Here is a 72,089-nt window from a genome sequence, read left to right as displayed (position 1 = left end):
ATGCTATGTTTGCCATGTACGTGATGTAGGTTCATGTGACTCCACATGAACCATATGATGTTAATGCTTGTGAGTTATGTGCTGTTTTTCAGAAGCAGAATGAGAGGAACTCGTCGATCTGCACGATTGACAGGAGTCCCACCAGAGGATGAGGGCACAAGCGCCCGTCCTCCCACATTGCCTAGGGCAATGTCATGCAGAACAAACAGAGAAAGAGTATCAAGGGACCCTAGAAGGTCTTTTGATACTAGCAGAAGGGGGACAGAAAGAGGAGGAAGTTCTTCAGATGTGAGGGAGGTTATGGAAGAAGATCAGAGAAGGGATGGGAATCTGGATGTTGGCATGTCAGAAGAAGGGACAGGGGAGTCACAAGGAGGCACTCAGGCCTCGGGGTATGGTTTTCCACCCTATTACCCACCCTATGCACAGAGTCCCGGGTATCCGATGGGAAGTACGTCGGATTACTCCAGCTTTAATCCCTACCCTACTCACATGCCTTATCCACCTTTCTATCCACCGTACCCACAGTACCCAGCCTATCCACCCTCATCCTTCCATCCTCACCCAGCAAACCCCACCTCGGGGAATGCCGCATCCCCACCTCCACCTCCTACAGAACCAGTAGCCCCAGTTACTCAACCTCCTAGACCTAGCTCAGCCAGTGGGAGTAAGGTGAAAATGACAGCTTACCTTAAGCTGGATGCTCCTAAATATAAGTCAGGGGATGATCCCTTTGAATACCTGAGAGCAGTGAAGACGATCACTGATGAGCTAGGGGCAGATGATAGAAGAGCCATTGAGATGGCAGGGTTCACCCTGAAGTGCAAAAAGGCAAAGGAATGGTTCAAGTGCTATGTGGACCCGAGACTAGACAGTATGACATGGGAGGAATTTGCCAATGAGTTTGCTGGATGGGCATTTCCAGATAGTTCCAGAGAGTTGAAGATGATTGAGTTTGAACAACTGAGACAGACAGAAGACATGAGCATAGAGGAGTACACAGATAAATTTCTGGAGCTATTACCCTTCTCAGGGCAAGCTCTAGATACAGATGTGAAGAAGGCCAGGAGATATGTTATGAAATTACAGTCCAGGTACTCCTCATTGATTCAATCAGCTGAGAGGGAAAGTTTTCACACAGTGGTAGATATGGCTCGAAGAATGGAGGCCAGTGCCATAGTTGAGGGGTCAGTGAAGCAGTCAGTGACCCAGTCTTCAGGGGTTAAGACCCCAGGTAGAGGAGGGCCAGGACCCTCTACTCAGAGTTCAGGTAGTAAGAGATGGAGTAGCACTAAGAAGCCCAAGAAGAACAAGTTCTGGAACAAGCTGAAATCCGGTCTAGGATTTGGCGGTGGCTCGAGTTCAAGCTCAGATGGTGCAGAATGCCAAAGGTGTGGGAGGCCACACAAGGGAGCGTGTCGATGGGGGACCAATGCATGTTTCAGATGTGGCCAGGAGGGACACATAGCTCGGGATTGTCCTAGAGCACCTTTCATGGGCCAGCCCCAACAGACAGCTTCAGGTAGTGTGGCACAACCAGCAGCTCCAGCCACAACTCAGGGCAGTGGCAGAGGTAGAGGGAGAGGGGCAGCCTCTTCTTCTGGTTCCCGAGGTGAAGGTCCATCAGCTCCAGCCAGGATCTTCACAATGACTCAGCAGGAGGCGAACACATCCAACACCGTGGTGTCAGGTAATCTCATCATTGGGTGTTCTGATGTGTATGCATTAATGGACCCGGGTGCATCTCATTCCTTTATTTCTCCGAGGGCAGTTGAGAGGCTAGGGTTGATGGTCTCTGGGTTAGAGTGTCCCCTATGGGTCAGTGGACCCAAGTGTGACCCGACGGCGGCAGAGTCAGTCTGCCGGTACTGTCCAGTGTTTGTTGAGGGAAGATGCCTCTCCGCCGACCTTGTGGTTCTAGATTTGACAGATTTTGACGTCATTCTAGGGATGGATTGGCTATCTACCCATGGTGCTACCTTGGACTGCAGGGACAAGGTAGTCAGGTTCAGAGATCAGAACGGGTCAGAGGTTGTCTTCAGAGGAGACAAGAGGGGTACGCCTAGAGGTCTGATATCGGCCCTACAGGCTCGTAGGCTGCTTAGGAAGGGATGTCAGGGGTATGTAGCTCACGTGAGAGAGCTAGATAGTCAGGTCAGGGAGCCAGCCTCAGTGCCAGTTGTCAGAGAATTTCTGGATGTCTTTCCAGAAGAGCTTCCAGGACTACCACCTGCTAGGGAGATAGAGTTCGAGATTGAATTGATGCCTGGAACTAGACCGATCTCTATCCCTCCCTACAGGATGGCACCAGCAGAATTGAAGGAACTGAAAGAACAGTTGCAAGATCTGGTAGACAAGGGCTTCATCCGACCGAGTACCTCACCTTGGGGTGCTCCAGTGCTTTTTGTGAGAAAGAAGGATGGATCCCTCAGACTTTGTATCGACTACAGGCAGTTGAACAAGGTCACTACCAAGAACAAGTACCCATTGCCAAGGATCGATGATCTATTCGACCAGCTAGCAGGAGCGGGTTGTTTCTCCAAGATAGATCTGAGATCAGGGTACCATCAGCTGAGGATAAGGGAAGAAGACACACCAAAGACAGCTTTCAGGACCAGATATGGGCACTATGAGTTCCTTGTAATGCCGTTTGGGTTAACTAACGCCCCTGCAGCATTCATGGACCTCATGAACAGAGTATTCAGACCATACCTGGATCACTTCGTTATTGTCTTTATAGATGATATCCTAGTGTATTCCAGGAATGCAGAGGAGCATGCCCAGCATCTGAGGATTGTATTACAGACCTTGAGGGAACATGGCTTGTATGCCAAGTTCTCCAAGTGTGAGTTCTGGTTAAGGAGCATATCATTCTTGGGGCATATAGTGTCAGAGAATGGGATAGAAGTGGACCCCAAGAAGGTTGAAGCTGTGACTAACTGGCCAAGACCCACCTCAGTGACAGAGATCAGAAGCTTCTTGGGTTTGGCTGGCTACTACAGGAGGTTCGTTCAGGACTTCTCTAAGATTGCAGCTCCTTTAACCAGATTAACCAGAAAGAATCAGAGATTCGAGTGGACCGATCAGTGTGAAGAAAACTTTGAGGAGCTCAAGAAGAGGTTGACTTCAGCACCAGTGTTAGCTCTGCCAACCAGCAATGAGGACTTCACAGTATTCTGTGATGCATCCAGAGTAGGCTTGGGTTGTGTGTTGATGCAGAATGGTAGGGTGATCGCTTATGCTTCTAGACAGCTAAAGAGGCATGAGATGAATTACCCCACACACGATCTGGAGATGGCAGCAGTTATCTTTGCCCTCAAGATGTGGAGGCATTACCTCTATGGGGTAAAATGTGAGATCTTTACAGATCATAAGAGCCTGCAGCACATCTTGAGTCAGAGAGATTTGAACTTGAGGCAGAGGAGATGGGTAGAACTGCTCAGTGACTATGATTGTAAGATACAGTACCATCCGGGTAAGGCTAATGTAGTAGCTGATGCCTTAAGCCGGAAATCACTTGGCAGTCTATCCCACATCACGGCAGAGAGGAGACCGGTGGTGAAGGAATTTTATAAACTCATCAATGAGGGTCTACTGATGGAGTTGTCTGGTACAGGTGCTTTGATTGCGCAGATGAAAGTAACACCCGTGTTTCTGGAGCAGGTGGCTCAGAAACAGCATGAGGACCCAGAGTTAGTAAAGATTGCCGGGACTGTTCAGTCAGGCAAAAACAGTGAGTTCAGGTTCGATAGTAAGGGGATCCTCCGCTATGGGAATAGACTATGTGTACCAGATGACATCGGGCTAAAAGGAGACATTATGAGAGAGGCTCATAATGCAAGGTACAGTGTTCACCCTGGAGCCACCAAGATGTACCAGGATCTGAAGGGAGTGTATTGGTGGCCAGCTATGAAGAGGGAAGTGGCACAGTTCGTGTCAGCCTGCGAAATATGTCAGAGGGTGAAGCTGGAACATCAGAAGCCGGCTGGAATGCTTAACCCACTGCCGATTCCAGAGTGGAAATGGGAGAATATCGCTATGGATTTTGTAGTGGGGTTACCGGCAACATCCAACAGACTAGACTCCATATGGGTGATTGTGGACAGACTCACCAAATCTGCTCACTTCATCCCTGTTAGGAGCAACTACTCTGTGGATAAGTTAGCGCAGGTTTATGTGGATGAAGTTGTCAGGCTGCATGGGGTCCCAGTTTCTATAGTGTCTGATAGAGGGCCCCAGTTCACCTCCAGGTTTTGGCGGAGTCTGCAGAATGCTATGGGTACCAGGTTGGATTTCAGTACTGCCTTCCATCCCCAGACTGATGGACAGTCAGAGAGGACCATCCAGACAATAGAGGATATGCTCAGGATGTGTGTGCTAGATTTTGGCGGTTCTTGGAGGCAACATCTACCCTTGGTAGAGTTCGCCTACAATAACAGCTATCATGCTAGCATTGGGATGGCTCCATATGAAGCTTTGTATGGGAGGAAGTGCAGGTCACCTGTTTGCTGGGAAGAGGTTGGAGAGAGGTCCTTAGCAGGGCCTGAGCTTGTAGAGATCACCAGCAGAGTGGTACCCATGATCAGAGAAAGAATCAAGACTGCTACTAGCAGGCAGAAGAGTTATGCAGACATCCGCAGGAGACAGGTAGAGTTTCAGGAGGGGGATCTAGTATTGCTCAAGGTGTCCCCAATGAAAGGGGTGGTTCGGTTCGGAAAGAAGGGTAAGCTAGCTCCGCGGTACATCGGACCCTTTGAGGTCTTGCAAAAAGTTGGGAACGTATCGTACAAGCTGGACTTGCCTGCTTCTATGGAGAGAATCCATCCGGTTTTCCATGTTTCCATGTTGAGGAAGTTCGTGTCAGATCTGGGCAAGGTTCTTAGTGAGCCTGATGTGGAGATCCAAGAGGATCTCACTTATGTTGAACAACCAGTGCGGATTCTTGACACTCAGATCAAAAAGCTAAGGAACAAGGAAATCCCGATGGTGAAAGTCCTTTGGAACCACCACAATATGGAAGAATGTACCTGGGAGACACGGGAGTCCATGCTCCAGCAATATCCCTATCTCTTTTAAGGTTAGTCTCTATGTGTTTTATATGTATGTTATGTTGTTTTGCTATGCATGTACTAGTTGAGGAACATTCGGGGACGAATGTTCTTAAGGGGGGGAGAATGTAATACCCGGCTAGACTCCGGTATCGGAATTCCTACCGTCCGGTGGAATCTCGGATGTCGGAAGCCTCTAGAAGGGGTAAAATCATGTTTTTATGAAATGTTTTTATGATTTTAATGGTTTTGATGCTTTGATGAACAATGTAGCTTGATTGTGTATGAATGAAGTGTTGTAGATGGGGTATATGCATGTTTGAGGCCCCTAGGAACTTGTATGCATGCTTTGGTTGAAAAATATGCATGATTTATAGATTTGGAGGCGAAATGTGCAAAGGGAGCCAAGTTTCTGCCCTTTGGCAGAAACCAGGTTCGGCAGCCGAAGGTACTTTCGGCCGCCGAACATGGCTGGGGAGGCAGGCCTTTCGGCTGCCGAAGTTGCCCCCGAAAAGAGACTTTCGTCTCTGTCTGGCACTTTCGGCCGCCGAAGGTGCCGCCGAACCTAGCTGAGTTTCGTCTCTGTCCAGGACTTTCGGCCGCCGAAGGTGCCGCCGAAGGTGCCCTGTTCAGCCATTTCATGCATATTTTCTGTGATGTTTTCAGGATGTTTTAGGGGGTTTTTGGGGAATATATTAGAGTTATGATTATATATGTTTGGTCCCTCATTGGAGTCCACCTGTGTAGGTTTGGACCCGAGGAACCAAGGACCCCAGCAGTGAGCCAGCTGCTACAGAGTTTGTCAGAGTCAGCCAGAGGTGAGTGGAACTATACTTAATCTTTTAAATTAAGAAAGTGAATATTTTATCATGTTTCATGCATCATGGCTATAATATAGGATGTGTGCATTAGAATCACGAATATGCTACATTGCATTATTATATTGTGGTTGATGAGGAGGGACATTGCACGACTCACTAGTCCTGTATACGAAGTCCTGTGGTGCCCATAATAGGGCCGGGCAATAGCTCCGATTTACGAAGTCCTGTGGTGCCCATAATAGGGCCGGGCAATACGAAGTCCTGTGGTGCCCATAATAGGGCCGGGCATGGAGCTGAGGGATTTTTGGGTCGGTCCTTCCATGATGTGAAATGTTTGTGCAATGATGCATTCCATTATAGCATGTTTTAAATATTTTTTTTATATAGTTCTACTCACTGGGCATCTAGCTCACCCCTCTCCCCTAACCCCAGGTTTGCAGGTTCGGGATTGATAGAGAAGAAAAGAAGAGAAAAGTCATATGTATGTAATAGCTAGAGTATGTGGACATGACAAATGATAAGAATGTAATGTAAAGTTTTGAACAGTTATGTTTATGTAATTATGTTATTGAGGATAGAGTTGTGCTTGACCATAGTATATGTTAATCCCTTGGTATGTACATGATCTTATTTTATGATGCATATGTGAACCAACTCAACACAGGATATATATTGCCCATTGAGGCTTTAATGAAATCCCACAGAGGGATTAATGTTTATGTATATGATGAACATAGTGCATGCACAGGTTGAGTTTGGTGAATGAAGAAAAAGAAAAGTTTTTAATTCTTATGTATGTTTGTTGATCATGTATGGGATTAAACAGGTAAACAGGATGTATGTAGGCTTGCTACGGGTTCCGGCGGCCTTAAGCCGACCTGAATCCTAGCGCCGGTAGCGGTCCGGATTTCCGGGGCGTTACAAAAACATGCATAAACATATACACAAGCATTTAGGGGCTTAAAACTAACTTATACCCCAACAACATCACATTTAACAAACAATAAACATACATTTCATCCTTAAACACACATAAACCCTAACATTTTACAACTAACCTAATCATGCATCCAACTCCCTTCAAACCCCTCAAAACTTACTAAAAACATAAAAGAAGGATAGGATCTCCACTTACCTCTTGAAAAACGAGAGGACATGCAATCCAAACTCGGAGATGGGAGAAATCGAGCTCCGAGGTCTCCAAGCTTCAAAACTTCAATTTTTGCTTAAAAACCTTCAAAACCAAGCTAAAACTTGTTAAAACTTGAAGGATTTGAGGAGGAAACACAAGATCGATAAAAGGGGTGGCGAAGACTCACCTTGCCCGAAAATAGAGAGAGAAAACTCGCCCATTTTTGGACAGGGGGCCTTTTATAGGCGGCTGGCCAGACCACCTTCGGAAGCCAAAAGTGCCTCCGCAACTCTACCATGTTCAGCCGCCGAACCTGGGTTTCTCCTCCAAAACATTTTCTTTCAAAAACTCAATTTCTTTCTTACTTAAAATCTTAAAACATATGAAAACACTTTAGAAAAACATATTTTACCCTTCTAGAGGTTTTCGACATCCGAGATTCCATCGGAACATAGAAATTCCGATGCCGGGGTCTAGCCGGGTTTACAATGATTATGCCAAAGATTGGTTATTTTACCTACCACTCGATTCAATCACTTCTTAGGATAGTATGGTTAGAGCTTTTCTGAATAAATATTTCCCAACTTCTAAAGCTATAGGCATAAGAAGAGAGAAAAGTGGCATTAGGCAAAAATAAACTGAAGATTTGTATGATTATTGGGAAAGATTTAAGAGATTGTGCACAAGCTGTCCTCAACATGACATTTCAGATAAATCACTCATAGAATTCTTCTATGGAGGTTTGCTACCATCCGAAAGGAAATTCATTGATGTATCATGTGGAGGTTCAATTGAAGATAGCACACCTCTGTAACGACCCCAAAATGGACCGTCACCGGCGCTAGGATTCAGGTCGGCTTAAGGCCACCAGAACCCGTAGCAAGCCTGCTATACTCTCTGTGTACCTGTAAACCTCATACATGATCATACATTTTCTGTGAAAATAAAACTCTTTTCTGAACCAAGGCTTAACCTGTGCATGCACTATCTCTGTACTCTGTACTCATGTACTCTGTACTCTGTATCCCTGACTAGAGCTTGCTCTAGATGGGCGAACTCATACCTGTTAAGCCTGGTTTTCACATACAGGAAAACATATATACATATACAGATCATGTACAAAACATACATCACTAGGTCAAGCAACAACTATTACATCTCTTTAATATTACATGTCCACTCTAAGCTATTACAGATCTCTTTACTTTTCCTGTACTCTGCTGGACTGTCCCTGTACACTGTACACTGAACCTGCAAAACTGGGGTTAAGGGAGTGGGATGAGCTCTATAGCCCAGTGAGTAGAACAGTAAAACATCTCAATAAAATATGATCTCATGGAATGCACCATAACACAGACAAGCCACATCAAGAGTAAACCTGTCACCACATAGTCCCAGTAACTCTGTGCCAGGGCGTAGAATCGAGCACCTGGTCTTCCTGTCATATATGTATATGTGTATATAACACCTCTGTACTTACCATTGCCAGGGCGTAGTCAAAGGCTCCTGGACTTTGCTATACCTGCCAGGGCGTAGTCAAAGGCTCCTGGACTTCGCTATACCTGCCAGGGCGTAGTCAAAGGCTCCTGGACTTCCTGTCTGAGACTATTGGATCATTCAGCATTCACTCACATCACCAAATAACGATGCAATGCAACATATTCGTGATTACTAATGCAATCAACCTATAAACATGATGCATGAGATATGCTAAAAGCAGTTTGTGGTTCAATTAAAAGTCATAAGTTTAGTTCCACTCACCTTTGGCTATCTGGACTGATTGACTCTGCAGGCTCTGAATCTCTGGAGCAGTACTCACTGCTGCTCTCTCTGGTTCCTCTGGTCTGTACCTATACAGATGGACTCAAATGAGGGACCAAACAAGCGTAGACATACCTCTCTTAAACTACCCAAGAAACCCCTTAATCTCACTCTAAAACTCATGCAAAACATGCAAAAGAAAAGCTGGACAGAACACTTTCGGCGGCAGGTTCGGCGGCCGAATGTCCTCTCCAGAGACGAAACTCAAGCACCTTCGGCGGCACCTTCGGCGGCCGAATCCCCCAAACAGAGCCGAACATGCAAAACAGGCTGTGGCAGCCTAAGCTACCATGCAAGAGGTTCGGCGGCCGAATGAACCTTCGGCTGCCGAACCTGAGTTCATCCAGAACTCAGCTTCAACGGCAAACCATCTTCTCCTTCCCTTCAACCACTCAAACCATATATACTCCAACTCCTCAACACACATATACTCATGTATATGGACATAGGGGTCCAAAACTACCTAAACACCCCAACAAGCAAATCAAGCATAACACATAAACATGAATACATGCATAAATCATCAAAACTATCATTAATAACCTACACATACATCTCTCTCCCTTAACTTCCATACAACCTTCAGAAAACACATAAACATGTTCAAGAGCATTACTTACCTCCTATAACAAGAAGCTGAACACTCTGAACTAAGGAAAACGGATCAACTCTCCTCACACTCTCAACCTCACACAAACGGAGCTTTTTGCTTCAAAACATTCAAACCCTTGTGACCGATCAACACACTCTGCATGAGCTGCTCAAACTCAGCAAATAAACCAGGGGAGACGTGGCCAACTTCTGGACATGATCTGGTGATAACACCTGTCCAAAATGCTGACTAAGGGATACCAAACTGCTGGCTAAGCAACTCAGCTTCGGCTGCCCAATCGCATGCAAAACCATGCAACATTCGGGGGCCGAACTTACCTTTGGAAGCCGAACATTGGGCACTTTCGGCGGCCGAACTTATCTTCGGCGGCCGAACTTGGCTAAAGTCTCCATGAACCATGTTTTCAAAACTCAAAACTATGAACTGTAAAACCATAAAACACATCATAACACTTAGAAAACATAACTCCTACCCGTATATAGAATCCCAACACCCCGGATTCCACCAGACAACAGAAATTTCGGTGCCGGATTTGAGCCGGGTATTACATTCTCCCCTCCTTAAGAACATTCGTCCTCGAATGGTCCTAAAACAACAAAAACAAAACACAAGGAGGAAACTACCCTCAAAACAGATGTGGATACTGCTGGAGCATAGACTCTCGCGTCTCCCAGGTGCACTCTTCTAGATTATGGTGGTTCCATAGAACTTTCACCATCGGAATCTCCTTGTTCCTTAGCTGTCTGATCTGCGTGTCCAGAATCCGCACTGGCTGCTCTATATAGGTGAGATCTGTATGAATCTCCACCTCAGGCTCACTCAGAACCTGATTCGGATCTGACACAAACTGTCGTAGCATAGAAACATGAAATACCGGGTGAATTCTCTCCATAGAAGCAGGTAAATCCAGCTTATACGACACATTTCCGATCCTCTGCAACACCTCAAAGGGTCCAATGTACCGTGGAGCCAATTTACCTTTCTTTCCAAAACGAACCACTCCTTTTATTGGAGACACTTTTAGCAATACCCAATTACCCTCTTGAAACTCTAACTGCTTTCTGCGAACGTCTGCATAACTTTTCTGTCTACTCTGAGCTGTTCTGATTCTCTCTCTGATCATGGGCACCATTCTACTGGTAATGTCTACTAACTCTGGCCCTGCAAGAGCCTTCTCTCCTACCTCTTCCCAACAAACAGGGGATCTGCACTTCCTCCCATACAAAGCTTCATAAGGAGCCATCCCGATGCTCGCATGATAGCTGTTATTGTAGGCAAACTCCACCAAAGGTAGATGCTGCCTCCAAGAACCGCCAAAGTCTAACACACATAGGCGAAGCATATCCTCTATGGTCTGGATGGTCCTTTCTGACTGTCCATCAGTCTGTGGGTGGAAAGCAGTACTAAAATCCAATCGCGTGCCCATCGCACTTTGCAGACTCCGCCAAAAGCGGGAGGTAAACTGAGGTCCTCTGTCTGACACTATAGACACTGGAACTCCATGTAATCTCACTATCTCATCCAGATAAACCTGTGCCAACTTATCCACAGAATAGTTACTCCGTACTGGAAGAAAATGAGCAGATTTCGTGAGTCTGTCCACAATCACCCATATCGAGTCTATCCTGTTGGACGCTACTGGTAAACCCACTACAAAATCCATGGCTATGTTCTCCCATTTCCACTCTGGAATCGGTAATGGGTTAAGCATTCCGGCTGGTTTCTGATGCTCTAATTTCACCCTCTGACAAACCTCACAGGCTGTCACGAACTGTGCCACTTCTTTCTTCATGGCTGGCCACCAATAGACCCTTTTCAGATCCTGATACATCTTGGTGGCTCCTGGGTGAACACTATACCTCGCATTATGAGCTTCTCTCATAATGTCTTCTTTCACACTGCCCCTATCTGGTATACAAAGTCGACTCCCATAGCGAAGGATCCCTTTGCTGTCAAATCTGAACTCTGCACTATAGCCTGACTGAACAGTCCTGGCAATTTTCATCAACTCAGGGTCCTCGTGCTGTCTCTGAGCTATCTGCTCCAGAAACACAGGTGTCACTCTCATCTGTGCTATCAACGCACCTGTACCAGACAACTCTAGCTGTAATCCCTCGTCAAAGAGCTTATAAAGCTCCATCACAACTGGTCTCCGCTCTGCTGCTATATGGGATAAACTGCCTAGTGACTTCCTACTTAGGGCGTCCGCGACAACATTTGCCTTACCCGGATGATACTGGATTTTACAATCATAATCACTGAGCAATTCGACCCATCTTCTTTGCCGCAAATTCAGCTCTCTCTGACTTAAGATGTACTGTAAACTCTTGTGATCAGTGAAGATCTCGCATTTAACCCCATAGAGGTAATGCCGCCACATCTTAAGTGCAAAGATAACTGCTGCCATCTCTAGGTCATGGGTAGGGTAATTCAACTCGTGCTTCTTCAACTGTCTAGAAGCATAAGCTATTACTCTATCACTCTGCATCAGAACACAACCCAATCCCACTCGAGATGCATCACAGAACACTGTGAACTCTTCATTACTGACAGGCAGAGCTAACACTGGTGCTGTTGTCAATCTCCTCTTGAGCTCCTCAAAGCTCTCTTCACACTAGTCTGACCAGATAAACTTCTGGTTCTTCTGAGTCAATTTGGTCATAGGAGCTGCTATCTTTGAGAAGTTCTGAACGAACCTCCTGTAGTAACCTGCCAGTCCCAGAAAGCTTTTAATCTCAGTCACTGTCGTGGGTCTGGGCCAGTTAGCTACAGCCTCTATCTTCTTGGGGTCTACCTCAATACCCTCTGCTGATACCACATGTCCCAAGAAGGCAATGCTCCGTAACCAAAACTCACACTTCGAGAACTTGGCATATAAACCATGCTCTCTCAGTGTCTGCAAAACGATCCTCAGATGCTGGGCATGCTCCTCTGCATCTCTGGAATACACTAAGATATCATCGATAAACACAATGACAAAGTGATCCAGAAACTCACTGAATACCCTGTTCATGAGATCCATAAATGCTGCAGGGGCGTTAGTCAACCCGAACGGCATCACTAAGAACTCATAATGCCCATATCTGGTCCAGAAAGCTGTCTTAGGCACATCTGCCTCTCTGACTCTCAACTGATGATACCCAGATCTCAGATCTATTTTCGAGAAACAACCTGCTCCAGCTAGCTGGTCAAATAGATCATCAATCCGAGGTAAGGGATACCTATTCTTGATAGTGACCTTGTTCAACTGTCGGTAGTCGATACAAAGTCTGAGGGATCCATCCTTCTTTCTGACAAAAAGCACTGGAGCACCCCAAGGTGAGGTACTAGGGCGGATGAAACCCTTATCTACCAAGTCCTGCAACTGTTCTTTTAACTCTGTTAACTCAGCTGGCGCCATCCTGTAAGGAGGAATAGAGATAGGTCTGGTACCTGGCAGTAATTCAATTTCAAACCCTATCTCCCTATCAGGTGGTAGTCCTGGCAAATCGTCTGGGAACACATCGAGAAACTCTCGGACTACTGGTACTGTGGCTGGTTCCCTAACCTGACTGTCTAGCTCTCTCACATGAGCTAGAAACCCTTGACAACCCCTCCTAAGCAAACGACGAGCCTGAAGGGCTGAAATCATACCTCTGGGTGTACCTCTTCTGTCTCCTCTGAAGACACACTCTGACCCATCCTGGTCTCTGAGACTCACTAGCTTCTCTCGACAGTCCAACGTAGCACTATATGTAGATAGCCAATCCATCCCTAGAATGACATCAAAATCTGTCAAGTCTAGAACCACAAGGTCAGCTGGAAGGCATCTACCCTCTATGAATACTGGACTGAAACGACAGACTGACACTGCCACTGATGGGTCACATCTAGGTCCACTGACCCAGAGAGGATACTCTAACTCAGAACTGATCAAACCCAATCGCTCTATGGCTCTCGAAGCAATAAAGGAATGAGAAGCACCGGGGTCCATCAAAGCATACACATCTGAACACCCAATGATGAGATTACCTGACACCACTGTGTTCGACGTGTTAGCCTCCTCCTGTGTCACTGTGAAAATCCGTGCTGGGGCTACCGGATTTCCACCTCGGGAACCTGCTGCTGAAGTAGAGGCTACCCCTCTCCCTCTACCTCTGCCACTAGTCTGAGGCATGACTGGAGCTGCTGGCCGTACAACTGGCTGTACCACACTGCCTGAACTCATCTGCTGGGATGGTGCAAAAGTCATCTGCGGACAATCCCGAGCAATATGCCCTTCCTGTCCACATCGAAAACAAGCTGTAGATCCCAACCGACAAACTCCTCCATGTGGTTTTCCGCATCGTCTGCAGACTGGAGCTGTGCCAGAGCTTGAGCCACTACCTATTCCCAGACCTGACTTGACTTTACTCCAGAACTTACTCTTTGTTCCCTTTGCTCTATCCCATCTTTTACTGCTTGGTGTGGGGGCTTTAGAACCCGAAGCCTGTGCCTTTGACTGTTTCTGAATATTGGCACTAGCTTCCATTTTCCTGGCTGCGTCTACTATGGTATGGAAACTCTCCTTTTCTGCTGGAAGAATCAAGGAAGCATACCTGGGATGCAGTCTCATAGTATATCTCCTTGCTTTCTTCTGATCAGTATCATAGGCTTGACCCACGTACTGAAGCAGATCCAAGAACTTATCTGTGAATTCATCAACACTCATCTCATCTGTCTGTCTCAACTGTTCAAATTCAATTACTTTCATCTCCCTCGAACTGTCAGGAAAAGCCCACTCTGCAAACTCATTGGCGAACTCTCCCCATGACATGCTGTCCATTCTAGGCTCCACATAATTCTTAAACCATTCTCTGGCTTTCTTGCATTTTAATGTGAAACCTGCCATCTCAATGGCTCTCCTATCATCTGCTCCCAATTCACTGGTGATCATCCTAACTGCTCTGAGGTAATCAAATGGATCATCTCCCGTGTTGTATTTAGGAGCATCCAATTTCAAGTACTCCGTCATTTGGACTTTACCTCCAGATGAGCTAGGTTCATGCCTGTCAACAACAGGGGCTACTGGTTCTGGTGGTGGTACTGGGTCATTTGGCTCTGGGTGTGCTGCACTTGGATGGGTAGGGGAAGATGGATACATCGGATATGGTGGATAATAAGGATAAGGCATATAAGGCATGTAAGGAGGATATGGCACAAAACTCGAGTACTCCGACATACCTCCCATCGGATACTCTGGATAGCCAAAACCTGAGGTCTGAGCACCTCCCTGCGACTCTCTCATACCTTCCTCAAAACTGCCTATACCCATGCTGTCATCTCTAGACTGATCAATCTCCATAGCTTCCCTCCTTTCCTCTGATCTTCCTCCCCTAGCTGTACCTCTTCTGCTCTCGTCGACAGACCTTCTAGGGTCTATTGACGTACCTTCCCTGCTAGATCTCTGAGACCTTGCCCTTGGCAATACAGGAGGACGAGCAGCTGGTCTCTCATTCTCTGGTGGGACTCCAGTCAATCGAGCTGATCGACGAGTTCCTCGCATCTTTACTCTGGAAACACAACATATAACATACCACTTAGCACATAAACATCAATCATACACATACAACACTCATGGCATATCATAGCAGATAGGACTCAAGACCCTATCCTAGTGGACATGATTTCCTATTGTGCTTGACCACTTCTAACCTGTCTGAGCCCAACACTGTCTCTATAGGTCCGATCATGTGAACCTAGGGCTCTGATACCAATCTGTAACGACCCCAAAATGGACCGTCACCGGCGCTAGGATTCAGGTTGGCTTAAGGCCACCAGAACCCGTAGCAAGCCTGCTATACTCTCTGTGTACCTGTAAACCTCATACATGATCATACATTTTCTGTGAAAATAAAACTCTTTTCTGAACCAAGGCTTAACCTGTGCATGCACTATCTCTGTACTCTGTACTCATGTACTCTGTACTCTGTATCCCTGACTAGAGCTTGCTCTAGATGGGCGAACTCATACCTGTTAAGCCTGGTTTTCACATACAGGAAAACATATATACATATACAGATCATGTACAAAACATACATCACTAGGTCAAGCAACAACTATTACATCTCTTTAATATTACATGTCCACTCTAAGCTATTACAGATCTCTTTACTTTTCCTGTACTCTGCTGGACTGTCCCTGTACACTGTACACTGAACCTGCAAAACTGGGGTTAAGGGAGTGGGATGAGCACTATAGCCCAGTGAGTAGAACAGTAAAACATCTCAATAAAATATGATCTCATGGAATGCACCATAACACAGACAAGCCACATCAAGAGTAAACCTGTCACCACATAGTCCCAGTAACTCTGTGCCAGGGCGTAGAATCGAGCACCTGGTCTTCCTGTCATATATGTATATGTGTATATAACACCTCTGTACTTACCATTGCCAGGGCGTAGTCAAAGGCTCCTGGACTTTGCTATACCTGCCAGGGCGTAGTCAAAGGCTCCTGGACTTCGCTATACCTGCCAGGGCGTAGTCAAAGGCTCCTGGACTTCCTGTCTGAGACTATTGGATCATTCAGCATTCACTCACATCACCAAATAACGATGCAATGCAACATATTCGTGATTACTAATGCAATCAACCTATAAACATGATGCATGAGATATGCTAAAAGCAGTTTGTGGTTCAATTAAAAGTCATAAGTTTAGTTCCACTCACCTTTGGCTATCTGGACTGATTGACTCTGCAGGCTCTGAATCTCTGGAGCAGTACTCACTGCTGCTCTCTCTGGTTCCTCTGGTCTGTACCTATACAGATGGACTCAAATGAGGGACCAAACAAGCGTAGACATACCTCGCTTAAACTACCCAAGAAACCCCTTAATCTCACTCTAAAACTCATGCAAAACATGCAAAAGAAAAGCTGGACAGAACACTTTCGGCGGCAGGTTCGGCGGCCGAATGTCCTCTCCAGAGACGAAACTCAAGCACCTTCGGCGGCACCTTCGGCGGCCGAATCCCCCAAACAGAGCCGAACATGCAAAACAGGCTGTGGCAGCCTAAGCTACCATGCAAGAGGTTCGGCGGCCGAATGAACCTTCGGCTGCCGAACCTGAGTTCATCCAGAACTCAGCTTCAACGGCAAACCATCTTCTCCTTCCCTTCAACCACTCAAACCATATATACTCCAACTCCTCAACACACATATACTCATGTATATGGACATAGGGGTCCAAAACTACCTAAACACCCCAACAAGCAAATCAAGCATAACACATAAACATGAATACATGCATAAATCATCAAAACTATCATTAATAACCTACACATACATCTCTCTCCCTTAACTTCCATACAACCTTCAGAAAACACATAAACATGTTCAAGAGCATTACTTACCTCCTGTAACAAGAAGCTGAACACTCTGAACTAAGGAAAACGGATCAACTCTCCTCACACTCTCAACCTCACACAAACGGAGCTTTTTGCTTCAAAACATTCAAACCCTTGTGACCGATCAACACACTCTGCATGAGCTGCTCAAACTCAGCAAATAAACCAGGGGAGACGTGGCCAACTTCTGGACATGATCTGGTGATAACACCTGTCCAAAATGCTGACTAAGGGATACCAAACTGCTGGCTAAGCAACTCAGCTTCGGCTGCCCAATCGCATGCAAAACCATGCAACATTTGGGGGCCGAACTTACCTTCGGAAGCCGAACATTGGGCACTTTCGGCGGCCGAACTTATCTTCGGCGGCCGAACTTGGCTAAAGTCTCCATGAACCATGTTTTCAAAACTCAAAACTATGAACTGTAAAACCATAAAACACATCATAACACTTAGAAAACATAACTCCTACCCGTATATAGAATCCCAACACCCCGGATTCCACCAGACAACAGAAATTCCGGTGCCGGATTCGAGCCGGGTATTACAACCTCAAGCAATCAGAGAGTTGATTTCAACACTTGTAGTAGCATCTAGACAATATGGAGATGAAAAGCAGCTACAAAGAGGAGTCAATGAGGTAAGTACATCTGTTCTCACTTCTCAAATTTCTGAACTAACTCTGCTATGAAAAGTCTTGTCTTAGGTCAAGTTCAACAAGCTCAACAACTTCAGTAAATTAGACCATGTGGGATATGTGCACATGTAGGACACCCAACTGATCAATGTCCTACACTTCATGAGAATGACCAGCAAGTAAATGCAATTGGAGGATTTAATAGCCAGTCAAGACATGATCCCTACTCTAACACCTACAATCCAGGTTGAAGGGACCATCCGAACTTCAGCTATGCAAGGGCTAACAACTACTAGAATTATCAAAGAAATCCAGCACCTCCAAGTTCCAATATGCACCTGGAGGAGATGATGAAGTCATTAGCAGATTCTGTGCAAAGTCTCCAACAGCAAATGGGTCAAATAGCCACCTCAGTGAGCAAGCTTGAATCTCAAGGTAAGTTATCTTCCCAAACAGAGGCTAATCCCAGGCAAAACCTAAGTGCTATCATGTTAAGAAGTGGGAAAGAACTTCAAGATGTCAAGGCTGATGATGTAAGTTCACAAGTGTAAAGACAAGCTGCTGAATAAAAATAACCAGAACACTGTTTGCCCAAACAGACTGGGGAAAAGCACTAGTACACTAGCAGAATACAAATCAGCAAGTAAGTTTCAAGATTTCACCTCCCTTTCCAAAAAGGTTTGAAAGATACACTTGCTAGATGATGTGAAACAAATTTCCAAGCATGCAAAATTCTTGAAAGAACTGTGCACTAACAGAAGAAAGCTTGCTGAGAAAGAAAAGGTAAGTGTGGGAGAAGTTATGACAACTGTCATAAAGAGAGAACTCCCAGCCAAGTGTAAAGATAGAGGGATGTTTGCTGTCTCTTGCAAAATTGGCAATGTGGACATCAAAAAGGCCATGTGTGACTTAGGTGCATCAATTAATGTTATGCCTCTTTCTATTTATAATTCTTTGAATGCAGGTGCACTTAAAGACACTAGAGTGGTCATTCAATTGGCTAACAGATCTGTAGTATATCCAAAAAGAGTTCTAGAAGATGTTCTAGTGCAAGTAGATTAACTTGTCTTTCCAACAGATTTCTATGTGATTGATATGGAGGAAGACAATAGTAACACTACTTCAGACATCCTACTTAGACGTCCTTTCTTGAGCACCGCTAGAACTAAGATAGATGTGTATGATGGCACACTGACCATGGAATTTAAAGGGGAAGTAATAAAATTTAATGTTTATGATGCCATGAAATATCCCCATGACGTGTCCCTTGTTTATGGTTTAGATATCATTGATTGTTTGAGCTAAGAAGTTTTTTATATGAATCAAGATGATATACTAAATAATGACTTTTGCAGGGAGGCTAGTCAAAGAGATGAAGGAAGCCAAAGGGAGTCAAAACTGAAAGCAACAGTCTGCTGCATTCAGCAGATGGACTACGACCAAACGTAGACAGACCATGCGCAAAAGGAGCAAGCGGAATCCAATTCAGCTAAACGTCCAGCATAGACAGACATTTGTTTTCCCACACAAGTTATGTAGTTGACACAAGTAGGATCTTGTCTGCCCAAATAGAAGCTCCCCATGCATCAACTTCCAGAATCTGAAGACAGTGAGAGTGGCTTCTATGAACATATCTTCCATACCCCAACTGATGAACCATGGTATGCAGACAAAATAAAGAAGAGTGCAAAACACTATGTTTGGAATGAACCACACCTAAAACCATACTATGAAGGGTTCACAGTGCAAGTAGTGGAAGAAGTTCCACTGCATCATCCTCCTCAGATTGCTTAGTGTTTCGCACCACACAAACCACACCAGGGGAGTACTCAGTTTCTTTTGAACTTTAATATTTCCAATGCATGAATTAGGTGTGGGGGTGCATATATCTCTGAATTTTTATTTTAAGTCCATTTTAACTTTAATTTTTTTTAGTTTGCACAAATTTTTCATTTTTGTTATTTTTGCTTTTAATGCACACACATGTAGCCACAGATTTTTTCCTTTTTTCTGTTTGGGTATGCTTTACTCGAACTCATAGACTGTGTTGAATGAGCTTTCTTTCTATGACCCTATTGATGTGATGACTCTTTAAACCTAAGTTGAATCAATTGCAGTGAGTTATATTTATTTTTGGGAATTTCCTTTTCAATTGAATCTTTGAGCTTGCCATGGTGAAAAAAATATGACATTACTCATTAGAAAGAATAATAAAGATGTGTGAATAATAAATATGACTTATTTTAGCAATTGGTGTTGATTTGCCCTATTCATTGAGAAAGAAATTCAGCAAAGGCAAAGACTTCAAAAGCACAAATAAAAACTGTTTCAATGGTCAAAAGACTATGAACAGAGCTAGTAGCCACTTGGACAGGTGATCAACTGAGTAACTGGGGGTGGATATCACAAATATGTACCTTCACGTCAAAAGGTAAGTGACTTTTTCAAGCAAGAATAAAGTGCAAAAGGCTAAATAAAGTGCTTCAAGTCAAGGGCAAGTCATTCCGAAAGTTAGAAAAAGTCTTAACTGAATAAGAATATGTGCATGCATAATCTCTCTCTTGAAGAAAACAAATACTAGCCATGGTAGGTAAAGGGAGACAAGGAAAGAAGGAGAGTAACCTTGGTGCATGCACTCTTCACTGCAATGCTTCAAAGTAGGGGGTCTAGATTAAGAGCTTAAGTGGAAATAAAGGATCAAGTAGCAAAGAGAGCTTATTTGACTAAGTTTATTTGCTTGAGGACAAGCAAAGGGCTAGGTGTGGGGGGTATTTGATCAGTCCAAATTTAGACCATTTTATCATGTTGTTATTAATGTTAATTTATACATTTTCTACCTATTTATGTGGTTTTGATCTTATTTTGCAGAAAACGGTATAAAGAGGTAATTTGGTGAAAATGCTTTTAAAACTGCCTAAAAGAGGATAAAGAAGAACAAGTTGTTCGCCCAAGTTAAGTTGCAGCTGAAATGAAGATAAATAAGAAAAGTACAGTCAGCAGAGTATTTTGAAATTAAAATTTTAAATCTTCAAGAAGTCTTTCCCTTATTGAGGAAGCCAAATCTCAAAAAGATGCACTTGCCTTTCAAAAATTCAAAATTCAAAATTCAAAATAGAACATTCAAAATTCAGCATTCAAAATTCAAAATTCAAAAGCTATCTCTACAAGGAAACCTAGGGCAACACTTTCAACTATAAAAGACCACAAGGAGTCGCACGCCCCCTTCTTCCCCACCTTCGGATTGTAAGTCACCTCCTTCTCCAAGCCGCCGGTTCCTTCTTCTTCTTCTCTTTTTCTTATTTTGTGTTTTGTTTTAGTCATGAGTGGCTGAAACCTCTTTTTCTAGTTGAAGATTAGGTGAAACTTTGGTTGTTTTATGGATTGGGAGATCTGAACATATATTGTTTATCTTTTGTTTATCAATATTTATGCAATTTCATGCTTAATTCCATTGTTGCTTTGTTGTTTAGATCAATAGGGCCTATTGATTCTTGATTGCAAAGTAATAATTTGTTAGTTTTGATAGTTTTAAGTCCGTAATTGCTTGAATTATTCAAACACAAGTAACTCTTGGTGTAAAAACTAAGGAAATTGCATGATCTAGCAATATCACTATACGTTTGGGTAGTTAGAATTAGGTCTCTCTATTTCTTAATGAAATTGACAATTGTTAGATGCCAAAAGCCCAAGGACGTTCCTTGGCAACTTGTTGATTAGTAATTAATTAGAGGACGTTCCCTAATTGATTTAGACTTAAGGAGGGATATGGTGGTGAGAAGCGTCTTCCACCTCCATAACTAATTTATTGAATCAAATAAAGGAATCTTTATGTCAATGATCAATCCCAACAACTGAAGTGGATCCAATTCTTCAACTAGATCTTTTCTCATATTTGAATTTCTTTACTTTATTATTTGCTTTACTTTATTGCTTTCAATATTAGTTTAATTCATCAATCTCAAAACCCTCTCCTTTTATTTTACTTTTAGTTTATTTACTTGGTCTTGATAAGGAAAATAGGTAAGTATCAATTCCCTATGGATTCGATCCTTTTGCCACTATCTACAGTTGTAAAATTGTTTATAACCAAAAAGGTTATTTTTGACCGGCTTCGACAACCGCATAGTCATCAGGGCTAGAGAATTTCCGAAAGCATGTCAGGACTGGAAAATGCTCGAAAGCTCGACAGGGCTAGAAAATGCCAAGGAGCTTGCAAGGGCTAGAAAATATTCAAAAGTCCATTAGGACTGGACAAATACTCGGAAGCATGTCAGGGCATTACTATACCAGAAGCTCATTAGGCTTGTCGGGACAAGAAAATGCTTGGAAATATGTTAGGACTAAAAAATGTCCGGAAGCTCGATAAGACTAGAAAAGGCCAAGGAGCTTGTAAGGGCTAGAAGATGCCCAGATGATCTCCAGGTCTGGTTGGTACTAGAGAGAGCCCAGAAACTTGTCAAGACATTACTATATCACTCGGATCAATTTTTTCCAAATAAGATCTTGGACCTGACTAGTCGGCAAGGAAAGTAAGAAGAAAGTAAGGACATTGTGCACTCAGCCCAAACAAACAAGCCACATGCCCCAGATCATGGAGACAACTGTTATCTTCGAATCTAAGGGTCAAAGACCAGCGGGGAACCTCTAATGTTACACAACAATTGCCTAAAATAGGCAGTGAGTTGTCACCATAAGATAGAGTCATGTGGCAAGGATCTATATGTGATTCCACCTATATAAAAGAAGATCTGGGTGCTTCACATCAGCCTCAGGTCGAACATATTCGCTTTCTTAACTTTAGGGCGAGACTTCATAAGGAAGTTACCGATAACAGTTACAATCAAGCAGATCCCCTTTACGCCTGCGATCACGAGATTTCCGACCAATTAGCCGGTGAAGATCCCTTACCAACGAGCCAGCTACATCATTGTCGGATTATCAGGAAATGTTATATTTATCTCCATCTTTTCACAGTATAAAAGGAAAACAATCATAGAGGCCAAGGTACGCAATTTTCTTATGCAACTACTCAAGTTCTAAACTATTCATTACATTCACTCTATTCTTCAGCATACTGACTTGAGTATCGGAGTGGTTGTGGGCATTCACTATATTATATTTTATTTCTTTCAGATCTAGCCAATCCCAGTACATCTTTATTTATTTTCTAATCGCATTATATAGTATAGATTATAACCATTATTTTAATAGATATTTATTTTTTAGTAGTTTCTTAAGTGTGTAATGCAAATACGGTAATTCTGACAAGAATGTCTTAATTTGGCTTTTAAAGCAAACCCTAGTCTTATTTAGCCAAAAACATGAAAATGAGTTTATTTAGCTCCGAAGAGCAAATTTAACCATTACTCATTTCGTTTCATGCTTAATTTTGATAATTTAACCTCAATTTTAATTAACTTTAGCAGTAAAGGTTAATCCCAATTAACGATTTCAAATCAAATTTACTATTAAATCTCAATTTTTAATCACAATTTCAATTCTAATTTTTAATCCAAATTTCTAAATTAATCTCAATATCAATTTTAATGTTAATCTTTACTTTAATTTTGATTTCAATTTCAATCTTAATTTCAATTTTAATTCTGATCTTTATCTCAATTAACTTTAACTTTAATTTTAATTTTTAACTTCAATTTTAACTTCAGCTTTGATTTAACCGTTAATTTCAATTTTAGTTTTTAATAGCAATTTTTTACCTCAATCCCTAAACTTAATCTTAATTTAGCTTTTTTTTTTTTTTTTTTTGAGATTGTAATTTAGCTTCATGTTATCATTAATTTTAAAAATAAATAAGTGATACAAAATAAATTCAAATTAAAATTTAAAATGAAAAGAAGAAAAATATTGTACATCTCAAATCCTGGCCAATTAATTTTTGGATTTTTTTAAAATTAAATCCAGAGTGTTTTATAATAAAAAAAATCAAGAGTCCATAAAATAGTAAAAACCAACCCATTAAATCCTAACCATCCATTTTTATTAATGAGAAACCCTTCAAATCTGGATTTTTCCATATTATAAACTTCTACCAATTTCACAGTTGAATAGATTAAATTGAAAAGAAAAAAGTGAAAAAAAAATTATGTATCGATTTTTCAGTTTGAAAATGTGTAGTTTATTTTAAAATTTATGATTTAATTTTATATTAAAATAATAAATTATAATATAAATTTCACATTAGCGTAAAATTTAAAAAGTATTATTATTTAATAACAGTATAATACTAAGAGATATTATTTTATAATAAAATTAAATCATAAATTTAATTTTTTAAGTAAATCATAGATCTAAAATGAAAAATCAATGAGATCAGAAGTTTTTTTTTTTTTTTTTTTTTCACCTTTTTCGACTGATAAACACTAGAGAATGGAACTAAGTTTTTTGCCTTTCATTTTTCTTCAAGGATGGCACAACGTCACAGTATCCGCTTCGAAAACATTTACCTTTTATTTAGTATAATCATTTCTCAATTCTTAGAAAATCATATATGAATTTCAATTTTTTTTAAATAAAAAATTAAAGTTAAAAAGAATTTAATTATTTTATTTTAAATAAGAAAATTATTGAATAAAAAATTAATTAAATTATATTTTTTAAAATTTTTTAATCCAAATAAAAGGTCAATAATCAAATCATTATTTATTTTTACCAATATAACGAAAAAATTTTATATTATAATCATTATATATATAATATTTTTATAATATGCATTAATCATAGCAGATCCTATTTAAATTTCATTATAATTAATTATTACTTTTGATCTCTCTTTACTTTTTCACATATATTACAAAAAATAATTTTTTTATAAACTTTCTAATTATATATATATTAAATATATTAAATATTAAAAATAAAATAAAATTAAATAGAATTATAATAGTTAATTTATATATTAATAGAGTATAAAAAAATAAATAATATGACTAATTAAAAAAGAAAGAATAAATAAAAATTATAAAATAAAATAATATTTAATTGTTATATATATAATAATTGTATTTATAATTTTTCTAACATAACATTTAATATATTTCTATAATTATATTTTTTTATCCATAAATGAATGTAATTTAATAAATGTGAAAATAAAAATAAACATATTAATCTTCTTTTACGTGAAATCATATAAAAGGGTTAAAAAATAAAATTTTAGTACCTTATATTTTACTCTTCTAATGTTCATCGATTATGATGATTTTTTCATGAAAATAAATTTAAACCTGAAATTTAATTTTAATTTTTTATTGATCACCTAATATGCACTCGTATCAAAACACATTTAAAATCTAAGTAATACTTTTTTTTTCAAAAAAAAATTAATATGAATATAAAGATAAAAATGGATTGATATATTAAAATTTATATTAAAAGGAAAATATAGAATATTGAAGATGAAAAAAGAAAATAAAAATTGAAATTTTAAATATGAAAAACTAAGTTCTCAGTTTTTGTATATAAAATGTGTGGTTTTGTGAGAGAGAAGAGACTCTATACTTAATTTGAAAACTTTTACTTTAATAAGTAAAGATGAGGCAATATTTTTTATTAATTAGTTAAAAAATATATTTTTAATTAATTATTTAAAAAACAGTATGAGTTATATATTACAAAAAACTTTTATTGAGTCTACTCGAATATTAAATTATAGTTAAAATATAATTGATATTTTGAGTAAAACATTATCAAGTAAGGAAAGTTTAATAAAATATGAAAAAAATATTATAGGCTACAAGCCCAGCAATCGCTCAAATTAGGTTATGAATTGGCTCGTGAAATTAGAATCACGTGATAAGAGTCTGATTAGATGATATTTAATTTCACTAGCAGAAAAGAAGACCTGGACACTGTAGGTCTCAACTTTTCATTAAAACTCATCCTCTTAACTACAGGGTGAGACCCCATGAGAAGTTACCATCAGAGAATGCAATCCAGCAAATCCTTATTATACCTATAATCGCAGGATTCTATATCTATTAGCCGGTGCTAGTTGGATTTCTAGGAAATGTGATAACTAACTCCATCTTCTTACACTATAAAAGCACATGAATACAGAGATTAAGGTACGCTCTTCTAGCACAACTGCTCTTGAGTTCAAAGCATCTCATTACGCTCGTCCTTTTCTTCAGTTTACTGACTTGAGTATCAGAGTGGCAGCTATAAGCACCAATTACCTCGTTTTCTTTTTCTTTCAGGTTAATCAATCGCAACACAATTTGTTTCAGCCATATCATTTAGTTCTGTTGCCGAGAAATTCCATTGGATTTTCTCTATTCAATTAGAGTAAAAATCAATCTTTCCTTCATTTTCTTCTTAAAAAGAAACTTTTTTCTTTTTTATTCTGTAAACTAGCTGACAATTCACGAGCTGCTGCTAAGACTGCTGCCAACAAGGGCGTAATCATTTTCTCCACTCTTGATAGTGGATAAAACACCCCATCAATGGCCAACAAAGCTGATTTGAGCAATCTAAATAATGAGCAAATGCTTCAATCGTAAAAAGGCCACAGGCCACTCTCAAGCAGTATAAAACTCAGGAGGAGGCCTCCTTTATGGCTCCCAGGATAAGGAAGGAGGCTTCCATCGACACCCTAAGGACTCGGACAAAGGCAATCCAAACACAGTCCAAGGGAAAGGCCAAGCTAGAGGATAAGGAGTCATCAGACGAAGCTCCAAAGGATGTTGATTGGAAGCTGATACTGGCCGTACAAAGGTACCAAAAGGAGCAAGAGAATAATTATGGACTGGAAGATGCCTCGCCCCTGTCAGAAGAGATCTTAGCAGAGACATTTCCTACTAAGTTTAAACTTTCAAGTTTGGACAAATACGATGGAACAACAAATCTTAGAAGTCACTTGGTGATATTTAGGATGATAATGTAGCTTCAAGATGTCAACAATTTTGTGTTATGCCGAGTGTTTCTATCAACATTCACAGGTTCAGCTCAGAAATGGCACCAACATCTGAGTCCAGGTTCAATTCAGAACTTTACCCAATTCGCTATGTTATTTAAATTCAGGTTTATTACTTGTATACCTCCTAAAAAGCTCTCCTCTAACTTGCAGAAGATCTATCAAGGAGAGGGCGAGTCTTTAAGGAGCTTTATCTTACGTTTAATGTAAAAGCAATATAAGTGGAAGAATTAAATTATGAGATATGTCACAGTCCTTAAGTGTTAACCACACAAACTACCCTAAAATTGGCGTGAAAACCGTGTAGCCTTCGTCTAATTCATCGAACCAAGTCAGCCTACCATAGTTCAACATATAGAATTACAAAAAAGTATTTGCCAATGGAAGCTAAGTTGGGAGAGGGGTTGAATGACTCAATATAATAGTGCTAAGAAAGATGGAAGGAAGGAATAACTTGTATTACTTAAAAACAAATGATTTACAAATGTGTTGTACAAGAGAGTGTGGGTTTCTTCTCATCAGTCTATATAATTGAATACAAATGGGTATTTATATATTACTAGCCCACCTATTTTGTGGTGGAGGGAGAGGTTCTAGAATCTCCTAAAATAAGGAAAAAATACAAATAAATGGAAGTCACATAAAATAAAAGACAATTCTAAAAAATTATGGTCCCCCACAAAAACTTCTCCTCCTGCAGATGTAGACTAAGAAGTTGCTTCCACACCCTTCCTATTTTGGTGCTAGACTCTCCCAACAGCTTCTAGAAAAGTGGCAAAGTCCAACTTCTAATCGAGCTGGGCGCGCGCTCTCCTTGCTTGTTGCTTACTCGCCCCGCAGTCCAGCCAGGTCCAAAATTTCATCCAACGCCTGACCAAAATTGTTCCAAAAACTCGAGCGACATAATAACACTCTGGCAAGATTCAGGCCTTTTCTTCCCCTAACCAGAGTCTGCCGTTGCGAGTACTCTCGCCCTTTAATCCTCGCTGTGCACATGATGATTCTCCTCACGGACTTCACTCGCCCGTAGAAACCTTGCTAAGCACCCGATAGGCCTATGGCGAGTCTCCTTGTGGTCTTCACTACACCCGCCCCCTTGGCAGCTTGTCCTGCCAGTGCCAACATCTAAAAGCCTCGCCTTTCAATCTTTGATATGCATGCCCATCGAACCTTGTTTAGCACCCAATAGGCCTATGGCAAGTTCCCCGGAAGTCTTCACAACACACCCCGCTTAGCAACTTGTCCCGCTTACAATGGGCCTCCTTCCTTTGCGAGAAGTTTTGGATTTTTGGAAGCGATTATAAGAGTTGTGATAGATAGCGTGTGAAGTGTTGAAGAAAGAAACACACAACATCAAGTTCATAGATTCCTTAATTAAGAATCCATACGCTACGTACCAACAGCTAATGAACAAAACCCAGAAATACATCAGGATGGATGATGAAGTCCAAACGCTGAGAGTGGATAAGAAAATGAGTCAAAAATAGACTAAGAAATTATATAAGCAAAACTACAAAAGTGAAAAGAGTTAGCCAGTGTCACGCAGTAGGATAACCGAGGTGAGTTCAGAAACTATACCCCATTAAATGTCTCATGAATACGCATACTTATGTGGATCAGGAAAAATGGCAAAGAGGTCAAATGGCCCGCCAAGCTTAATCCGGACAAATCAGGCATGCGAGATAGAATGAAGTATTGCCGATTTCATGAGGATCATGGGCATACTACAGAAGAATGCTGGCAGCTAAAAGATAAAATTGAGAGACTAATAAGAGACAGCACGCTCCGAAAGTTTGCTATAAAAGAAAGAGAAGAAAAGAGGTTAGGACTTGAGGTAAAAGCACCAATCGATGCTGATGAAAATGAACCCGTAGGGCTTATGTAATTGCAAGAGGATCGAGTGGCAATAATGGTATATAGAGGTAGAATGACACAGATATTAAGCTCTTGAGTCAAAACCTGAGTTTTGAAATTAGTTAAGTTAGATAACCGAGTCTTTTACATTATTCTTAAAAGTGTTTTTATTTTATAGAAATTTCATAAATAATCCTATGATGTATTCTTTAAGCTTTTTTAGTGTTTAAATCAGAAACATTGGATGGATGAAAGCGTGGAGACAAGAAAAACATCATAAGGCGGGTAACCGCCAGGCAAGCTACAAGACGGGTATCCGCAAGCACATGACCTGGTGTTAGTCCCGCTAACTAAGGCATTTTATGTCAAGGCTACAAGGCAGGTATCCGCCAGGCCATGACCGGGTGTTAGTCCCACTAACTAAGGCATTCTATGCCAAGGCCACAAAATGGGTATCCACTACGCCATGACTGGGAGTTGGTCCTACTACGTAAGGCATTTTATACCCAAGCTATAAGGCCGATATCCGCCAGACCCATGACTGAGTGTTAATCCCACTAACTAAGGCATTCTATGCTAAAGCCATAAAGTGGGTATCCGTTAGGTCATGGCCAGGTGTTAGTCCCGCTACCTAAGGCGTTTTATGCCCATAACACAAGGCGAGTATCCGCCAGGCCCATGAGGTGTTAGTCCTGCTAACTAAGGCATTCTATGCTAAGATCACAAGGCGGCTATCTGCCAGGCCATGGCCAAGTGTTAGTCCCTCTACCTAATGCATTTTATGCCCAAGCCACAAGGTGGGTATCCCCCAGACCCATGACCTAGTGTTAGTCCCACTAACTAAGGCATTCTATATCAAGGCCATAAGACGGGTATCCGCCAGGCCATGACCGGGTGTTAATCCTGCTACCTAAGGTATTTTATGCTTAGGCCACAAGACGGTTATCCGCTAGGCCCATGATTAGGTGTTAGTCTTGCTAACTAAGGCATTCTATGCCAAGGCCAAAAGGTGGGTATCCGCTAGGTCATGACCGGGTGTTAGTCCCATTACCTAAGGCATTTTATGCCCAGGCCACAAGGCAGGTGTAATACCCGGTTAGACTCCGGTATCGGAATTCCTACCGTCCGGTGGAATTTGGGTGTCTGAAACCTCTAGAAGGGTAAAAGCATGTTTTTATAAAATGTTTTCATGTATTTTAATGTTTTAAGTATGATTTTAAATAAGTTTTTGCATGAAAATTCTTTAAGGAAAAACCCAGGTTCGGCCGCCGAAACTCATTTTCGGCCGCCGAACATGCATGGACTTTGGGAGGCACGTTAGGCCCCCGAAAGTCTAAGTGAGGGAAGTGCAGGTTCGGCCGCCGAACCTCATGTTCGGCTGCCGAACATTGCATGGATGCGGAGGCACATTCGGCCCCCGAACGTGGCCTGGCCAGCCACTATAAAAGGGTCCCCTTGGTCCGCACGGGCGAGCTTTTTCTCTCCCATTGTCGGCCAAGGTGAGTCTCCACCGTTCCTCCCTCGATCTCGAGTGTTTCCTCTAGATCTTTCATGGTTTTAACAAGTTTATAACTTTGTTTTGAAGATTTGTGAGCTTTGTGCAAGTTTTGAGTGCTTGGAGGTTCAAAGAGCTTAATCTCTCCATCTCCAAGCTAGGATCGCTTTCCTCTCGTTTCTTCAAGAGGTAAGGGTCGATCTTGAACCCTTTTTATGTTTTAAACAAGTTTTAAGTAAGATCTATGGGTAGAATGCATGTTAGGGTATATGTTGAACCTATGGGTTTTTGATGACTTTATGAACAATGTAGCTTGATTGTGTGTGAATGAAGTGTTGTAGATGGGGTATATGCATGTTGGAGGCCCCTAGGAGCTTGTATGTGTGTTTTGGTTGAGAAATATGCATGATCTATGGTTTTGGGAGGCAGGAGGTTCATTTGAACCAAGTTTCTGCCGTTTGGCAGAAACCAGGTTCGGCAGCCGAAGGGAGTTTCGGCCGCCGAACCCCTCTTGTGAAGGCAGCTTTCGGCTGCCGAAGGTGCCCCCGAAAAGAGACTTTCGTCTCTGTCTGGCACTTTCGGCCGCCGAAGGTGCCGCCGAACCTAGCTGAGTTTCGTCTCTGTCCAGGACTTTCGGCCGCCGAAGGTGCCGCCTAAGGTGCCCTGTTCAGCCATTTCATGCATATTTTCTGTGATGTTTTCATGATGTTTTAGGGGGTTTTTGGGGGATATATTAGAGTTGTGTTTATATATGTTTGGTCCCTCATTGGAGTCCACCTGTGTAGGTTCGGACCCGAGGAACCGAGGACCCCAGCAGTGAGTGAGCTGCTTCAGTGTCTGGTCAGAGCTAACCAGAGGTGAGTGGAAACAAGCTTAATGTTTTAAATCAAGCAATTAAATGTTTTGAGCATGTTTCATGCATCATGATGACATGTAATAGGCTGATTGCATTAGTTCACGAATATGTCGCATTGCATTTTATTTTGTGGTTGTGGGTGAATGCTGTATGATCCAATTAGTCCACGAGACTTTATGTATGATATGACAGGAAGACCAGGACCCCATGCTACGGCCTGGCACGAGACTTTATATATGTTATGACAGGAAGACCAGGACCCCATGCTACGGCCTGGCACGAGGCTTTATATATGATATGACAGGAAGACCAGGACCCCATGCTACGGCCTGGCACGAGACTTTATGTATGTTATGACAGGAAGACCAGGACCCCATGCTACGGCCTGGCACGAGACTATGTTGGGACTAATTGGTGACAGGTTCACCCTTGATGTGGATTGTCTGTGATATGATGCATTTCATGAAAGCATGAATTTTAATATGATGTTTTTAGTTTCTGCTCACTGGGCTTTTAGCTCACCCCTCTCCCCTAACCCCAGGTTTGCAGGTACGGGATTGATAGAGAAGAAAAGAGGAGAAAAGTCATATGTATGTAATAGTTAGAGTATGTGGACATGACAAATGATAAGAATGTAATGTAAAGTTTTTAACAGTTATGTTTATGTAATTATGTTATTGAGGATAGAGTTGTGCTTGACCATAGTATATGTTAATCCCTTGGTATGTACATGATCTTATTTTATGATGTATATGTGAACCAACTCAACACAGGATATATATTGCCCATTGAGGCTTTGATGAAATCCCACAGAGGGATTAATGTTTATGTATATGATGAATATAGTGCATGCACAGGTTGAGTTTGGTAAATGAAGAAAAAGAAAAGTTTTTAATTCTTATGTATGTTTGTTGATCATGTATGGGATTAAACAGGAAAACAGGATGTATGTAGGCTTGCTACGGGTTCCGGCGGCCTTAAGCCGACCTGAATCCTAGCGCCGGTAGAGGTCCGGATTTCCGGGGCGTTACAGCAGGTATCTGCTAGACCATGCAACCCAATGTTAGTCTTGTTTCACAAAAAGTTTGTAAGGTATTTTTATGCTTAGGCCATAAGGAGGGTATCCACCAGGCCATGCAACCGGGTGTTAGTCCCATTTCACAAAAAGTTTCTAAAGCATTTTATGCCCAGGACATAAGGCAGGTATCCACCAGGCCATGCAACCAGATGTTAGTCCCATTTCACAGAAAGTTTCTAAGGCATTTTATGCCCAAGCCATAAGGTGGATATCTACTAGGCCACACAATTGGGTGTTAGTCCCGTTTTATAAAAAGTTTATAAGGCATTTTATGTCCAGGCCACAAAGCGGGTATCCGCCAGGCCCATGATCAGGTGTTAATCCTATTAATTAAGGCATTTTTATGCCTAGGCCACAAAGCGGATATCCGCCAAGCCCATGATCGGGTGTTAGTCCCGTTAATTAAGGCATTTTTATGCCCAGGCCACAAGGATGACAAGCCCATGACTGGGTGTTAAATCCCGTTAATGAGTCTGTTTAAGTTATGGCCAGAGGTAGAGACTGCCACACATGTGGTTGGTTGTTAACCTCACTTAGCAATTTTTAAGAAATTATTTTAAGTCTTATTTGGCGATAGTTGGGCGAGTACCGATCATACAAATACTTAGTCAAGATAATGACAAAGTGTAATGAATTTTTTTTTCATTTATTAAAATGGAGTATTACAGGGCAGGAGGCACATCATCAATCGTCTCCTCCCGATCTTCTATTACAGGTTCATCTATTGCTATTACAATAGAAGCCGGGTCAGGAGCATTTTCTTCGATTGTCCTCTCCTCGTCTTGCCCATTCTCATCCTCATTCTTCTCATCCGGGAAGATATCGTCAATCTAGGAGAAGTCCTCTGCAGGAAAACGCTTGGCGAGTGCTCTCTTAACGAAGTCTTGCCCTTGTATGAATATCTCTCTACTCCGAACCACAGTTTTCTCAAGCACAGCTTCCAATTCAACTATCCTAGATGTTGCAGCCTGGGCCTTCTCAACCTGAAACTACAGCTTTTGTACTTGGTGTTGAAGCATGGCCACTCAATTCTTAACCGTTTTTACCCTATTCTTGAGGGCGAACTTTGAAGCATTTGCCTGATCCAGGTCTGCCTGGAGCTTATTCACTGATTCTAGAGTCTCCTTCATCGTGCCCTCCACTTCATCAACTTGAGACTTCAGCCTCGAGCACTACTCCTATAGGATTTTTTTATCTGTTTCTCGGACCCTGAATTCTTATTGTAGAGCCTTGTTCCTCTCCTTGGCCATGTTTGCACAAAGGAAAGTCTCCATGGCAGAGTGTATAATGTTGTCGAAGAGGTCGTCCATCTTGACCTTGTTCAGGTGATGATGGTCTCCGAGCCTGAAAGCATTTTTGGCGATGAGGATTAACAGGTGGGGTTCCTCAAGAAGAGAGGTCGTCCAGGTCAGTGCCAGCTTTAGGTGTTGGATGCTACAAGGTCACAAGGACTCAACCCCAACATTTTCTGGTGTGGGCTTAACAGTGGTGGGGACTACTGCAAAGTTATCCCTTGTAGAAGACTCAGGCTGAATAGGGGTCGATTCTTCTATTGTAGGAGGAGGTGGAGAATGAGGAAGCAAGATAATTTCCTCGGTACGACGAGCCCGTTTAGAAGGTGGACCAGTTGTTTTAGCAACTGCTTTGCCCTTACGAGCGGCCGAAGGACCTCAATAAAAAATGGGTCCATGAGAAACTGAAGATCCGCCTTCAGCTGCTTTTTGTAGACCATGATGGTATTCTCCGCAGGGATTTGGTCATCTCGCGAACGCTCGAAGATGGAATGAAGACACGGAAAATTTCTTGAGAGATATGGTAATGGTCGTGAAGGCATTCTATGTCTTTCTCAATTAGTACAGAAGGGATGTCATTGATCAATATGCTTTCACTTTTATGAATTGCCCTTAGTGGAATGATGGGAGCCGAATAAAGTTCACTTATAAGCTAAGCCTTAAAAATTGGTTTACTAGAGTTTAAAACTTAACTCAATAAAAGAACATATTAAAATATTTTTATCATCTTTTAAATTTTCATATAAAAAATTACTTTATTTATTAAATAACTTTATTTATAATAATATATCTAAGAGTTCAAATCCAACGGCTAAATTCTAACCTCATGTGAAAAATAGTTAATTAAATTCACTACTTGAAAAATGACTATTTAGAAATATAGACATAGAGATAAATAAGATATTTATTATTAATACTAATTATTTGAGCTAAAATTTTATTAGCCTTTAAACATTATATAATTTATTTATAATAATTATTTTTTTAAATTATTAGTCTCTAAATATTAAATCATTTATTTTCAATAATAAACTTTTTAAAATAATAATTTATTATTGTCCATATATTATACTACTTATTTCTAATATTAAACTTTTTAAGACAAATTATTAGTCTTGATATATACTTTTGTTCTTTGAAATAATATATTAAAAAGTAAGTAAGAACGGAAAGGGATTTAATCCCCCATTGTTTTTCAATGAAAGGGGTGGCTTTGGTTTCCTACTTAGGAATGCCTCCTCTCTTTCTAAACTAAAATATTAAATAAATTATTTTAGAACTTTATGAATGATATTTTCAATATACATTATATTCTAAATGATAAAAATTAATAATTAATGATTTAAAAATTAATTTGTAAAAATATTAATAAATTATAAAAATAAAAATAAAAATAAAAATAAAAATAAAAATATATAGAGACATTTTCTCAGTCCTATAATCAATTTTTAGTGACAAATAGATTTTCCCTTAAAAAATAAAATAGTGAAAACTATATGTTTTGTCCATAAGATAAATATTTATTTATCTCTAAAAATATAATAAATAAATAATTTTAAAATAAAATTTTTAATTTTAATATCTCAAATTTAGTGCAGTGACTCTTTCATTATATTTATTTAAAAAATTTAAAAAAAAAAATCTCAAGTTTAAAATATATGTATCATATTATATCTCTTAAAAATAAGTACAATTAAATATTATTTTAAGCATAGTTTTATACTTGCGAAAATATAATATGATTAAGAAATTTTTATTAACAATGTTTTTATAAAATAATTTTAAAAATACAAAATATAAAATATATATTAAAATAATATATATCAATAAAACCAGTTTTATATATATGTATATATTAAAACCGAAGTTTAAAGAGACTTCACAAAAACTTAACAATCTGATTAATAAGAGATTTTAAAAAGATATATTTTTTTAATATTATTTCTGTATTTTCTATATTAAAATTATTTTTTATCTATATAGTTTCAAATTATATATGTATATGAAGAATTTTAAAATCATTAAGTTCACAATTTCATATATTATAAAATTATACTCATTATATTATATATCTCTAAAATTAATTATTTTTAATTAAAATTTCATATGTTTGATTAAAATTATTAGTTTATTTTTAGTCTATACCATCCAATCAAAGAGGCTTGATTTTGATGGATTTTGGTTTTAATTTTTATGATTTATCCTTAGCTTTATGACTACAAATAACCAAATCCTTTCTTCCTCTTTCTTTTCTACAATTATTTTCATTATATTTATTGAAAAAGGTTTTTAAACTCTCACGTTTATTACATATTAAACACACAAAAACTAATTAAATAAAGGTCTATCGAATATAACATTCTAAAATTTTAGACTCATTTCGTAATTATAACATGAATTTTTAATTTTGAATGACATTTCATTCTTTTAATTTTGTTATAATTGTAAATTATTTTTAATCAAAGTTAAATTATGCCACTTATTATGTCTACATGGACTACTTTAATTGTATAGGTATAGGTATCTAAACTACCCTCCACTTAAATTGTTTAAGTTTGTGGGTGTAAGATTAATTGACTAACCATAAATCAAATGACATATCAGTAGATGAGGTTATATAGTTTATTTACCGTGACCAAATTGATTCGTAAAACTAACCTTGTACAATAAGATTATCAAATGAGAAAATGTACCTACCTGAATATGGTCTTCGTTGAGGGGTTTTGTGCAATGTATTTAATGTGACCAAGTGGATTTATAAATAAAAAAAACTTATACAATATAATTATAAAATGAGGAGATGTGCCTACCTAAACTTGATCCCTCGTGTCTTCAATGTGGACTATTGTTTTCTAAAGAAAATCAAGTAATGTAGCTCCTTTGTGGTGGTCGAATGCTCAACATCAACCAATTTCCACAAGATGTCCAACGAGTACTTGAAGGGCAAATGGATTTGTGAGATGTTGAATGCTTAGATTCTTCCCTTCTACAAGATGACCTCCATGTTGCACTTTAATTGCAAGAGATCAATAAATTTGTATGAAGGTTTTCCTTTAGAGATTTATAGTTATAAATTGGGTGAAGAAATTGATTTTAGGGATTGTGATTTGATCTTTCTACTAAGCACCACACATGGTAGAGGTATTTTTATCAAATAAACTAATGTTAATATTTTAGTTATTTTGCCTTTTTTTATTTTTTATTAATTTCCTTTCCCATTCATGCACTTGATACAAGGGGGTGGGTCTCAAACGCTTTGATATTGGAAATCTCAATTTGGTCATTTTTGCAAAGGATTATTGTTTATTTGAACCAAAATTTGAAAATTGAGTTATTCGGCAACCGAGTAAAACCAATCCTCTTCAATGGTGCCAGAATTTAATGGCTTATAAATATTATAAAAAAAGAATATAAATTTCACAATATTTATCTTTACCTATAAATATTATTTTTGACCTTTTAAATATTTTAGGTCTCAAATTTTATTGTTGCATATTTGATATTTAAATATAATATTAAATCCAATTGTTATGATTTTATATAAATTTGATTTTACTATTTCAAAGTTTTTATAATAGTTTACAACGGTTAGTTTATCTACTATAAATTGTTTATACATTCACAAAAAAATTTACTCTCATTTTTATACTTTACTCCTTCTCCTCTCTATGCTTTCTACTGGATTACAAATTAAAAATAAATTTTTGTTGTTTTGATTCTGAAAATTAAAATTCTAAAAGAATCTGTTTTATCCTGGGAGATTGAGAAATAAATTCTTAATACTCAGATTTTATTATTTTATCATATTTTTACTACAATCTTAAGGATTTATTGTCTTTTAATGGTGGAAAAGAAATACATGCAGTAGTTAGAATAGATAAATTAAAGCATACATCTTAGAACATAATTAAAGGCATACTCCAGAATCTCAATTATTGGAAATTTGTTGCTGTCAAAAGCTGGTAATAGATATGGAAATCATCAAGGTAATTATATTATTGTTGTTATTATTATTATTATTCTTTAAATGTTAACTTTTCCTTCTAGTCTACTAGAGATGAGATAATAAATATAGATCAAATATTAAATTTATGGATTCAATTTGAAAATGAATTTGTTAAAAAAAAATAATGAAAATGGATGATAACAGAGATACATCAGAATTATATGCTATAATTAAGAAAATGAAAGGAGGGCATGAAACTGATGCAGAGAGAGAAGATTGACTTGAATAACACTGCGTGGTATTTGTGATTTAACCACAAAAAAATAGATTATCAGCGACGGATTTAGCGACGAAAATTACTTCCGTCGGGAAAAAAAATTTAGCGATGGAATTAGCGACGGATCAGCGATTAATTTTAAATGTTTATATTTCTGACGGATTAGCGACGGATTTTTAAAATATTAGCGACGGAATTTATGCCGTCGCTAATCTGTCAAAAAATGCAAAAAGTATATTTAAAAACCTAATCCATCTCTTTCAGGACTCTCTTTTGATTTCAGCCACCCTTTTCCTCTCCTCTCTTCTCCTTATTGCTCCATCCTTCTTCTTGCCACTGTCGCCGCCGCTGTCATTTGCGGGCTGTCACCAATCAGCTAGCTTGCTGCTTTTTCTGCTGCCACCGCTGCCGCCACCACCGTTGCCACTCACCGCCGCTGCAGCTGCCGATCGTCACCACTCCATGTAAGTTAGTGATGGAATGATTGGTTGATCCTAATGTATGCTTGTTTTACTAATTTTTAATTTTGTATTAATTATTAGATTAATAATTTTGAAAAAGATTAGGTGATTACTTAGCTATTGAGTTTGATGGGTTTATTGCTTAATTGTTTGTTTTTATGTTTTTTATTTATTTATTTGGGGTTTTGAGTTGACATCAATTATTGAGGACATGATTATTATGGATTAAATTTTAGTGTGAATGATTGTAAATTTATGTTAAAAATAATGTGGAGTTACATTTATTAGTTATAAAAAGAATAAGTGCTGCAGCACTTTTTATATACTGTGCAGCAGCACAACAGCAAGCTTGCTGCTGCCTTGCTGTGCAGCAGCAAGCATGTTGCTGCCTTGCTGCTGCCTTACTTGTGCAGCAGCAAGCTAGCTGCTGTACAAGCAAGGCAGCTGTTGTTGCACAGCAGCTTGTTGCTGCAGCAGCAAGCATACTGGCAGCAAGCTGCTGCCTTGCTTGTGCAGCAGCTAGCATGCTGGCAGCAAGCTGCTGCACAGCAGCTTGTTGCTGCAGCAGCAAGCATGCTGCTGCCCTGCCTTGCTGCCCTGCTGTATTAAATTTTTATTTTGTCATTATTTTGTAAATTGGCCTCTAATATTTATATTTTAATTATTATTATTTTTTCTAACAAATTAGATGAATTGCTTATAGAGGTAATCAAAAGTAGTGATAACAAATAATTTAAAAATTGGATAAACAACGAAATATTTTTAACTTTTAAAATTGATTAAGAGAATAAGTCATTTTATAAATTTCAAAATAATAATAATAATAATATATAATTTTATTAATATATATTTCTTGAGATTATAGGAAGAAAACTGTTTTTATTTTCTTACCTCTTGTGTAGTAAGTTATAGAGTTTATATAGTACATGATATGAACAATTAGACATTTGATTGAGCCCTCAATTATGTCCTAGAATCGTGCTATGCTAAATATGGTAAGATTTGATCACTGATTGATTTACAATCATGGCAGAGGATTCTTTCCAACAACTGATTGATTTACAATCATGGCAGAGGATTCTTTCCAACACTCCCCCTCAAGTTGGTTCATATGGATCTAGCATACCCAACTTGCCCAAAACCTCATGGAATATTCGTCCAGCTACTGCTTTGGTTAGGATGTCCGCCCATTGATCCTCTGATTGAACAAATGGTAAAGATATCAGACCACTGTCCAACTTTTCTTTGATGAAATGTCGGTCTATTTCAACATGTTTTGTTCGATCATGCTGAACTGGATTTTCAGAAATGCTTATTGCCGCCTTGTTGTCACAACGGAGTTCAGCTGCATCCTTTGATGGGAATCCAAGCTCAAACATCAACTTTCTGATCCATAGGAGTTCTGCCAGTCCTTTTGCTATTCCCCTGAATTCTGCTTCAGCACTTGATAGTGCCACCACCTTCTGTTTCTTACTTTTCCACGTTACCAAATTTCCTCCGACAAAGGTAAAGTATCCTGAAGTAGATCGTCTGTCAGAGAGATCTCCTGCCCAACTTGCGTCCGTATATCCACTGATACTGAAATGACCATTCTTTTTGAACAACATGCCCATCCCAGCTGTTCCTTTCAAATATCGAACGATTCTTAATGTTGCCTCCATATGGTCTTGTTTTGGATCATGCATGAACTGACTTACCAAACTCACAGCATATGCCACGTCTAGTCTGATGTGTGATAAATAAATCAGTTTTCCTACCAGTCTCTGGTACCTCCCCCTGTCTGTGGGTCCTTCTTTTGAGTCCTTGCTCAACTCGTGATTGACCATTACCGGAGTATCGACTGGTTTGCAATCTATCATTCCTGTTTCAGTTAACATATCAAGAATGTACTTTCTCTGTGATATTAGAATTCCCTGGTTTGATCTGAGAACTTCGATTCCAAGAAAATATTTTAGCATCCCCAGGTCTTTCATCTCAAATTCTTGGAATAAGTTGTCCCTCAGTTGTTTGATTTCGTCCATATCATCTCCAGTTATAATCATGTCATCCACGTATATAATCAAACACGTGATCTTCCTTCCTTGCCTCTTCAAGAATAGAGTGTGATCGGAGTTACTCTGTCGATATCCATTTTTCTTCATTGCTTGAGTAAATCTCCCAAACCATGCTCTGGGTGACTGTTTCAACCCATACAAGGCTCGCCTCAATCGACACACTTCTCCCCTTCTATATCCACTCATGAACCCTGGTGGAGCATCCATGTATACTTCCTCCTCCAGATCACCATGTAAGAAAGCATTTTTCACATCAAATTGGTGAAGTGGCCAGTCTAGGTTTGCAGCTAGAGAGAATAGGACCCGTATTGTATCAATTTTTGCTACTGGAGAGAATGTTTCAGAATAGTCAACTCCATAAGTCTGAGTATATCCTTTTGCTACAAGTCTAGCTTTATATCTGTCCCCCGTTCCGTCTGACTTATACTTTATGGTAAACACCCATTTGCATCCCACTGGTCGTTTTCCCTTGGGTAGCCAGCATTTTTCCCAGGTCTTGTTTTTCTCCAGGGCATCCATCTCGGTCTCCATCGCCTCAACCCATCTTTTGTCCTTCTGGGCCTCTGTGGCATCCTTTGGTATCCATTCTGAGCAAATATTTTTCTATAGGTTGACCAACTGAGGTGATAGTCTTTCTCCTCTGGTAACATTTGCCACAGGGTATCTGGACCTGGCTGCCTCGAATTCTGGATCATATCTCCTGGGTGGAATTCCTCTATTATTCCGAGGGGGTAGGACATATTGGCCTATTTCGGAAACCTCAAGGGAAATGGGTTCAGTAGTAAGGTTATTAGAACCAGGGGAAAGTTCAGATTCACATACCTCAGTTGTGTGTTCCTCAGGATATTCTACGGTGTCAGGTTCTGGTTGTGACGTTGAGACCGAGGACTGTACTAGATGGTCAGTATCTCCCAGTTCTGGTGTAGACTCAGGAAGAGAAGAATGATCAAGTTCTGGCCCCTCCTGACTAAGCCAATTTGGCAGTGGTGGTGATTGTGCCATTGTCTCCCCCTCACTGCTAGTTGGCGAGGGAAAAAAATATTCCTCTTCTAGAAAAGTGCAGTCCATGGTAGTGAAGAGCCGTTTAGAGATTGGGTCAAAACACCGATAGCCCTTTTTATGGACACCATAACCAAAGAAAACACACTTAAGAGCACATGGATCAAGTTTAGTGCGGTGTGTTTTAGGAATGTGAACATAAACTGTACAGCCAAAGATTTTAGGTGGAAGGTTGAGAAAGGAAGGGATGGTGTGATGAGAGGACAAGGTATGCAAGGGAGATTGGAAATTAAGGACGCGAGACGGAAGTCGATTGATGAGGTAAATGGATGTGGCAACTGCTTCAGACCAAAACTTAGGAGGAACTTGGGTTTCAAACAATAGGGCTCGGGCAGTCTCAAGGATATGTCGATTTTTCCTTTCAGCAACCCCATTTTGCTGTGGTGTATAAGGACAAGTAGTTTGGTGAAGGATCCCATTATCCCGGAAAAAGGTTTGGAGATGGTTATTGACAAATTCCCCCCCATTGTCAGATCGGAGGACTTGAATGGTCTTGTGAAATTGGGTTTTAATCATGCGGAAAAAATCACAGAATTTCTCAGCCACTTCACTTTTTTTGTCTTAACAGGTAAACCCAAGTAACACGAGTGCAATCATCAATAAAAGTCACAAAGTATCTATAATCAGGGGAGACAGTTTCCGGGGCAGGCCCCCATACATCAGAGTGTATTATTGAGAAGGGAGTATCAGATTTATTTGTGGATATATGATAAGTACTCTTATGACTCTTAGCAAGCACACATGAAGAACAAACTGGAATGTCAATGGATTTAAACTCAGGAAACAAAGTACGAAGATAATCACTTGAGGGATGGCCGTAGCGCCGGTGCCAGAGCCATAACTGTCGGGTTGAGGACCCTTGAGCTAAATGAGCTGACCCAATACTTGAGATCTCCTCCACATAGTACAGTCCATCTTTCTCAGTACCACGGCCCAGTACCGTGCTCGTATGAATATCCTGCAAAACACAAAAATGAGGATACATGAGTACTCTGCAATTTAACTGTTTGGTGATCTGACTGACAGAGAGTAATTTGCAAGATAAGGAAGGTACATAGAGGCTGTTGGAGACATTTAAAGTGGGGGTTATAGAAACGGTACCACCACCGATGACCGGGAAAGAGCCACCGGTAGCGTTTAGAATATTGGATTTTGAGGGTGGGGCTGACACAACAAAATCTGAAGAATCATTAGTCATAATGTCTGTGGCTCCTGAATCAAATATCCACCCACTAGTATTTTATACCTTGTTAGAATTAAAACAAGCAGAGGCACATTTAGATTTATTTAAAGAGACAGGGGTAGAAAGGTCATTTGCCCTCCTTTCTAACCCTAAAATACCTCCTTTCCGATCATAAGGGACACCCGTGCCTCCTCCTTTCGCGGCTCCTTGTAGTGCCGTGATAAACATCTCCATCATCTTTGCCCATACAACATAATTGGAATCATTCAATTTTATGTCGGACGGTGGCTGTGCTGAATTAAGAGTGAATTGGTTCACTGATTTCTGATTTCCATCTTGGCTATTCTGAATTAACTGGAATAGTTTTTGTGACAGGTCTACTATTGGATCAATTATTGCCTGGGATTGGTCAACCGGGCTGGGGAGGTCGGCCATTGTTGTTTCAGTGAGAGAAAGAAGTTGGGAAGGGTATCTGGTAAAGGATTATTGCAGGATGGCTATATTTTTAGACCGAAACCTGCTCTGATACCATCTTGAGATTATAGGAAGAAAACTGTTTTTATTTTCTTACCTCTTGTGTAGTAAGTTACAGAGTTTATATAGTACATGATATGAACAATTAGACCTTTGATTGAGCCCTCAATTATGTCCTAGAATCGTGCTATGCTAAATATGGTAAGATTTGATCACTGATTGATTTACAATCATGGCAGAGGATTCTTTCCAACAACTGATTGATTTACAATCATGGCAGAGGATTCTTTCCAACAATATTACTCCTTGATATGTATAGTTCGGCTTGGTCAGTTTACTTTATGTGCCTTCATTCAACTTTTTTTTTTATATGTATTGTTAAATTGATTAGTGTGTTTGATTTGTTAAATTAGTATATAATTAGAGTTGAATTTGTTTATATTTCAGAATATATTTATCATGTCGGTAGATCGTAGATGGATGTATGAGCGACTAGATCAAAATGGCTTTCTTAATTCTGAATTTGAGATTGGAGTGGAGACATTTCTAAACTTTGCCTATGCACAAGTACAGTTTATATGCCAAGATAAAATTCGTTGTCCATGTTCTAAGTGTCAGAATAGAAAATTTTAGAGTAGGCAAGATGTTACTTATCACCTTTGCAAAAGTGGATTTGTTGGAGGATATACTAAGTGGATTGCGCATGGTGAATCTATCACTCATGAAATAAATTCTGAACAACTTGAGGAACAGTCTACTGATTATCTTGCTACAACCAACAATGTCAATGATTATAGAAGCATGGTCATAGAAGCAATGGATATAAATTATGGTACAACTGGAGTTGGTAGTTCTGAAATGGGCAATCAAACCATGGAGCCAAACTTAGAAGTTTCAAAATTCTATGAATTATTACATGGTGCGGATGTGCTATTATAGTTGAGGTGGATGTTAATGAATTGCAACATGTGCAACAACCACTTAGAGTGGTGGAAGAGGAAGAGGAAGAGGATGAGGATGAGGATGAGGAAGAGGACATTGAAGAGTCAGATGATGATTTAGAAGTTGATGGTGTTGATAGTAATGATAATGTCAACTTAGAAGATGATTCTGAATGATACATTGTAAAGTATATCATATTTTTATATATGTTCATAAACTTAATATTTGATTATATTTTTATATATTGTTTGTCTTTATTGTTAATTTAAAATTATGGACAATTATTTTTTCAGATGCCTCGAAGAGCAGTATCATCTAGAGGTAGAGGACATAGCCAACAGCTCTCTATGAATGAAATAGATGATGCAGTACAGGCGCAAGAAGAAACACAGGAGCACACTCCACAAGCATTAGGGGGGCAAGCAAACGCATCTTCATCATCATCAGTTCGAACTAGAGATCCGAATTTGGGACATTTTATCAGATGGTTCAACAAATTCATAGATTAGTTTTAAATTTTATGAACATTGTTAAGTATTATGGATTTATTTTAAATTTTATGACCATTGTTAAATATTATGAATTTATTTTAAATTTTATGAACATTGTTAAATATTATGGATTTATTTTAAATTTTATGAATATTGTTAAGTATTATGAACATTAATTATAATTATTATGAATGATATTTGATTTATATTAAATATGATTTTTAATTATAAATTATTTGATTATACAGGAAATATCTAAATAAAAGCAGGAAATTTTTTTGTGTGATTGAATTTTGACGGATTAGCGACGGATTTGTGAGAATATTTATTAAAATATCTTAATATTTCCAACGGAAAATTTTCGTCGCTAATTATTTCTGACAGATTAGCGACGGATTGTTCATAGGATGAATTTAGATATTCCAACGGATTTGACGACGAAAAAGTTCGTCGCTAAAATTTTCCGACGAAATTATCCGTCGGAAAAGACGTCGCAAATTTTTCCGACGGAGTTAAGATCCCTCAAAAATCCGTCTCTAATATTTCCAACGGAAGCCTGATCTGTCGGAAAAAATTAGCGACATGACTTTAAGCGACGGATTTGAGTCCGTCGGAAATCCGTCACTGAAAGTTTTAGCGACAGATTTTTTACTATCAGCAACGGAAAAATCCGTCGCTGATAGTCTGTTTTTGTTTGATTGATTACATCATCATATGGGCTTTTCCCGTGCCTTGTCTAATGTCCTTGCAATTATTATGATAATTATAGTGATTTGTAAAATTTGAAGGAAGTGCATAGAGATGAATTAATTTTCCAAGCAAACTAATTCTTCTATAATGACCTGAAAGCAAAAGAACCCATCTGAGAAAAAAAATAACGGGGAAGAAATTTTTTAAAATTAGTACTAGTGCATTACATATTCTTGATCTTTAAGCATAGTAATAACATCTCAATTTTAGAAAAAAAAATTACTTTATTGCATACCTAGAAATAATACTTTTGAACTTTAAGCAAATATTTTTTTTTCTTCAATATTCTTTAGCTCTCTTTGTTCAAGAGCTTTTTATTAATATGGATTAATCTGTTTGATTTCAACTTGCAAAAAAATAAATTTATTTAGATTGAGAAAATTGAGGAGAAGAGAGAAATTTTTTTTATTATTATTTTTTATTTTTTAAATTCTTTGAAGAGAAAAGAGGAAATGAGTTCTATCTTGATTTACAAGACTCTTTTATTTTTTTGTTTACTCTATGATATTCTTTCTGTAAATTTATTTTTAAATGTTAAGATTTAGTTTAACAGTTTGTTGTGCTTGAGGCCAAATGCCAAATTTTTTAACTCATAATCATCATGAATTTATAAAATTATAATGTGATTTAAATGACAGAAATTCATAGCATGTAATAAAAGTATTTTCTATATTAGAGGCATGTCTAGATTAATTTTACAAATATTATAAATTTAAATCTCATTAATGTTGAGTAACTTCTAAAAAAAGTTTAGATATTTCAATATTAAAATAGTGTACTCTCCATATAATGCTAATTCTCTAAATTCAAAAAAAAAAAATACTAACTCTCAAAGAAGGATAGAGGTGACATTATTACTCAATTTGAATAAGCACATATTATCTTGTTTCTTTTGATGAATTTTTTCTGGACTTTATATAACTTATATTAGATAGATTGAGCATATATACATATAATTTCAGTCACGATCATTAGGTTGCATTAGTTAAACTAATGAACTATGAGATATACTATGAGTTATGATATTCTATATAGTGGATGTCTTGCTATATTAAAAGAATACAGTGATTCTAATTGCAATTTAAATTCAAATGAGATAAATCCACTGGTGATTATATATTCAATCTAAATGGAGGTACAATTACTTAAAAATAACTAAAAAAATTATTATTATCAAAATAACCATAGAGTTAAAGTTTATTACTATGGAGTTAGCTAGTAGTAAGACTGAGTGGCTAAGAATTTTCTTAGCAAATACTCTATTGAGAATAAAACTAATACCATTTGTGCCATTGTAATTGCCAAACATCAATAGCTATCGCAAAGAATAAAATTTTCAATAATAAAAATAGACATATTCATCTAAGATATAATATGGTAAAGTAGCTGTTGGGAAATAGAATTACATTCATTAATTATGTGAAGTCAGAAGTAAATTTTGCTAATCCTTTTATTAATCCTTTAAGAAAGAAGTTAATAAATGAAATATCAAAGGGAATGAGACCTGAGTCAATATAAAATTAACAATGATAGGAACCCAACCTTTGTAATTGGAGATCCCATGAAAAAGGTTCATATGGATAACAATAAGTCACTTATTAGTTCTTCTAGCACTAGTTATCGTTGTCTCTTCTTATAGTGTGAGAAGTGCTAGATTGTATTAAACGAGAGGATGAGAAAAAGGCTCTTAATAATATTCATATCCTTTATGGGTGATGTATGAATTACAATATACTTAATGATATCACTTATATAAGTGCAGAGTGGAACCGTTTCTATGAGATTGTGGCATAGTATTTAGAGCATTTATGAACCACTAAATGTGTGCATGGCCTATTAGCGCAAACAACATTGATAACAAGATTTGTGGAGTGTTATGAGATTGATAAGATATTAGTCCACCATAAAGATTTTTTAATTTATAGAAGTGAAAACTTCACCAATTACTCTGTATGTTAAATCTTATTAGTATAAATCTTATTAGTCTAAGTCTGATTCATAGTTCAAAAGATATCAAATTTGAAACATATAGACTCAAATTTTTAAACCCAATAATGAAAAAACCTTTTGAAATATGTAGGGGATTTTTATAAAAAAAGAATGTATATTTCAAAAGATTTTACTTTACCTATAAATTCTATTTTTGAACTTTTAAATATTTTAGGTCTCAAATATAATTATCTTATTTTGTAATTTTATAGTCGTTGAAAATTTTATTTGTAATATTTTTTTGCTATTGTAGGTTTGATATTTAAATCTAATATTAAATATAATCATTATGATTTTATGCAGATTTGATTATATTATCTCAAGATTTTTATAACAGCTTACAGCGATTAATTTTTTCACTATAAATAGCCTGTTTCTTAAGAAAAAAAAATTACTCTCATTTTTCTACTTTATTCCTTCTCTTTTTTATGATTTCTGCTGGATTACAAATTATAAATAAATTTTTGTTGTTTTGATCCTGAAAATTAAAATTCCAGAATAACTTGTTTTATCTTGATGGATTGCAAAATAAAATTTTAAGAACCGTGTTCAAAACGATTCAGGTTTTATTATTCTATTCTATTTTTACTAGAGCAAACCACAAAAAATGATAGTTACTTTCGAAAATAAAATAAATTATAATAGTAGTGAGAGGATTGATTTTATAAAGACCGAAAAGAAACTAATTCTTTTAAAAAGACAAAATAAAAATAAAAGGCGGAGATTTTGATTATAATGAAATAAAAATTAAATAATAAGAGAAATAAACTAAATTAATTAGAGAAAATAGAACGATTAAATTAAAGTGAGAAAATCAATATGAGAAGATTCTAGTCAAAGGCATAATCTCCATATCAATCTAATGATTAATCATAAATTCAAAGATAATTGTAAAATCTTTTCGATAAACCAGTTATAGATGACAAATACAATTTAGACACCTAATTCTTCCTTAATTATAAACTAGTTAAGAGATATTCGTTAGTTAATCCCAGCTTTCAAACAATCATAGGAGGTACTCCTAAAATTTAATCTAATCACTACATTAAGAATTAAAACGATCCGATTTTAATCAATAAATGCAAGATGCTTAGTTCATTTAAGTTAGATCATACTCTTCTTTAGGAAGGACTTAACCAACCTAATTTACCACTTGTTTTAGATTTAACTAAACAATTACCGATTTATTCTAGCAATTGTACAATGTGTCTTATTGCAATAATCAATAGAATAATAATAAACAAGAGTCACATAAAAGATAAAATTATCGAAAATAATAGACCCAATAAAATCATTTAGATTTTCAGAATCAATGGAATTGAAACTTTGATTATCCTCTAACTTAAAATAAAATTTTAGCTAACATCATATGACTACAACGCAATAATGAAGAAAGAGAGTTTTCGGCCTTCAAAATTATCTAACAAAAGATATAGTTGCCATAAAATATAATCCTTAAATACTACTAAAAATTATTATGTAATCTAATTACTAAAATTTTCCATCAAATAGGGAAGTGTATTTTGATGTATCTGTAATTTAATTTTAGTTTGATATCTTGTTTTCTTTAAAATGTTAAATATTTACTGGTGTAATATGAGTGATTTTCTTATCTAAGCGACTTTCTAAATAGAACTCTGACTCTTCTTTGTGGAGTTTGTTATGTTTATAATATACCCATAATAAAATATGCATCAATCAATAAACATAGATTGAAGGGATTATGTTTCCTTATGCTTCTAGTTACACCTACATTATATCAATATCCTGCTCTAATCCAAAGTAATGTATATGATCCAAAAATCTCTATTTTTTTCCAAAGTTTATATTTGACTTGCCAAATTATAAATTCTCAACAAATCAATGAGCCCAAGTATTTCTAATTCAAAGTCTAGTTATTTAAATTCTAAAATCATGTAAAATATGTAGTTCATTAATAATGATTTTATCATCACTATCATAATCCACATTTTACATGATTCAAATGTAAGCTATACTATTTTTCATATTTAAGTGTCATTTACAATGGCAAAAAGTGCACAAAAATGCTTTAAATGTCAATATAGACTAAAATATGTGAATTACTGTATCATTCAGATATGGACCAAAAAGTTGCTATATCTACCGAAAAAAAATTAAGAAAACTTCATACCTTAACCCCAAAGTCTTGATCACTATGATTATTGAAACTGATATAATATTGTAGTCTTGAGATTGTATGAAATCAACTAAAAATGAGTTGCTAATATGATAGTCTTCATGTTTTATCTAAGTTTATTGGTTACTCCTTAATATATTTGTTGTAGTTATACTCACACTAATGTACTTGACATTCTCATTATTATGCATATGATCATAAGTTAAATATGCATTAGTTAACTTATGATAAGTGGCAGGCAAATTTAATTTGCACAAGTTACAAAATAATTCAATATTCAATCCTTGTATATATATATGGTCAATCTCTATGAATATTCTTACTCCATATCCTTATATCACCTAAAAAAATCCAAAAATATTTTAATATTTATATTTCTTTATGAGTAATCAAAGCATTCAAACTATATATATACTCGTCTTCTCGAATTTGCCCTTTTGTTGTGATACTCACAGGTAGATTATTTGTGGTTAAAGATCTTGTATTTCCTCTCTTGTTTTTTTCCCTTCTCTCTCATACTATTAAATATATATCATGTGTTAATATAATCAAATTTGCATGTTAAACATTAAGAGACATACATTATACATTTTCTAGATCTTCTAAACTAGGATCAGATGATTGATATCCTCTCTTGTTATGTCTAACTTTAGGGCAATATTTAGAAGTCATTATTGCATCATGTCTTCTCTTGGATTAATTTTTGGATCTTTATTTGGGTCCTCTTATTTTTCTTAGATTTGTCTGAATTTTTTTATAGAGTAATTTATAATATAGGCCCTATAGTTTAGCAAATCTATAATTTAGTCCCTATCCTTTTAGTAATAAATAATTTAATCTCTAAGGTTTCATTCTATTGACAAAATATTCTTGTTAAAATTCACTGTTAAACTATAATAATTTAAACTTTCGGATTTTACTTTTTATAACAATTTAGTCCTTTTAATTTTAATAATTTTTTATAATTTATTCCTTATATATAATCTTAATATTTATAACAATTTATACTCTTTACTTTAAGTTATTTCTTCCATTAATAGTTGACTAACGATATACTTTATAGGACTATTTTATTAGTAAAATACAAAAATCAGGAACTAAATTGTTTAATATTAAACAAGTAAGGACTAAAATTATAAGTTTTGCTAAATCTTAGGGAATATGCTGTAAATTACTTTTTTTTATTCTTAAGGCTTGATAGGATTTCTAAGAAAAATAAGCCACATATTATACCCATTAATATATAGTTCAAACTCATAAGGCTTTAAGTAATTCTCATTAGAATAGCATTCATTCATATAGTTCTCCATATGATGTTTCGTGAAATTTACATATGCCATTATATGGAAGCATTAAATGCCACTTAGTTCTCATGATCTACATGAGCAAGTGTGATTTTCAGTGTACAATAAAATCATCATCCTCTTATAAAATTTAAAAAATATTCCCAAGTGTTAACTTTAAACATATGTTTTTGCACCTAGTTTATGCTTCTTAATAGTGTGCCTAATTCTTAGGCATATGGAGTCTTCACATTTTAACATCATGTTCCTTTTGATGTACTTTCTCTGCATTAAAAAATGACCTTATATATTCAAGCATATTGATCAAAGGAAGTGTTTTTTCTTGGCAAATACATCAATTAAAGGTCTTTATCAGGTTGCTTATAATAGTATCACAAGTAGGCAATATATTAATAAATGTCTTGCAAAACTTTTTTGGTTCTTGCTTGATGAAGTTATTATAAGCTCTTGAAATCAAAGGTTTCACACTACAAAAATCCATCAAATCACTAATGGATTTCACAAATGGAGTGGAATCCATTAGTGATAATAACAAATATTACTTATGGATTTTGAAAAATATATTACCCACTAACGGAGGTGCATAACCGTTAGTAATTCTGTTAATGACCATTTCGCTTTTTAAATGACAGTAATATCTGCCATACATCCGTTAGTGATATACTAACAAATGTATGGTTCGTTAAAAATCCATTAGTGATTGACCGAATTAAACGATATCCCAAATCATCGAATCCCTAATTCTTGTTTTCTAAATTTTCAATCTCGCTGAAGTGCCATCGAAGGAATGTAGCTTCCACCACCATCACCATCCACTATCCACCGCTAGACCGTCATTAGGTGCGCCATTTTTGCCATCACAGTCGACAAGTGAGCCATTCCCACTAGTTACACCATTCACCGTCTACAGTCATTCATACTTGTTTAGTTGATTTTTGCATTGTCCTATTAAGGTAATCATCAAACCCTAATTCATGTTTTTACATATTTCAAAATTTTCAATCTTGCTGAAGTCGCATCGAACACCACCATACTGTCCTTTGCCGTCAGGTGCGCCATTCCTATCATCACAATCGATAGGTGAGCCATTCCCACCAGTCGCGTCATTCACCATCAACAGTCATTCAGACTTGGTTAGTTGATTATTACTATCTCTGCAATAACTGCTTTCCAGCTCTTTCAGACTTGGTTAGTTGATTTTTGCATTATGTCTTGTTAAGGTAATCTGGTCTTGCTGATGGGCTTCCAAAATTTTAGAATTTTGGTAAATTTTATCTTGTTATATATTGCAGTATATCCTGTTAAGGTGATTCTTTACTTCATAGTTTATACTAGAATAGTGATATATTGAGACTCTGCTATCTTATTATATACTCCATGTGTGGAGAATTTTATCTTATATGTGGAGTTTATTACATGCTAATATATATATATGACTGACACAATGTATGTATTCTATAAAAGGTACTATTTTTAATTGCATTGACTACTTCCTATTATCAAGAAGGTAACGGTCAATATTATGTACTAATAAAATAATAATAATATAAATCAATTCAATTATAACAAGTAAAAAATAATATAGTTACCTTTTGTTGATCATTAAATATAGTATAATCCATACCATCTATAATATCCAAGTTATCAATAAATAAATTCAAAGAACCAATTCCAAGTGGCTTCATTCTCCACTTCCACAACTACTCATACAATAAAAAATATCTAAATATTTTTATTTCTACCCATGAGAGAAAACAAAGTTTCTATTAACAAAATTTTTTTAAAAAGCATCAATCTATATGTAATATAGGCCTTATTCTAGTTAGAAATCCTTTTCTAAATGCTAAAAATCTACATAGAATGCTAAAAAAAAAAAAAAAAAATCAAAGTATCATTAACAACCTTCATTTCTAACTTGAATGTACTCTCAAGATCAGCATTTTGTAGTTTTGCAATATATGATCTAAGTCTTGAGAATTGACCTTCAATAGATATTCTTAACAGTCTAAGGGCTTTTCTTTTTGCATTATAATAAATTTCTTTAATAACAATAATAATATATCTCTTATTCGTGTTAGCCATCATATACTCTTAACAGTCTAAGAGCTTTTCTTTTTGCATTATAATAAACTTCTTTAATCACAATAATAATATATCTCTTATTCGTGTTAGCCATCATATACTCTTAATAGTCTAAGGGCTTTTCTTTTTGCATTATAATAAACTTCTTTAATCACAATAATAATATATCTCTTATTCGTGTTAGCCATCATATCTTTTACTTTGTAATCATCATTAATCATTAGTTTCTTTAAATACTCTTTAGCTATCCATTTAGATTTGCTTGTCTATTCTTTAATGATTTATAACTTTTATATTCATTATCATATCTTCTTACTTTAACGCTTCCTCAAATTGTTTTTGCTTAACATATGCTCTCTAATGGCAGTTGCTTTCACATCTTGCCTCCAATTTGTCAGTATTATTTTTGTTTCACTTGATGTTAGCACTTGTACATATAACATATTTTTGGATAATTTGTTTAAGTTCAGACCTATTCTAAGACAACATTCTTGGAACAAATGTAAGATCTTTATGTTCTGGGTTCTAAATCATCTTCACCATTACTTTTTCTAGAGTAGTTAAACCTTAAATATGTTCTTCATATGCACTCAAATGCCCATTTTCATTACCCTTATATATTAAATTTATACCTTTCCCTTTTCAAATTCAGTATATAACCCATATAGACCAAATATATTATTACTACTAATTGCATTTTTTCTCTCATCTTTCTTTCTTTTAGACACTGCAACAATATATTTAGAATTATCATTCTTATCTTTATTATGTAAATTGACCTCAAACTCATACAAATTTTCTTTATTTCCAAATATGTGAAATCAAATCACTTTCAATGTCTTCAAAAATAGATATACTGTTAATTTCAACACCACCGTAATGGTTTTGTACATAGTCATCGCTATATATACTGCTTGAATCGCCATCACATTAGCTTTAATTTTATTTATAAATATTTTCAAAAATCCACAATTAGCACCTTTAACAACACATAATCCTTACCTTTTCATCTGTTTTAACTAAACTTAGTTCATTATTTCTAAGTTAATAACCAATATATTTCACTCTATCATAACCCAAGTCTTTAACCTTGTCCTTAACATCTAAGAAACTCATATTTTGACAATCATATCAATACCTTTCTAGCCATTTACCATCAATATATTTTAGAGTACAACCCTCTAGAACATGGCCCACCTATACCTTAGTAGCAAACTTACATTATGTAATGCATGCCAATAAAAAAAAGCCTTAAACAACTATCTCTAATGCCGCTTCAATTAAAAATAAAAAAATTCCTTATGACTATTAAAAAAAATTACCGATAACAAATGTAATAATTTTAATAGCGTTATTGTAGAATAATCTTTCTTTATGGACAAACACATTTTCAATGCAATACTCACCTTTCACCTTTTTTATTTTCTCTTTTAATCGTGTCTATTAGTAAATTCCCTTCCAAATTCAAAAGATCTGCTTAATTTTAATTTTTTTTTGAAATGGAGATTGGGAGAGTAGAATATGAGATTTTTCTGATTTAATCAGATGCACCTACCACCAGACTAAGTCTATAAATGCTAATTTAAAAACTTAGAAGTTGATTTAATCATTTGAAAATGACATTAATAAGTTTTAACAAGTGAGAAATTTATGTTCCAATTCTATCACCCGTGTATGTACCGTTGGATTGTAAAATAAAAAATTTGAAAAACTCAAATGTTAATTATGACCCTCCTTAGACTAAAAATAGTGAATTAAAAATATTTTAATTAGAATAAATCCAAACAATTAGCTTTGATGAAATTTAAAATTAAATTTATTTTATATTTAGATAAAAAAAATTAAAATATAAAATTCGAATTTGATAAAGTATATATTTTATTCAATTCATTTGATAAATACACATGAAAGATATCTTCTTAGATTTAAAGTAATTCATAAGATAATATTATTTTTATTCCGCTCTAAATAATTTTTATCAAATATAATGTCATAGTTTGAAATTTATAATTTCTTAGCAATATATAATAAAATTAGCCTTTTTAAAAAAAAATATTTTTTGGAAAAATATTTATGCATTTTTTGATTATTGAAATATTTTAAGATTTTAATTTTTAAATTAAAATTAAAATTAAAATTAAAATTAAATAATAAAAAATTAATTATTTTATTAAAATTTTTTTTAAAATATAAATTATTTTTCATAAACGGAGAGTAAATTCTTAGTAAATTAATAGCTTGTATTCCAATTTCAAATCGAACCGTCGCCACAAGTGAATTGGATTTATTTCTCTGTTTATTTCGTCTTCACCACTCATCGGGTTTTTATTTTTATTTTTATTTTTTATTTTATATTTAAAGGGAAAAAAAATCTTCGTTATTTATGGTTTTCCTTTCGTTAAATTGAATTGAGTAGAATATTTGTATTTGTATTTGCATTTGCAGCAGAGGCTATGGTGACGATGAGTCTTGTTTCGGCCGGCGGTCACCGGTTTTCTACACGGCCGTGTTTAAGATCCACCGTAAGAAGAAGAGGAGGCAGAGTAAGAGCAGCTCTGGTGGAAGCAAGACCCGCAGCGACGCCACCTATCAGAGTTATTACCTTAGCAAAGACTGGAGATCGAGCTGATGACTTGCAAGCTGAGGCAAGAGCCATGGCTCGTGCTGCCAATTCCTCCTTCTACACCCCCGAGCTTCTTGCACTTAAATACGGCTCCCAGCCCATAAAGGTTCTTCTTCTTCTTCTTCTTCTTCTTCTCTGCTAATTGATTTTTTTTTTTAGAACTAAAGTTTGATTTGGCATTTGGGTTGTTAGGTATTGCGGAGAACTCTTAAAATTTTGATATCCCTTGGTTCATTTGGCTTGAAACTATTACTGGACCAGAGAACTGGGGTGTTTGATCAAAATAGGAGAAAGCGAGCTGTGGAACTCAGGAGAATTTTCACTGAATTAGGCCCTACTTTTGTCAAAGTAGGACAGGGATTATCTACTAGACCTGACATCTGCCCTTCTGAGTACCTTGAAGAACTTTCTGCGCTTCAGGTACAATTCAATTGATGTATTTGAATTCTAGTAGTTTTATTTCATCAATTTTTTAATATCTTCTTGCAATTTTAGCTTAAACCGTTTAAAGAAAGCTCTTAATACATGTGTTCAACTTATATAAACAACATTATTTTCATTTGAATTAAAAATAAAATGATTTACATTTCTCTAAAAAGATTTTGCATAACCCTAAATGATCTCATATATAGAAGTTAGAATGTTAAATTTAACCATATGGTATTGGAAATTAAAGCCTAAGCCTGTTGTTTCAAACAGTAAAACATGTTGATGTCTGAGAGAATTGACGAACTTGATGTTTTTTCATGTTTACTGCTTTCCTTCATTTCATCCCAAGTCTTTCCAACAGTTCTTACTTCTTGTAGAACAACAATTTTCTCAAAAGGAAAATCCTATTCTGAAGTTTCAAATCGAAGATCTTAATTTTTGGGCATAGACTGTAATGTTCTAAAATATGAGGGATGCACCATATGATAGATGAAGCCATACTTGGTTAACCCTACTACTACTTCTAAAATAAAATATTCTCATTTTCTAATGAACAGGATTCATTGCCTACATTCCCTGATGCAGTAGCATTTTCATGCATCGAGAAAGAGTTGGGTCTACCGCTTGATGCTATTTTTTCATCCATATCCCCGTCTCCTATTGCAGCTGCCAGTTTAGGCCAAGTCTACAAAGCGCAGCTTAAGCATTCTGGACAAGTTGTTGCTGTCAAGGTCCAACGTCCTGGCATTGAAGAAATCATAGGACTTGATTTTTACCTGGTCAGAGGCCTTGGCGTGTTAGCCAACAAATATGTTGATATTATTACTACTGATGTAGTTGCTCTAATTGATGAATTTGCATGCAGAGTTTATCAAGAGCTCAACTATGTACAGGTTTTTTTTTTTCCATCTTATGGTTGTCTTGTATGAGAATGTCCATAATAGATTCCTCTATTTTTTTTTTTGTTGAAAAATGAAAAGATTAAATGTTTCATCTCTTCTAGCTTCATTACCTTTGGCCAAGTACAATAGAGTATCATTTAGACCTTTATAAATCACAAAAGATAGAATCTTTATAATTTCTTTAGCATGATCCTTTAGGTCTGAAATTTTGTTATGATCCTGCAGGAGGGACAGAATGCAAGGAGGTTTAGAATGTTGTATGCTGACAGGGATGATATCCTTGTTCCAGATATATATTGGAATTATACTAGTGCCAAAGTCTTGACCATGGAGTGGGTTGATGGAGTTAAATTAAGTGAGCAAGATGCTATTGAGAGACAAGGTTTAAAGGTTCTGGATCTGGTGAATGCAGGTATACAATGCAGCCTCCGGCAGCTGCTTGAATATGGATACTTTCATGCTGATCCTCATCCTGGTAATCTGTTGGCAACACCTGAGGGAAAGCTTGCTTTTATTGATTTTGGAATGATGAGTGAAACACCAGAAGAAGCAAGATCTGCAATAATTGGTCATGTTGTTCACATGGTTAATAGGGATTACGAGGCTATGGCTCGTGACTACTATGCTCTAAATTTCTTGTCTCCTGATGTAGATGTGTCTCCAATTATACCAGCACTTCAGAATTTCTTTGATGATGCACTAAATTACACTGTGAGTGAACTAAACTTCAAAACTCTAGTGGATGGTCTGGGTGCTGTTTTTTATCAATATCCATTTAATGGTGAGTTAATAGTGGTTTTGCTTCTTTCTTTCGATCCTTTATGGTCTTTATATTCTGATGTTCTGGCTTCTCAATCACTTGCAGTTCCAGCATATTATGCATTAATACTGCGATCACTTACGGTACTTGAAGGTCTAGCTCTCTATGCTGATCCTAATTTCAAGGTCTTGGCTGCTTCGTATCCCTATTTTGCTAAAAGGCTTCTGACAGATCCAAATCCATATCTAAGAGATGCTCTTGTTGAGTTGCTTTTTAAGGATGGAAAGTTTAGGCATGTGTTCAGGCTTCAGCCAGTATTAGTTTTTTCCATTATTATTGTTTTTTCACTTTTGGTTAAGCATGTAATAATGATTGATCTTATATTCTAGTTTAAAAACCTCTTAATTTTCTCTCATGCAGATGGAGTAGACTCGAAAACTTACTTGTTGAAGGAAGTAAAGATAGAGATTTCTCTGCAGAAGATGCTCTACAACCTATATTGAAGCTATTATTGGCTCCAGATGGTGAAGAGCTTCGACATTTGGTCGTTAAGGAGTCAGTTCGTGTCACTGAAGCTGTTGTTCTAGGGGGCATTCTTGATACATACAATTCTGTCCCCAACTATATGAGAATAATCTTTAATGGCAATGTAACTGGACTTACAATGGTGAATGATACGGAAATACGAAGCATGATAGAGCTTCGCAACCAAGTCTTTAGAATATGGAGCCTGTTGCGATCTTCTGAAGATTTTGACCCAACACTTCTGCAACCTATATTACAGGTAAACAAAGGTTTTTTTTTATTTTTTCCTTTTAATTAAAATCTTTCTTTAAGTTGGGTGGAAATATTAGGTTTTTAGAGAAATTTTCATGTAGGAATATGGCTTCCCTGAAAGTGGTTTATTCCCATCTTTGGAGGTGATTGGCATATGCCCAAACCAACGTAATAATCACGTTTTTGAAGTAGTTAGCTGTTTTGTTGATCAGCACACTAGATCCTCAGTGAGAATGAACAGCTATAAAGCTTTTGCAATCAATAGAAAATAAAATTATATTTGTGATGGTATAAGAGGGCTCAACTTGAATTATAAATCATTATCCATATTGTACCTTATCCCAAACTTCCAATTAGAACTCATCTCATCTTCAATCCTAGCCTAATTTGTTTAAGGCTACATTTGGCAGTAAAATCTGGGGATATGTTGTCATCCTTGATCTATCACTTATTCATTTCTATAGTTTGCATGTGCTTCCCTTACTAGTGCGTCTATGCTCGACATACATGGGAAATCATCTTTAGCTGCTCTTTTTAATGGGTGTCACCTACAATCTACCATTCACATGGTTGCTATTGTTCTCTTTTTTTGTTGTCATGCATTCATCTTTAGGGGAGAGATAATTGGTTTTAACCAAAAAACTGAACCGAACTTATTTAATTTCGGTTTTCAGTGCAGTTTTGGTTATTAATTATAAAAACATTTCAGTTTTTCGATTTTGTTCAGTTAATTTAGTGAATAATCGAACTGAACCGATTTTTTATTACGTCAATGCTACGCCATTTTACATATATAGATATCTAAAATAAAATCCTCCTTTCCTCTTTCATTTCTCAGTTTCTCTCATTCCCTAACAAACCTAGACCTCTCCTTTCCCTTTTTTCTTCATTGATATACACCCATTCGGTGATCACTGAGAGCATGAACTCGAGTTTGGGATTCCTATTCATCTTAGCATCTTCATCTTTACGATGTTCAATTGTTTATATGTATATATATGTGTGTGTATATATATTTTTTTTCATCCAACATCAATTGGCATGGGTGATAATTAGCTGACTAATTATTGTCTTTTAGACCTTCCACTTTAATTTTGCTGGGATTCGTTATCACATAATAAACCTAATGATTTGTCTATTTCAACAATCTTTGGTGGCATTTTCTTACTTTCATCATGTCTTCATGTAATAGAACGTAGGTGTTGAAGGTGACTTTTCACTCTTTATTTTGCTTGCTATGGTTGCAGCACTGGTTCCATTTGAGTTTCACATGGCTTCAATAGAGTAGTTCCTTTTGGCCCATTTATGACTGGGGGGGTTACATGAGTAGCTTCCTTTTCTCTTAACTCCCTCCCAGTCATTTCACTTGGCTGCTAAATAGATAAAGATGCAGAAGTCTTCTTTTTCTTCTTCTTCTTCTTCTCTCTCTCTCCCTCTTTATAATTTCATTAGCATGCTCTCTGTGAATGTGCCTTTGGGTAAGGTAAATTGAAGCAGATATATTGTAGCATGGAACGAGTAATGAAGTCGGTATTATTTAGCTTATTTTTGTTAAGAAATTTTAAGATGAAATCAATATGGATATAGGTGATTCGTAGTAAATGAAATGAGACATTAGTATAAGATGGTGCACTAATAATACTAGTAGAGAAAACAGCTAAATATCATGTTTCAACTTTATCCATGTGAAGAACTTAATCATTCTCACTTATTAGAAAACAAAAATGAGAAAACTAACTGGGCCAGTGTGAACCTGCAGGTGCTTCAACAGCCTGAGGGACGAAGCCTAGGAGGTCGTGTTATTGGTGGGATCACTCAACGTCTTGCAGCCCGGTTATTAAAGCAAGTTCTCCGAACTCCAGTAACAGTTCCTTCTTCAACTTCGTAACCACTGTTGATAATTCTTTTACTGTGGCATATACAAACATTTGTATGCATAAAAAGGGAAAAGGGGAAAAATTGGTAATTATAATACTCTTTCATTCTTTGCCTCATCTGTTGTAAAAGAGAAATAAGTAACAGATGTTTGAAATGTGTATAAGGAGGAAATGTAGGGGCAGTCACCATTGTTAAATTCAATGGAATGAAATCAGAGAGCAGTCTCTTTTGCTTTGTCTTTACTAATAGAATCCAATAGGTGTTGCACTTGAACAAAATATATGTTCTCAATAATACTTGTCTAAGCAAAAATCTCCCCCATCCCACTAAAATCTTCTCCAAACTTTAAAGACACCATTCCCTGTCTGAGTTCATGTCCTTGTTTTCTATAAAATCTTGTTTCAATTTATTTTTATTCTGAAGTTATTGAAATGATAATTAGTTGTTGTCTTAATGTTTAATTTCATGCCAATACTTATTAGGGATGTTCAATTTAGTTCATTTTTAACTTTGATTTTTTGTTAGCTTAATTTAGCTTTAAAATTTGATTTTTAGGCTAAATTTATTGATATCTTGATCTATATAAAACATAAAGAAGCTCAATTACTTGGTTTTTAGGTTAAATTTCTTAATTTCTTAAATTTTTGAAAATTAACAAGCTCAATTTCTTGATTTTCTTTATTTTTTAGCTAAATTGATATTAAATTGAAACTTTTGGATTATTTTGGACAGAAATTTCTAAATTTCAATAAATACATGGGTGAACTTAAGGCAGGCAATACTCAAATTGCTTACTTATAGTAATAATAATGAGATTATTACTTAAAGAATAATTCTAATTATTAGAAAAAAGTCTTTTTTTTTTTTTTTTTTTTTCATATATTTCAGTCAGTTGGACACAGAGAAGTAAAAATAAAACAAAAACAAAACAGCAATCATGTGAAATAAGCTCTGATATTCAAGAACACTATGGGATTGGCCTAAAGCATCTAAAACTTTAAGCTTTTCCTCATTCTCCCTGAGAGCTTTAATTTTTGCATCCAATCTCTTTTGAACTTCCATCTCAACAAGCTTCTCAACTGCTTCAGCTGCCTCAATTGCAACTTTGCTCTTTGTTTTCTCTCTCTCTACCATGCCCAATTCTTTTTCTTCAGCTAAATTTGCCTCTAACTTTCTCACTTCTTTTCTTTTCCATTCTTCAAGCTGAGCAGCCTGCAATTTTTCATTTTTCTATCAACTTTCATGCATGATTTTTCATATATCAAAGCTTTCCCATATTGTTGCAGCTATTGTTGGAAAAAAAAAGTTACTTCCAAATATATTAATAAAATAAAAGGTTTTATATATGAAAAGTGTGCATATAATTTATAACATTGATTTATAATATTGAGTGCAAACATTTAAATACTCTCATCTATAATTTTTATATATGATATTTTATTTAATAGGAATTTTCTTATAAGAAATATTTATCACATATAATTTATATTATTATATATAATAAATATAAAATATATTTATTTTAATATAAAATTGAAATTAAGACTATGTTTTATCAATATAAATTTTGAAGGTTATTTTATAATTTATTATTAATTTTTTTAAATTTAATTTAATTGTTTTATTATAATGATGGTAAATTAAAAAAAAATTAATTTTATTATGTAAAATTTAAAATATAAATAGAAGGTGGTAACCAATCAAGAGGGTATTAATTAGTAGGATTTGTAAAACCCTACCTAGTTGGTCCCACAAATAAAAGTGGGATCCACTAATCCAACGGTGCTCATCTGGTGAGTGATGATGAGTTGATAAATTCACAAAGACAAGCATTGTTGTTAATTAGTTTACCTTCTTTTTGGCTGCTCTTGCTTCTCGTTTTGCTGTAAGTGCTTCTTTGCAGGCTGCATGGTACATGTCTATTGTTTGCTTTAGCTCTACCTTTAGTCTTCTCGTTTCTTCTTCATATTCTTCCTGAAATTCCACGTCCAATGTATGTTTCAGTAAAACTAATATATTTTTATTTTAAAATGGAAGACTGTGAATTAAGAGAATAGAATCTGAAATCTCTTAAATTTATTCAGATACATTTATCACGAAATTAAATTTGTAATTAAAATTAATATATTTATATATAAAAATTCTAAATATTTTCCAAGTGTAAATAATTCATAGAAAAGGAAAAAAAGATGAATCATACCATATGATTATCTGAAGAAGACCATGACGGTCTCTCATTGTCATTCGTCGTAAATGGCTCATACACATCACAATCTCTCCGAGAAGTTTCTCTGCTGACTTCACATCCAAGATTTTCATAAAATTTAAAGAAATTGCTGTCTGTGCTTGGCCTTCCTGCGTATGGTACTGAATTTTCCATATCAGCCGTTGATAACTCATCATACCATCTCTGATTTCCTCTATCAAAATAAACGTTCATAAAATTATATGTGATTTAATTTTTCTAAAGAAAGTTGAGCTAGGATTGATAAAAAGTGCGTACGAGTTATCACGAGGAGGCAGCGACAGAGCTCCACCAGCAGACACCGTTGGGACTGGACGAGTGGCGTTCCGGACGGTGTTTATCTTTCCTTTTGAGACTATATATACTGTGCAGAAATCTGGTGCCCATTTTAATACATTTGCTGGAATATCTGTCGTCTTGAATAGTCTATTAAATAATATAAATTAATTTTATATATACTAATTTTTTTTATAAAAATAACTTACTTTTTATTATTTAATTTTAATTATCTATAGAGATTTTAATAAAATAATATGTATTTATTAATATTATTACCTGATAAGGCCATTCTTGGATGCAGCACCCAGCAATAATATTTGAATTCTATGTTGGTAAACATAGTCAGTGAGGGCTTTGGCTACGTCCACATCCTCAATCACAACAGGCTCACACCGCACCTAATTAATTCCAAAAAAAAAATACAACTAAATTTATATAAGAAAATAAAAAAATATTTTATATTCACGTTAGACTACTACGGTGCAATCCATCGGTTCGATTTCGAATGAAATCAAACTGAAAAAATTAAAATTTAAATTATAAAAATATTAAAAATTAAAAAAATCGATTCTAAAGATATAATTGAACTGAATCGAATTGATAAAAATCAACTCAGTTCAATTTAGTTATTTCAAATTGAAATTTATAATTTTTTTAATTTTCTACTTTTAATTTTAATAAAATAATTTAATAAATATTTCACATAAATTTATCAATCAATATTATTTGAATACATAATAATAATAATATTTAAAAAATCTATATAAATTCATATAAAATTTAAAAATATGTATAAATTTAGTGTTACATATAATAAATATATATATATAATTAATTATTTAGTTTATTAATTATTTAATATGTTTAAACGAATCGAAAACTGAATAAATTGAAAAATATTAATCGAACTGTATTAAATATTCTGATTAACCGAATTATTAAATTAAAATTAATCAATTCGATTCGATTTTTTATCCAAATCGATTTATGCTATTAGAATTAAAGAAGAAATGCAAACTCACATGTCTACGGCGACAATAACATCGAAACGGAAGAAATAATTGTAAAATATTACTGTCAATAACTGCTTCCTGCGAAGAAGGCTCATCTTTTCTCCCTATAACACCAAATTAAATATATTCCTCTTAAATACTAATTATTTTAAAATTAACTAAATATAACACAAAAATTAAGAAATTAAACTACTTATTTTTAAATTTATTTAAGAAAATTAGCAAAAATAAAAAATAAAAAATTGAGCTTCTTAATTTTTGACTTGAACAAAAAAAAATTTCACAAAAAAAAGGTTTTGATTAAATTAAAGTTGCATTAAAAATTCCAATACCATAAATAAAATAATGAATTAATTTAATTACCTGGTGCAGAATTATAAGGGAATTCTTTAACATGGATGAGTTTGACAGCTTCATCCCTTGTTATAAGATTATCAATTGCCCATTTCAGAGCACTTAGACTTGTTTTGTCCTTGTCAATGGCTACTGCTACTCTGCCATCACAACCTCCGCCTGCTACACCGCTTCCGAAAACAACGATACTACCTCCTCCGTCTCCGTCTCCTTCTCCTCCTCCTCTTCCTCCGCTTCTAAGAACAACACCACTCTTCCTTGCATTACGCATAATAACTAATCAAATGGATAATTAAAATTTGAAAATAAAAGAAAAAAATGCACCAAAAGAGCTGGAGGAAAATTAGACCAAGTCCTCCATCTTTTCTTCCCTTGTCTCAAATAACGGGTGTCTCTCTCCATTAGAATGAAAACAGATGAAAAAGAAAAAACTAAAAACAACATTGGACTTGTTATAGATTCTTCCAGTATTAGAAACTTACCCATTTGAAAATACATGTTGGAAATTAAAAATCAATTTTCACCAGAAATATCTCTCTCTTCTTTTTTTTATTTTTTTTATTTTTTTATCTTTTACACTATGTATAGAGAAAGGACCAAAGGAATTTCATGTATGGGTATTATACATGTGTTTTCTAAGCAAAAGATTTTCATTTAGTTGAGTTATTTAATAAATTTCTTTTTTTTCGAAGGTAGGACTGATCGTTATATTTGAAATATTTTTAAAGTGTAACTAAATTCACTTTTGTACTGAACTCTTGAATGTAATTACTTTTTTATTGAATCAAGATAACCATTAGTTCCGCTATAAATAGTCATTATCTGTTCCTCCACCGTGAGAGGAGCGGATTGGGATTAACAAATTTTTTTTCCAATAGATTTCATGTAAATTGCAATACTTGATAGATAAAAAAAAAATGTAAATTGCATTCTCTCCATTTTTATTAAACTAAAATTTCTCATGTCCAAACATCATTACTAATATCAATTTAGGAAGCTGTGAGTCTAAGAGTATCGACTACATGATGGTAAATTTTTGGTGGGAGCAAAGAAAGGATGAGTAAAAAATGCGTTGGCTTTCTTGATCAAAATTTTGTGAACCAAAAAGTTAGTAGGAAGTGATTTCCCTGATTTAGAAGATTTCAATAGAGCACTTCTCACTAATCAAGAACGGTATCTTGAATCATTCAGAGTCTTTGTTTGTTAGTGACACAGAACAATTAGTCTTGAGTTTTACGACAGATTTGAACCGAACCTAACTTTTACTGTTGACGTCTGATGGAGACCCACGATAGCTTTTCGAAAAATAAATTTCGAGACGCACGACTTTCAAAAATGTGACAAGGGCCACAAACATATCACAAAGTTCGATATGGAAATTCCATCATTTAGAGGTCAATTTTGCATTTTAATTATTTTTTTGGATATATTTATAATTTTGCATATTAGGATTTTTTTTCCTATTATAAATAACATCATTGACTATTAGAAACACACTTTTTAATTTTTAAAGAATTTCAATAAGACTGTTCGTCTTTCAACCTATCTTTTTTCTTATATCGTTTTAACCAAACAGTATTGGTTAAAACTCCTGACGGAGTCTAATTAGTCCTTTATCATATTGATATCAGAGCAAAGTTCAACCATGGCAGATAACCAAGAGGCGCGACTTGCTGCGATTGAGACATCTTTGGCAGAATTAAGGGAGATAATCAGACAGCTGACCCTGCAGTAGGGAATCCACCAACCCGCCGTCGCCGCCCAATCCTGTGCCTGCAAATCCCCAATATAATTATCAGGAAGGTTACAAGATCAAGATAGACCTTCAAAACTTTTCTGGTTCATTGGATGTAGAATCTGTTCTTGATTAGTTGGCAGAGGTTGAACGTTTCTTCGAAGTTATGATGAAAGAGGATCGCAAGGTTCTGATTGTAGCCTATAAGTTAAAAGGGGGTGCAGTAGACTGATGAAATTCGATTTAAAACGAATGCTATCAGAGGAGGCTGAAACCTATACGAAACTGGGTGTTGATGAAGCAGATGATTGAACAACGGTTCTTGCCTAGCAATCACACTCAGATTTTATATAACTGATATCATAACTGTGTATAGGGGAATCGAAGGGTGGATGAATATACCGAGGAGTTTTTGAGGTTGCAGGCGAGGTGTGAAAACTGTGAGAACGAAGCCCAACAGGTTGCTCATTATCTGAGGGGCCTGAATCACGAAATTCATTATATGATGGGAGTAGCTGCGATTTTCACATTGACAGATACCATTGAGATGGAAAAAAAGGTAAAAGAGCGTGTTGATTGGTAGCCACGATAGCAGTATAACTGAAATTTTAATTACAGAAATTCTGGTTCGACAGGGACGCAGCAATATAGAGGCAATTACAGTGGACAGCCTTCTAAGGTTGTAAATTCTGGCAATCCTTAGAATACCATGGAAGAAAGGAGAAATAATAAGGAAAAAGTAGTCACCACTACAGCAGACAAAGGAGGTAGAACTAATCCTTATTAGAAGCCAATGGGAGACATATGTTACCGTTGCAGGCAACCTGGTCATCGATCAGATAATTGTCTAGAACGTAGAGGAGTTAATAATGATCGCCAACAGGTTAATGTGGTTGAGCAGTTGGCTGAAACTGATAAGGAAGTGGATGATGATGACGGATCTATTGCTGGTTCTGAAGATGGAGAGGTCACCTATGTGGTGAAGAAAATCTTATACTCGACAAAACAAGAGGATGAGACGCAAAGGAGAAAGATTTTCCAGGCAAAGTATCGAGTAGGAGAGGCAATTTGCAGGCTAATTATAGATAGCTACAGTTGTGAGAATATGACAGCTAAACAATTGGTGGAGAAATTGCATGTGCCTACACAACCGCACCCTTCTCCATACAAAGTCGGATGGATTAAGAAAGGTCCGACAATTGAGGTCAATAGAATCTGCAGTGTGCCTATCTCGATTGGTAAATCTTACACTAAACATATTAATTGTGATGTTGTGGATATGGATTGCTGTGAAATTTTGCTAGGTCGCCTTTGGCAGTTCGATGTTGATGCTTTGCATAAGGGGAAGGAGAATTCATACAATTTCATGTGGAATCAAAAGAAGATTACTATCCTACCTTCTGATTCTGCGAAACATTCTAAAGTGAAAGGGAAGAATATTGTTGCTGTTTCCACAAGAGTACAGAGGCTATCAGGCGCAGTTGAAAAATCTGAAGGCACACTGGCTTCATTGGTGAGAGCAAAATATGTAATGGAGGATGCACCATCTTTACCACCACCCGTCAAATAGCTGTACTAACAGAAGTACCTCTACCACTATATTCAGTTTTGGATTGAAATGAACTGTCCCCTCTTAGCTGGTCTCTCTCTGAACCCCTGTGAGGAACCTTGCAATGCTTTCTACTCATCTTCTGCTCATACTCTTTTTCTTCTTGCTTAACTTTTTCGTCATTCAAGGTTGCTTCCACTAACTCTCTAAAATTATTATCTCTAGACCAGGTCATAGATGATCTTATACTAATGTGTAGACATTGTCTAAATCTGTCACATTTAGCTTCCTCAAAAGGCAATATGTCTAAAACAAAGCAATAGAGGTCCTCAAGCTTGTCAACATACTCTCTTATTGAGAGGCTTCCTTGAAACAACCTGAAAAAGGCATCCTATTTTTCTTTCCTGTAACTTTCTAACAAATACTCTTAGCGAAATTCGTGTACAAATTGATTCCAAGTCAATCTGACTCCATGTCTGCAACGTATGCCATCAAACTAACTATCAACCTTACCCTGAAGCAATCCATGTATATCATCTACCTTATCTGTATCAGTCAAATTTATTAATTCAAACACTTTTATCACTTTCTTTAACCATTTATTTGCAATATCAACATCAAAAGAACCCTCAAAATCATAAGCCCCCAAACATCTAACGTGATCCACTATCTCCTACGAATCTCTAGGTTTAGTTGTAATAGCTGCTATAACTACTTGTGCCATAAAAGCACCCAGGTCTATATTTATCTAAAAAAGAATGGCTGGTGCTACAGGTGGAACAAGAATGGAGCTGCAGATGTGACAAGGGTGCAACTGCGGGTGTTGGGGGAGGTGGTGGTTCAGCCAGATATGCCCCTGATTCAACACCATGAGAATCATAATCTCTATGCCCATCTTCGCTCTAGGTAAAACATGATCTGCCACCTCTTCTGGAGGTGGAGATGTAACTGTAGGATCCCTATGAGGTCAGCCAATATCAGCTAATCTAACTATACGAACACCACGGCCTCGACTTTTATTACCTACTCTGGGCGGCATTGTCCGACAAATAAAAATACGAAAAGAATTATCAGAATATAATTAAGAACACTAACTCAAGAAAAGTCTGCATAATCTATAAACCTAAGCTCTGATACCAAAAATTATCACACCCACTCTCTAATCTATAAAAATGGATATGACTTGAAAAACTGATAGAATTTTCTCTGAATATATATATAATGAATACATATGACCTGCTACAATTTTAAAATATAAAAACATGAAAGAGGTACTCACAGGTTTAGTCTGGTAGTCCGTGCATCGGAGTAAATCTGAGAGATCTCAGGTTTTACTCCCCCAATCCCCAATTTCCATTTTGAAAAAAAAAAAACATGAAAGAGAGGACTGATGGTTGGTCTAGTTAATTCATAATATATTTACACCACTATTCTAAAATAAAATACATCCAGCAGCCTGAGCATACAATTTATATATTATTTTCCAAAATTACAAAAAGTTACAAAGGATTTAGGATTGACCCGACCTCCATTAGACTCTAAAGTTAATGAAGTGGAAGAAATAATAATATTAGAAGATGTAGACGGCCAAGAGTGGATCACCCAAAAAAATCTGAAATATTAAAAATATAAGAGGTGAGTACAATTTACTTAATAAACGGATATATAAATAACAAAAGGGAGTAGATAAAATTTAGGTACTTATTAATACTAAATATTAAGTTAAAATAAGCCAGCTGAATAAATACAATTTAATTCAATTAATATAAATTAAACTGAATAAACAGAATAATGAATACAAAATCATAAATGTGATAAATAAAATTTGCATACACTCATAACATACTCCCTATGAATAATGCTGACATCTTAGGTGTGTTAAAACAAAATAATAACAGTCTGAGAGTAATGCTGGTATCTTAGCCTCTATGATGATATGTTGGCTCAAGAGTAAATAAAATATAGTCATATACATGTGCAGTGCTACCCCAAAGGGTGACGGCCAGACATATATCACAAAGGTTATGTGTATATGAAGCGCTACTCCAAAAATAATATAAATATATGCTAAACTGAAAATAAATTACCTGTTATGAGGGTGTTATCTACTTGGTGCATATCTAGAGTGTAATCGGTTATTTACTCAGCTATAATTTAAATTCCATTTTCATTAATTCAAGAAATATAAATTCATTTTATCCATTCCCATTTTAAATAAATAAAATAACATATATATAAATATATATTTAAGAAAAATATCAATTTTATATATTTATCCACTCGTCTATATTGAGGGCAAAATAAGTTTAGACCATAGGAATACCTCTATTATCTATACTGGAAGCTGGATCCTCTCCTAGAATTTAGAAGAAAAAATAATGTATCAAGTGATAAATAATTATTCTAGAATGAAAATATAAAATATAAAATGCGAATTTTAAATATTAAATATATATATTTTAAGAAAAAAAAATTTGGTAATATTCTAATATAATTAAACCTCCCAAAATTACACAGACTCAAAAATACTTAATAATCTATGAATATTATTTAGATAAACTTATGAAAATTATTAATCCTAAAAATAGAATCTCATTAATTAATATAACTAAAACTTATCTCTTTTTAATTCTCAAATCACAAAAATCACTATTTAATGGTTGAGAAAATAAATTAAATTATAATAATTCGAATAAAATACCTATCTAAATATTGAAACTTTTGAAAAAAATTATTAAATTTATAATCAGAATATTGGTTTAAATAAGAATTTTGTTGATAATTTTAGGAGGTTATGAATTAATTGGGTGGAGGAGGAGAAGATTTGGATTAAAAAAATTTTTTTATTATATATAAATAATATAGCAAAGCTATGTTCTCTTTGAGACAGAAGAAGAAAGGGCTTCTAGTTTGAAGACTTTTTTAGAAAACAAAGCTCTTATTTATTATATTTTTTTAATTTTTTATTTTTATAAATTTATGGATTTCGTTTTAATAGACAAGGTGTAATACGATCGATCGCGGAACAATTTTATTTTTCGACCACATCAGAAATTATTATATTAGTTGGTTCCATTAATCGATTTTTATTTAAAATGAAAATAATTATAAACAGAAAACTATTAAGAAAAGACTATAAGAGAAATAAATGTAATAAATGTTATATTATATTAATAGATACAAGGCAATCTAGAATTTTAAAATATATATTTATCAGACGTTTTACTTATTATTAAGTATATATGAAAATTGCATAAGAGTTTGACATATAAAATTTTCTCTACAATATATTATTTATTATTATTATTTAAAAAATATTAACTTTATATTATATATTTAATAATATATCAATCAACTCTTGGTTTAATTTTCAAATCAACTTTAAATTTTTTATATTTTCGTTGATTCAATTCAATAACTATACCAAATTCAAAATATTTGAGTCAATCCTTAATATTGTACAATAAATTATAAAGGGGAGAAAGAGAGCTGAGAGGCATACACAAGCATACAATCCTAAGTCCTAAGCATTATCAAATGAAATAAATAAAACAAAAAACTTGCATTTACCAAATCCCACTCCCACTCCAACTTCCACCCTAAACTTTACACTGAGAATCAAAATTAAAACAAAATCAAAAAATTAAAACAAAAAATAAAGCAAAACGATTTCTTATTTAGTTGTCCATTGATCCATTCCCATAACCAGCTTCAATCTTGAAAGAAAAAAAAATGCCATGTAGAGATCAAAAAGCCAATATGATCATATTGATCAAGTGTGATTGAAATCATCAACAACAGTTCCTTTTATATTGATCAAGAAATCTTCATCATTTCTAATTCAACTCATCAATTCTCTCGATAGCCTCCTTTAAATCCAACCTTTTCTCCACATCTTCTTCACAGCAACTCATACCAATGTTTAGTAGCTTCATCATTTCACCTTCACTGCTCTTTACTGAACTAATCGCTTTGTCAATCACTTGATCCTTCCATTGTTCCTGAGGAATACTATTTACCCAGCTCACCAAATCCTCGTCCTTAGTTGCTTTACTTTGTGGCTGAAAATTTGGTGGCGGCTTTCCCGTTAGAATCTCAAGAATCAAAATCCCAAGACTCCATACATCTGTCTTCTTCGTGATCTTGCCCAATTGGAAGTATTCAGGTGACCTGTAAGCCACCATGAGTTCACGGGCATTCTCTTGGTTGATTACTGGAATTAGTCCATAGTCTGTAAGAAGAGGTTCCATGGATTGATTCAGAAGAACATTAGAGGATTTAAGGTGGCCATGAGCTGCTATTATGCTGGGAAGCTCTTTATGTAGATACGAGAGGCCTTTAGCCACTCCTTTGATAACCTTTAATCTGGTTGGCCAATCCATGCTTTGTTGCTTTTTCTTGCCTGAAAAGTAATGTCAAATAAGCACATTAGAAAAGTCATAGCGAGAATCATTGAACAAGACAAAATGGAGAAAATTTATTTCTTACACCATGTCTACTGTGGATTTAGAGAGTGTGTGTATATCAAGTGAATGGAAATTTCTTGCCTAAACCTGACTTTTGTTATATGATGGAAGAATTCATATGTTATATTTTGAATTCATGATAGTCAAGAAATATATAATTAACATACCATGAAGATAAGCAGCTAAGCTGCCTTTCGCAATGTGGTCAGTGACCATGAGTTTCTCTTCCTTCCTATAATAATAAGCAACAAGAGGTAGCAAATTGGGATGGCTCAATCTCCCTAACCTCCTCATATGTTCATGAAATTCCTCTTTACCAACACTATTCATTTGCTTAAATCTTTTGACCACCACAACAATCCCACTTGAAAGTGCAGCCTTATAAGATAAACCAAAGCAACCACTCCCTAAAATCTCAGCTGAGGCTTTCAACAAGTCATGCAAATCAAATCTCTTCCCATCTTCCCTAATAAAACACAACTTTGGCGCCGCAATCTCAACCTTCTTCTTCCCATTCACCAAGTGTTCTGATGAAGACCCTGCTTGACCTTGGTTTGATTCTTTTTTCTTTTGAACCTTTGATGGTGGTGGTGCCTCTATTGATTCTGGTGTTTGTTTTCGACGTCGAAGGAGGATGAAGGCAGCTGCTATAATGGCTGCTATTGCTACAGCCAAAACTATAGCCACCACAATTATATTTTTTGGGGATGGCTTCTTATCGGCAGATTCACCTTTGGTTTTTGAGGTTGGGATATTAGGGGTGGTAGCTGCGGGAGCGGGTTTTTTAGGTATAATGCATTCATTCAATGGCTGTCCACATAGACCTTTGTTCCCTATCCAAACCAATCAAATAAAGCATAAAAAATTAGAGAGATTTTAAAGTACAACGTTGTATACAACAACTCAATAGCACTAAAACATGTGGAATAATTGATTCCATATTGAGGTGTCATTTGAGGCATATGCCC

The 72,089-nt window shown here is 36.0% G+C and overlaps 3 protein-coding genes across 3 annotated transcripts in view; 1 reads left to right on the top strand and 2 right to left on the bottom strand.

Annotated features, from left to right (window-relative positions):
- The first annotated feature begins 54,428 nt into the window (after positions 1-54,428).
- Positions 54,429-59,722, top strand: LOC110609417 (protein ACTIVITY OF BC1 COMPLEX KINASE 3, chloroplastic). The gene is made up of 7 exons (XM_043952349.1): positions 54,429-54,840; positions 54,927-55,154; positions 55,721-56,056; positions 56,291-56,846; positions 56,931-57,117; positions 57,246-57,609; positions 59,362-59,722. The coding sequence occupies exons 1-7, from the start codon at positions 54,565-54,567 to the stop codon at positions 59,488-59,490; spliced, it is 2,076 nt and encodes a 691-aa protein (XP_043808284.1). The 5' UTR covers positions 54,429-54,564; the 3' UTR covers positions 59,491-59,722.
- A 646-nt stretch (positions 59,723-60,368) lies between these two features.
- Positions 60,369-63,642, bottom strand: LOC110608951 (U-box domain-containing protein 51). Its single transcript, XM_043953852.1, has 8 exons — positions 63,381-63,642; positions 63,027-63,121; positions 62,281-62,402; positions 61,961-62,151; positions 61,681-61,898; positions 61,520-61,547; positions 61,332-61,489; positions 60,369-60,692 (listed from the first exon to the last, which is right to left on the bottom strand). Exons 1-8 carry the CDS (start codon positions 63,640-63,642, stop codon positions 60,369-60,371), a joined length of 1,398 nt encoding a protein of 465 aa, XP_043809787.1.
- Positions 63,643-70,265: 6,623 nt separating this feature from the next.
- LOC110604167 (pollen receptor-like kinase 2) overlaps positions 70,266-72,089 on the bottom strand; it is a 2,857-nt gene continuing 1,033 nt past the window's right edge. Inside the window, exons 3-4 of the mRNA XM_021742293.2 lie at positions 71,289-71,954; positions 70,266-71,057 (exon numbers count right to left, since the gene is read on the bottom strand). Coding sequence (XP_021597985.1) covers positions 70,492-71,057; positions 71,289-71,954 — 1,232 coding nt within the window. The 3' untranslated portion in view covers positions 70,266-70,491. The remainder of the gene's footprint in view (positions 71,058-71,288; positions 71,955-72,089) is intronic.

The sequence above is a fragment of the Manihot esculenta genome, chromosome 2, assembly GCF_001659605.2.
Source record: "Manihot esculenta cultivar AM560-2 chromosome 2, M.esculenta_v8, whole genome shotgun sequence".
Lineage (NCBI taxonomy): Eukaryota > Viridiplantae > Streptophyta > Magnoliopsida > Malpighiales > Euphorbiaceae > Manihot > Manihot esculenta.
This window is presented reverse-complemented; position numbering and strand designations above follow the sequence as displayed.

Bases quoted from the DNA above. Each gene is read 5' to 3' on its own strand.
- LOC110609417 (XM_043952349.1), top strand. From the start codon at position 54,565: ATGGTGACGATGAGTCTTGTTTCGGCCGGCGGTCACCGGTTTTCTACA. The intron at 55,155-55,720 runs GTACAATTCAAT...TCTAATGAACAG, and splicing joins AAGAACTTTCTGCGCTTCAG to GATTCATTGCCTACATTCCC. The intron at 57,610-59,361 runs GTAAACAAAGGT...GTGAACCTGCAG, and splicing joins TTCTGCAACCTATATTACAG to GTGCTTCAACAGCCTGAGGG.
- LOC110608951 (XM_043953852.1), bottom strand. From the start codon at position 63,642: ATGCGTAATGCAAGGAAGAGTGGTGTTGTTCTTAGAAGCGGAGGAAGA. The intron at 63,122-63,380 runs GTAATTAAATTA...TTGGTGTTATAG, and splicing joins CCCTTATAATTCTGCACCAG to GGAGAAAAGATGAGCCTTCT. The intron at 60,693-61,331 runs GTAAACTAATTA...GAAAAATTGCAG, and splicing joins CAAGAGCAGCCAAAAAGAAG to GCTGCTCAGCTTGAAGAATG.